Source organism: Triturus cristatus, chromosome 3_1, assembly GCF_964204655.1.
Source record: "Triturus cristatus chromosome 3_1, aTriCri1.1, whole genome shotgun sequence".
Classification (NCBI taxonomy): domain Eukaryota; kingdom Metazoa; phylum Chordata; class Amphibia; order Caudata; family Salamandridae; genus Triturus; species Triturus cristatus.
The window spans coordinates 991028085-991100173 of record NC_140583.1 but is presented as its reverse complement, the minus strand read 5'-3'; positions in this window follow the sequence as shown (position 1 = coordinate 991100173).

The window sequence follows — 72089 nt, the reverse complement described above, 5'->3', positions numbered from 1 at the left end:
GTGTGTTCCTTCCTCTGTGGACCCTGACATCTTCCCTGCAGGGTGTTTCCAATATGTTGTGCTGAGGTGTGTCTACATTTCCTTGGTGTGTGACGGATCCGTTCAACTTTGGCCATGCATGCTGGGCAATGTCTCCACCTGCATCATTAATGGCATCCTTGGTGGTCACTGTACTTGTGTATGGAGTTTATTGACATTACTTCATGTGGACATGTTCCCTTTTACACACTATGCATGTGCGTACTCCCAGCCTCGCACACATGTGTTACGTGTTCTGAAGGGTCTTTGGGCACCGGACTGACATTTGTGGCCATTGTATCTGTGGGTACTCCACCCTTTTCTTACCATGGGCACTGCTGGGAGGACTCTGCACCCACCCCTCCTGTGTCTGGGCACTGCTGGGAGTGATAGGCACCCACCCCTCCTATGTCTGGGCACTGCTGGGAGTGATAGGCACCCACCCCTCCTATGTCTGGGCACTGCTGGGAGGACTCTGCACCCACCCCTCCTGTGTCTGGGCACTGCTGGGAGGACTCTGCACCCACCCCTCCTGTGTCTGGGCACTGCTGGGAGGACTCTGCACCCACCACTCCTGTGTCTGGGCACTGCTGGGAGTGATGGGAACCCACCCCTCCTATGTCTGGGCACTGCTGGGAGTGATAGGCACCCACCCCTCCTATGTCTGGGCACTGCTGGGAGGACTCTGCACCCACCCCTCCTGTGTCTGGGCACTGCTGGGAGTGATAGGCAGCCACCCCTCCTATGTCTGGACACTGCTGGGAGTGATAGGCACCCACCCCTCCTATGTCTGGGCACTGCTGGGAGGACTCTGCACCCACCCCTCCTGTGTCTGGGCACTGCTGGGAGGACTCTGCACCCACCCCTCCTGTGTCTGGGCACTGCTGGGAGTCATGGCAACTCACCCCTCCTATGTCTGGGCACTGCTGGGAGTGATAGGCACCCACCCCTCCTATGTCTGGGCACTGCTGGGAGTGATAGGCACACACCCCTCCTATGTCTGGGAACTGCTGGGGGGACTCTGCACCCACCCCTCCTGTGTCTGGGCACTGCTGGGAGGACTCTGCACCCACCCCTCCTGTGTCTGGGCACTGCTGGGAGTGATGGGAACCCACCCCTCCTATGTCTGGGCACTGCTGGGAGTGATAGGCACCCACCCCTCCTATGTCTGGGCACTGCTGGGAGGACTCTGCACCCACCCCTCCTGTGTCTGGGCACTGCTGGGAGGACTCTGCACCCACCCCTCCTGTGTCTGGGCACTGCTGGGAGGACTCTGCACCCACCCCTCCTATGTCTGGGCACTGCTGGGAGTGATGGGCACCCACCCCTCCTATGTCGGGGCACTGCTGGGAGGACTCTGCACCCACCCCTCCTGTGTCTGGGAACTGCTGGGAGGACTATGCACCCACCCCTCCTGTGTCTGGGCACTGCTGGGAGTGATAGGCCCCACCCCTCCTATGTCTGGGCACTGCTGGGAGGACTCTGCACCCACCCCTCCTGTGTCTGGGCACTGCTGGGAGGACTCTGCACCCACCCCTCCTGTGTCTGGGCACTGCTGGGAGTGATGGGCACCCACCCCTCCTGTGTCTGGGCACTGCTGGGAGGACTCTGCACCCACCCCTCCTGTGTCTGGACACTGCTGGGAGTGATAGGCACCCACCCCTCCTATGTCTGGGCACTGCTGGGAGGACTCAGCACCCACCCCTCCTGTGTCTGGGCACTGCTGGGAGGACTCTGCACCCACCCCTCCTGTGTCTGGGCACTGCTGGGAGTGATAGGCACCCACCCCTCCTGTGTCTGGGCACTGCTGGGAGGACTCTGCACCCACCCCTCCTGTGTCTGGGCACTGCTGGGAGGACTCTGCACCCACCCTTCCTATGTCTGGGCACTGCTGGGAGGACTCTGCTCCCACCCCTCCTGTGTCTGGGCACTGCTGGGAGGACTCTGCACCCACCCCTCCTGTGTCTGGGCACTGCTGGGAGGACTCTGCACCCACCCCTCCTGTGTCTGGGCACTGCTGGGAGTCATGGCAACTCACCCCTCCTATGTCTGGGCACTGCTGGGAGTGATAGGCACCCACCTCTCCTATGTCTGGGCACTGCTGGGAGTGATAGGCACCCACCCCTCCTATGTCTGGGAACTGCTGGGAGGACTCTGCACCCACCCCTCCTGTGTCTGGGCACTGCTGGGAGGACTCTGCACCCACCCCTCCTGTGTCTGGGCACTGCTGGGAGTGATGGGAACCCACCCCTCCTATGTCTGGGCACTGCTGGGAGTGATAGGCACCCACCCCTCCTATGTCTGGGCACTGCTGGGAGGACTCTGCACCCACCCCTCCTGTGTCTGGGCACTGCTGGGAGGACTCTGCACCCACCCCTCCTGTGTCTGGGCACTGCTGGGAGGACTCTGCACCCACCCCTCCTATGTCTGGGCACTGCTGGGAGTGATGGGCACCCACCCCTCCTATGTCGGGGCACTGCTGGGAGGACTCTGCACCCACCCCTCCTGTGTCTGGGAACTGCTGGGAGGACTATGCACCCACCCCTCCTGTGTCTGGGCACTGCTGGGAGTGATAGGCACCCACCCCTCCTATGTCTGGGCACTGCTGGGAGGACTCTGCACCCACCCCTCCTGTGTCTGGGCACTGCTGGGAGGACTCTGCACCCACCCCTCCTGTGTCTGGGCACTGCTGGGAGTGATGGGCACCCACCCCTCCTGTGTCTGGGCACTGCTGGGAGGACTCTGCACCCACCCCTCCTGTGTCTGGGCACTGCTGGGAGTGATAGGCACCCACCCCTCCTATGTCTGGGCACTGCTGGGAGGACTCAGCACCCACCCCTCCTGTGTCTGGGCACTGCTGGGAGGACTCTGCACCCACCCCTCCTGTGTCTGGGCACTGCTGGGAGTGATAGGCACCCACCCCTCCTGTGTCTGGGCACTGCTGGGAGGACTCTGCACCCACCCCTCCTGTGTCTGGGCACTGCTGGGAGGACTCTGCACCCACCCTTCCTATGTCTGGGCACTGCTGGGAGGACTGTGCACCCACCCCTCCTGTGTCTGGGCACTGCTGGGAGTGATAGGCACCCACCCCTCCTGTGTCTGGGCACTGCTGGGAGGACTCTGCGCCCACCCCTCCTGTGTCTGGGCACTGCTAGGAGGACTCTGCACCCACCCCTCCTGTGTCTGGGCACTGCTGGGAGTGATAGGCACCCACCCCTCCTATGTCTGGGCACTGCTGGTAGTGATAGGCACCCACCCCTCCTATGTCTGGGCACTGCTGGGAGGACTCTGCACCCACCCCTCCTGTGTCTGGGCACTGCTGGGAGTGATAGGCACCCACCGCTCCTATGTCTGGCCATGTACGCTCGGGACATACACGGGTGGGGGTACGCTCCGTACATACACAGGTGGGGTGTGGGTAAGCTCCATTCATACACGGGTGGGCGTACGCTCCGTACATACACTGGTGGGGTGTGGGTACGCTCCACTCATACACGGGTGGGGGTACGCTCCATACATACACGGGTGGGGGTACGCTCCGTACATTCCCGTACCCACGATCTGCAGGCCTGGGTACTGCCCGTACCCATGCCTTTGGAACATGGGTACGGTGCGTACCACCATTGTTGGGGTGCCGTAGGGGTCCGCATCGTACCCAGGCCTTAAGAGCGTGGGTACGGGTCGTACCACGCGTACCCCTACGTCACTCCAACAATGGCGGTACGGCCCGTACCCACGTTCTAAAGGCCTGGGTACGGGCCGTACCAGCATTGTTGGGGTGATGTAGGGGTACGCGTGGTACGACCCGTACCCACGCTCTTCAGGCCTGGGTACGGTGCGGACAATGCAGGTACGGCCCGTACCCAGGCCTTTAGAACGTGGGTACGGGCCGTACCGCCATTGTTGGGGTGACGTAGGGGTGGGCGTGGTACGACCCGTACCCACGCTCTTAAGGCATGGGTATGGTACGTACCGGAATTGTTGCGTTGCCGGTTCGCGTCAACATCCACTTCCGTTGTGGCGGACGCTTGCGTTGCTGGACACGCCCCCACCCCCTCGAGGTGACCAGGTCCTGCATGTCAGGTATGTCCAGGGCATGTCTGATTTGGGACTTGGGTGGGTGTTATGTGTCCTGACCCTGCCCCCCCCTTTGCCCCTGGGTGTTGTTCTGACCTTCTGCGGCGTCCGCGTCGGTTCCTGTAGAGCAGGTGGACTGCTATGAGGGCTGGGATGACACGTAAGTTCGGGTCCATGGCTGTCCGTCGCGTACAGGTGCTCCTTGTGCGCGTCGTCCTGATTTCCCGGCAGTTTTTGGCAGCCGGAGAATATAATCCGTGCGGGGTGACGTCGGTGCGGATCGTACTTCCTGGTTCGTGAAACTCAGCCTGAATGCGTCCCGATGTCACGTCGGCGCTTTCCCGGATCACATTTGTATGTATATTTTCGTCGGTCGGTGTTTTGTACGATTCGCACGGAAATAGTGTTTCCATGCGAACCGTACTTGCATTTTTGTAATGTTTTTTGGCCGGGTACGAGTCAGACGGAGAAAATGCTCCGTCCGATGGTTCGTACCCGGTTTCTCCAGGATCGGAATCGGCCCCATAATTTGGATCAGAGTTTAAGGTTCCACAACAAACCTTTCTCTGGATCGTATCAGAAGAAAACAAACAAAAAATGCTGGAACAAAATATCCTCATTCCTGACAATTTCAGTCTGCAGAAAGGCAGTGACCAAGACTTAAAAGGGGGGTGGGGGGCAGAAGGATCCACTGATTCCTCCTGCAATGAGGAAAGTCTAACTTAAACTTATGTGTCTTTTGTTCACAATGGATATGTGTAGATTTAAAATCGACTCCTCTAGAATCTGGGACAATAGCTATGTCCTATGCACAGAATTCAGAAAAGAGGAAAGCTTTAAAAGAAGTAGTGGCAGCATTGATTACCAAAGCAGCAATAGTCCATGCTCCAGAAATGGGGAGAGGTACCTGATTGTGTTCCTGGTACCCAAAGTGAAAAGGGGCAATTGAATAGTGATAGACCTGAAGAGGATAAAAAAGTTTGTCAAGGATATTCTCTTCATGGTGTGATGGAAACTCTCTAAAGAAGTATTCCTTAATCCCAGTATGGAATCGTCCACAAGAACACCCTCTGACTAACCACACGCTGTAATGACCCAACGACGACCATGGAACACCTCCATTTCCTGTTCCAGACCAACCTCAACACCACACTCCACGGCACCCTGGTTTACAGGCCCCCGTGGACCCAAACCGCCGTTCACCGACACCATCATAAACCTCATTGCACCCCAGGCTCTCACATCCACTGACTATATCCTACTCAGAGACCTCAATTTCCACACGGACAACACCTGGGATCAGAACACTGCCTCCCTACTGGAGAACCTCACCAACATCCGACTCAAGCAGCTAGTCACCGCACCGACCCACACAGCCGGACACACGATCTACCCAATCTTGTACACCAGCGGGAACATCACCTACAGCCACACCTCCGAACTCGCCTGGACTGAACAACACTGCATGCATTTACCCTTCGCCACTCCCACCGTACACCACCACCCTCACCCCTCCCCCCCGTCGCAGCTGGATCAAGCCCACCGAATAACTGCTCATCGACACCCTCAGCACAACCACTCTGCCAATGCCAACGGACAACAACACCGCAGCACGCAACCTCCACCAAAGAATCGCCAACTGCGCCAACACTCTGGCACCCCTCAAGGAAAGACCAGGCAAACAACAATCTAAGAAAGCCAGTTGGTTCACTCACACCCTCCACGAGTCCAGATGCACCTGCAGATGACTCGGGAAGAGATGACGGAACAACAAGCCCCGGACACACACGCTACCTTCAAATCTACCATCAATGCACACCACCTCCTCCTCAAAACCACAAAGAAAACAGCAACAACAAAGAACTCTTCGCCATCGTCAAGGAGTTTGCCAGACCCAACAGCAAGACCACAGATGTCCCTCCCGCCCAAGAGCTCTGCAACAAACTCGGCACCTTCTTCCACCACAAGTTCAGACAGATTTACGACAGCTTCGACACCCCAGACCCTGCCACTATGCCCGCCATCACCAAACACACCATAGAAGAAACTTAACTCATTAAAGATCACCGTGCATATAAACCAGAAAAGTTGTTTCACTAACTGGTATGACATTATATACGGTGCTAATTCACACAGTGGAGATTGTTAATGAAGCAAGAAACAAGAGTTAGAGACATTCTTGAGTCAATTCACCATTTTTGTTAACCGCACTAAGGCGCACAATTTACCCTTTTTATTTTTAAAGTGATGTTTAAATGGGTCTTTACTGCGTTAAGTTTCTTCTATGTTTATAGGAATTATCCCCTGGTGAAGGGCGCAGCCCAGAATGCATGTGTTATAAAAACTAAAAAAATAAATTAAAAAAAAGTGGATATTCAAAGTTGAAATGAAACAGATAATTGAAATGAAATAAAAGAAATTTCATGGAACTACCTTGAACTACCTTTTGACTCATTTAAACAGTTCGAACCAGAGTGCGGATTGGGGATGTTCCCCACGTGTTGGGGATATCGCATTGTTTGGTTAAATTTATAATTCACACTCAGGAGGATTGACCAATCTGCACCTACTAAGGGAATACTTTTCAACCATTATATTGACACGTGAGTGCGTACGCCTGAACATTGTTTGGACTTATTTCATGTCCTTCTTTTATACTGGGAGTAAGCAGCCCTTTGTGTGGGGGGCAGGACACAGCCTATTCAGGTGTAAGTAAGGCTGGGCCCAGTTCCTCCCTCCCATCCTGCTATGATGGCCCATTCAGTCACACCTAAGCTCCCAATGTGTGTGGCTGTCTAGGAGGAATACACAAATCTCACCTACACTCAGTCATGTGACCAGAAACAGGCTGCTGGAAATCAAATGACTACGGCAAGAAAATGCCAACGTTCTAAAAGTGGACTAAAAGAGGAGTTTATCCTGACCGTCGTATTTGTGTGCTGATAAAGCAATTAAATAGACTTGAGCCCATAAACTGAATTAATATAGACTTTATGCATTTATTTGCAAAGTAATTCTTATGTCCAAACAAATTTGATCCAATTTATATCATAAGTCAGACAAGCATGGATATGCATCAATTAGTGCACATTGAAACAAACCATATGACAAAAAATGAAAAAGCATTGAACTCAACTTTGTGCCAAAACCATTGTAACAAACAAACAATTAGTATAATACAACCCCAGTCACAGTTCATAGAATAAAAGCAGCAAGTGGACAATCTTTTGCATTCAAATTGTCTTCCAACTATTCAATGCTGCTATACACAGGGACAAGGAAACCATTGTGCCTAATAGTTAGGAATTTATACAACATATCTACTAGGGCAAACTTAATTCCATTAGCTAGCCCTTTGTGTGGGCGGCAGGACACAGCCTATTCAGGTGTAAGTAAGGCTGAGCTCAGTTCCTCTCTCCCATCCTGCTATGATGGCCCATTCAGTCACACCTAATCTCCCAATGTGTGTGGCTGTCTAGGAGGAATACACAAATCCCACCTACACTCAGTCATGTGACCAGAGAGAGCATCAAATGACTACCACAAAAAAATGCCAACATTCTAAAAGTGGCATTTTCAGAATTATAATTTGATAACCGACTTTACTGTAATTTAGGATTCTAAATTAGGATTCCGAAAATACCAAACTTGAAGCAGTTATATTTTCCCATTTGGAAATTACACTTATAAAATGTTTTCACTACCAGTAATTGTAATACTTCAAAGTGCATGGTCTGCTTTTTAAATACATGGAACTATGCCCACTGAGCTGACCAAGCCCGACCCTAGGGGTAACGTACATGTTTTGAGGAGGAAGGTTTGGGCTTGGCAAAAGGTTTAGTTAATGAATCTTCGATGCTAGATTAAATGTGGTTCTCACAAGTATGTTTTTCTACTACAGTTACCCCTGAGGAAGGGTTAATAAAGCCCGAAATGCATTGGGATTGCCATCTGACGTTGAATCATAATGGAGTGTGAATCTTTTGTGTCCAAGAGTAAAGCCCACCAGGGCACACATTGAACTAAGTGATCACATCCCAAAAAAATGTGTTAAAGTATGGATTACTGCTGGAATAAACAAGGATGAAAGAAGAATAAAAACCTAACATTGATTATCTTCAATGGACAGTTGTCATTTATGTGCTGTGCACCCTGGGTTGTGGGACCACATAAGGCTCCAACTTTTTCAAAAGGTTTAGTTTGCCAGGTCGAAATGGGAGGTTAAGCTGCACAAACAGGCTCTGCAATGGCAGGCCTGAGACATGTTTAAAAGGCTACTTTAGAGTGGCACAATCAGTGCTGGAGGCCCACTAGTAGCATTTATTTTACAGCCCTGGGCACATTTAGTGCACTTTACTAGGGACTTATAAGTAAATTAAATATGCAAATTGGGTATAAGCCAATGTTTCCATGTGTTAGGGAACGAGCATAAGCACTTTAGCACTGGTTAGCAGTGGTAAGGTGCATAGAGTCTGAACGCCAGCAAAAACGAAGTCAGCAAAAACAGGAGGTCTGAAGGCAAAAAGTTAGGGGAAACCACACCAAAGATGCCAGGTCTAACAGTAGCTGTGACAGAGGAGATCAGGTACAAACATCAACTGTGGGTATGTTTGGAAAGTCTCTCTAAAGCATTCAAATTGCATCCAGTTCCACTGGAACTTTTAGCAACAGATACCAGTTCAGTTGGTTGGGGAGCAGCATTAAAATCACTGACATTGCAGGCCAAGTGGACAACAATAGAGGCAAACAGGCCTGTCATCCCAACTTGTGTCATTTTCAGAAACATCTTCATCAAAGAGATGTAACAATGAGATTGGACAATTCTGTGACAGGTACTTACAAAAACCATCAAGGCAGCACTCACTCGAAGCCTCTGAACGAGATTGCAAAGGCTAGGAAGAAATGGCCAGAGTGTTATCTGCTCTCAGTCTCAGCTGTCCACATCAAGGGCCCGGTCATTGTGAAGGTGGACGGGCTGAGTCGGGTGTTTTGTTCACTGAAATGTCACTTTCTAAGACAATCTTCCAGGAGATGTGCAAAACATTTGGTACCCCTTTCCTGGATTTTTGTTAACCAAAACCAATTACCTGCTTTGCAGATTATGCTCAGACTTCCTCGAGACAGGAGCATGTGAAATGCATGCACTTTTAATCAACTGGCCAAGGAAACACTTATTTGCATTGTCTCCATTGCCCTTCATTCCGAAAATGCTTCGAAAGGGTCAAATGAAGAGGGAAGAAGTGATTGTAGTGGTTTTTAATTGACCAGTTAATTCGTGCTTCCCTCTCAAGTCCCTAGCGGTTTGCCCACCCTGGATGCTTCTTCCTCTTCCTTCTCCTCTGAAACCATCTATCCTTCCTCACAGGTCAGGTCTATAAGTATGGAGGTTGAAAGGTTAAAATTACAAGAGGAAAAGAAATTCAAGGTTTATTGAGGCTGTCAACCTTGTAGTCCTAATCCAGACATCAGTCTCCTTTTACCAAATGGTGATCGTCACACTTGGTGTCTCCAATTGACTACTCTCTGTGTTGCACTTTCTTATGGATTGGTTTTTATAAAATTCTTTTTATTTACTCTATCAAAGCTCAATGGTTCACTATTATGGCCTTTTTCTACAAGAAGGCTGATTCTTAGGTGACATGTCTTTTTAAGAGTTTTTCCATTTCTTGTCCACTCAATCATCTAACACACCTCCTCTGGATATTAATTTGGTTCTTCAAGCATTACAACATTTACCCATTGAACCACTAAAATCTGAAGATTTGAATTCTCCATCCTCTAAAGTTGTCTTTAACTTTGTGATTACTTCTGCTTGTAGGTTGGATGAGCTTCCTGCTTTACTTTGCCGTCCACCTTTTCTTTATTTCTTGGATTATTTATCAGTTTTGAAGCCTGGTACTTATTTCCGTGCAAAAAACATGAACTCTTCTTTTCATACTTTTTGGGAAATAGCCCTACCCTTTTCCTACATTTGAGGAAAAGTTTTGCCTTGCTTGAATGTTGAACTGCCTTTGCCTACATTTCGTGACAGATCCAGTCTGTACTAAAGTTCTGACAGTTTGTTAGCCACCTATGGTAATAGTGAGAAAGGTAAGAGAGCTTCAAAATTGACCCTGAATAGATGGATCATAATACTATTCTGATGGCCTGTGCTGAACAATGTAGAAAGGCTCCAGACAAAATTGAAGGACGATCAACAAGAGCAGTGTCTGCTTCTTGGGCTGAGTGACAGGGTATTCCCATGAATGTTAAATGTAGAGCTGGAACTTGGTCTGCGGACCACACTTACATTCGACATTATCATATCCCGAGTTTTGGTAATTAAACAAAAGTTTTGGATCTGATGTTTTGCATTTTGCAACATTAAAAGTGTGTCATCTGTGAAGCTCCGGCATTTATTTTAATGTTTCTTAGAGCTTTTCACTCGCTTTTTCTGCATTAAATACTTTGCTGTTGCATTACATGGTGTTCAACCTCTTGAGATCTAAGGCCTTCCTCCTGACTCCCGTATACCTCATATATTGATGACTGTGATAAGATCGAGGGATGCAGAGCTAATGTCCTTATTATTTACTAATAATCTACAATTTCTATTGTGCTTAGTGCTATTGGCTGAATAACACAACTAGCTGAAATCACCCTTCTGCCAGAGTGCTGGGTGATGACGCACGCACGCACTCACGCACGCTACGCACGCACACACGCACGCTGTTGGTGCCGATGCACTGTACTGTACACATTTGGGAACCGGATAGTGCGCCTCATTCAGCGAATTGAGGGGGAGGAAGGCATGACCAAGGCGTGAAACCAATGAAGGTTAATGATGCGAGAAAGTCTCTAATTAGAGGGTGGATTCAGGTACGACCACGAGAGGCTCAAGGGAAGATTCCGAGGTGTTGAGGCGGAACGGATGTGCTCTGCACCGCCTCCTGATGCCAGGGTGAAGCCAAACTCAATCTGCCTCAGTGAGTGGAAAACAAGGCGCATCCTCCCAACCTGCAAAGTAGCAGTTACACACCGAGGAACAACCCGGTCCAGGTCGTTGAAGAGGGCGTGAAACTCCCAGGGGACTGGACAGAGCCTTGCAGACTATGGTGGTAGCCCCGAAATGTAGTTTTAAAATTGCCACAGTGTCTGAAAATTTGATGAGCTGTAATAACATGGTTGGCATGTTGGCCCAGGTCACATGCGAACCCTTGCTTGAACCTGGGCCTCTCTGTTTATTTGACAAAAGTAATTTGCATTCTGAAATTACTTTAAAAAGTAAATCTACATGTCCTAGAATGTCACGGTCTACTGAAGCAGAGCCCAGGTTGTCAGCTGTATGGGTTCACCTGGCAAACAGGCGCTTAAACATATGTGGCATTTTTCGTTATCACTCTGGCTTAATGATATCAGAATGCAAGATAATGTAAGCTGAATTTCTGAGCAGAATGTGAGAAGTGTACTAGTGTGAAAGGCTGCGAACAATAGGTAAGACGACCAAGAAAGAGGCGCTGAAAAACATCAGCTCCCCTAGAAGTCCTGCAGGCATAGGCGCTAGAAGTAAGGGTGCTGGGGGGTACTGCAGCACCCCCACAATAACCATGATGGAGTTCAGAAGATGAACAAGCAATAAAGATACCTTCAAATTTGTTTTTTTCTTTGTCACATTCGCTATGCGTTTAAAGGCAGAGGTTAAATGTCATGCTATGTCTTCTGACAGATGGCTGCTTATATCTTTAACATGGAGATTGGTGTTTACTTTTCTTCCTCTGACTGCAAAGTTAGATGATTTTAAAATGAAAGTAGCTGACAATCTTAGAGGTATTTGAAAGGAAAGGCTGTAGGATGTCATTTTTTTCTAGCACCTACAAATTGAAATACCTATGAATGAACTTTGCAAATATTTCAAAACATTTCAGTAGTAAAGAAAGCACGAAAGGAGCCCATTTTTTGGTAATTCTGAAGTGTGAGGAAAACAAATTTTAAAAGGATCAAAACAAATCAAGACACATTAGTTGGTGATGTGGAATATTTGCAAAAAGCGGATTTCTACACATTATTATTTGTGGGCTATATAGTAGTATCAGTAAAACTGCATGTCAGTTTTGTGGCTATTTCAACGGAAAATGTGTTGTCTGTAAATGACAGTGCGCTACCACACCATTTTTTCCTATATATTTGGAAATGTGTACTTTGAAATGCGCAACGGGCAACATACTCACCTTTACACTTCTTCTGCCTGGTCTGGTGGCGTATTGGAGTAATATGTCCACTGTATGGGCTTGTGTTCGACCTCATGGTCACAGGTTCAGATCCTGGAGGGTCCACTTAGCCTTTCATCCTTCTGAGTTCAATAAAATAAGTACTATTGAGTTGGGTACCGAAAAACATCTGTTATTCAGCGCCAAGATATCCCTCTGGGTGAACATGTGCTTTACAAATACACGTTATGTCCTGCTGAATGGTCGTGGTTAATTTGCTACAATTGTCCTTTGTGAAACACTTGGATTTTTCACATACCCTGTGACTTCAGTGACCTAACACTGACGGCAGCACCCTGACTCAGCAAAGTGTTCCTGCACCACTGCCAGCAGAGACAACAATAGCTGTGATGCAGCCCCATGTCAAGTGTGACACCTTCAAGCCAGAACATGCTTTTTCGACGGCAACACTTGAAGAGTTGAAATTTTTGCATCAATATGTCTACCAGTTAAAGCATAGAAACAAGTCAGCGATACACAGTGCTGTTGACAAAAAAGCTAGGTCTACCTCAAGGGGTCGCACATGACATCGACAAGGTGGCAGCGATGACTTCATAAGGACTCCTACCGCATCAGGGCTAGGTAAGCTCCTACTAATAAAATATGGATTATTGGAATTATACAATTATGTGGCAGATGCAATTTTTGTAAAAGTATAGATTCTTGGCATAATGTAAGACCCCCATGGCAAAATGGAGGCCCTGGCATACTGTAGGTTAATTATTCACATATGGGGACTCTTGCAAAGTCATCCTGTGCCCTGGGCACCCTCAACCTTTTGCTGACTGGGACTGGTGGTAACTGACTCTGACTGACCCTGGGCTCTGCCTAACCAGGCCCAGGGCCAGTGCCAAGCTGAAAGGAACATATTAGAATACAGTTAAAACACCCAACATACACTAGGGTACACTATGGTATGGTGGGGTACCCCTGTAATTGGCATGACCTACCCCATAAGCCCCTAGTATATAATAGGGCAGGGAATTGAAACTACCTAGAAGTCCCCAGTACCCTGGGGTATGGCAGTTTAGAGGCCAGCAGCTTTTTCTGCTCTAGCATGTGTGCAGTGCTGAAGCCTGAGGTCAGTTTATAAGCAGCACTGGGTGCCAGGACTGCTTTGAAACAGTAAATTGCTGGTCAAATTCGACTTTGATGTTAGGAACCCAGTAAAAGGAGAATCTGCAATATTTCTACAGATTCAGAACTCCTAAAGTCTCCCCTAGTTGCACAGGGGATGGGGGGCCCTGTAGAAATTAGGGAAATACTTATAAATTATGTTTTTATAAGCCCTGGTGCTAGAAGACTGGCCCAAGTCATTTTCCCCATTGCGAAACCCCATGGCCCATAGGTTAACATGGTAGGAAGGTAATGATTAATAAATATTGATAGGAGAGGACTAGCCGGACCATTCAAAGACTTCCCAGAATGGTAGTAGTAAATCCAACAATATTATATTGTTGCATTTCCCCTAAAGTGTGCATACAAGAAGTTATAAGACTATCTTGTTTGTAAGTCCAAATTCAGCCAGAGTTAAGTGGATTAGCCAGGCTGCTTTGAAGAGGTGATAAAGAACCACTCGGCTGGGAGGGCAGTGTGCTGGTCTATAGGTATGCCAGGCCAGGAGGTGGAGTCGTAAACTATGTTCTTCAAAGGCAGAGGGGAGGCCTGGGTTTCAGTTTCACTCTGACACTCTTGACCCAGAGTCAGGGCTAGGCTTAAGGCAGGTATGTGCAGATGGTAGGGGGAGAGTCCATGGAAATAAGCTCAGGGGGTGTGTTTAGCCAGCTCTTACCTCCTTGCTGGAAAATCAGCCATTATGGATTTGGAAGAATGATGCACTCTGGGACAACATAATGCCACACTCTACCGGATGTGGTCATAACTATGAGGAGTTACCCTGCTTTCATTGGTCAGAAGTGACCTGTGGCTTGACCCAGAGAATTTTGAATAAGTATCTGAGAGGGGCAGAGCCCTCCAGATCTGCTGCTTGAAACTTACTGAACCAAGACGTGCCCTGCTGCGAAGTTCTGTTGTGCAAAGACTTCTAAGGCCTGACCTCTTAAAACTGCACCATCTGAAAACTGCAGCCCTGTGGATTACCTTGCTACAAAAGGACTAAGAAGTAGACTCCCTGCAAGCTACAGGTTAACAGAGCTCACCTGGACATCCCCACAAAGAATCCCCAGCCTGGAGTACCAGTGGATTTGAAAGGGTTTTGTTCAAGTGGATTGCGGAATTGAAGTTTCACACTTTCAAGGACCCTCTTGGAGAATCCAGAACCTTGGACTGTGTGTTGGATACTTTGGGACCCGCAAGCAGAACTTCAGGAAGGAGTTCTAACTGGACCCGCCTGCTGTAGAAGGCGGCACTGCACAGTGTTGAGATATTCTCCAGGACAGTTTCTAAAGGTGTGTCCCTGTCAAAGAAAACGAAATGACTAAAAGGGGCACTGTTGGTTTCTAAGCACTAGAAAGTGACTAATCTTTAAAAATTCATATGGGCTTAATGAGCGTGACCCTTACCTTCGATTCACGTGCACCTCCAGTGCCACCGAGCTGGCCTTCTTGGATCTTAACATTCGAGCAGAACAAGGGACTCTGTGCACCACCACCCACTACAAACCAACAGCTAGGAACTCAGTGTTGCGATTTGACAGCTTCCACCCCAGACCATTAAGGGAAAATCTACCATTTGGGCAATTCCTGTGGATCTGCAGAAACTGCAGCAACCTAGAGGACTACAAAAGACAATCCCGCACCTTATCACACAATCAACAGGAACGTGGATATCCCAATGCCATTATTGCCAAAACCAGCAAAAGGGTACGCAATATAAACAGAGAATCACTATTGGAAACAGTAACAAAAGACCAAGATCCACCACCCATGACCTGTGTGACCACCTATAATACAGCGTCAAATCAAGTTTCCAGCATCATCCGCAAACACTGGAAGATAATCAATTCAGGCACCAGAAAATGGGAGATCGCGCGCTTTGCATTCAAACATGCCTACAACCTTAAAGACAAACTAGTGTCAACAAGACCACGTGCTAGTCCCATATCTATGGACAACACAGTCCTTAACTGTTGGGGCCTTCCCAAAGTCACTGGACATTATCCATGCAACAACTGCAGTGTGTGCCATCTCACCAAACCAACAAAAACTCTCAACCTTGAACCTGGCTAAATCTGGACACAACACCGACACACCAACTGCAACTCCAGTAACCTTGTGTACCTCATAACTTGCCCCTGTGGGCTCCGTTACGTAGGCATGACGACCCGCAAAATCAGGACCAGAGTGGTTGAACACAGAAGCACGATCAGATGTGACAAAAACATCAGCAGACTGACAGATCACTACCTCAGTGCACACCACACCCCCAATGACATGTCCTGGACTGTCATTGAACAATTTGACATTCACCAAACAGACAATGATCGGATCCTTCATACCAAAGAACAGAGATGGATCTATCGCCACTCCACGCAGCATCCGGGCCTGGGCCTGAATGACTCCATACCATGGAGCTCACTAAAAACATTAATTTCTTACTCTTGATTCCCCTCCGTGTTAAATGTCACCCTGTTTTATTGGCCAGTTATAACACACCTGGCACTCCACAGCGCTCTTTAAGTTTACTCTTTCCCCAGATAGCGCTCTTTTGTTTTACAACTGTACACTAATCTGTGTACCCTGGGTACAGCTCACCCAGCCATCCCAATGCGCAGGTGCTGATATTCGGCACCGCACATGCTCACAGCAAAGCACACTACTCCCCCGCACATGGGCATGCTCGCAGCAGGATACTCTTCTGGGCATGCTCACAACAGGATACACTGCTCTCCCGCCCATGTACAGTACAGCCATGACTCAGCGTGTCCTCGCACAGTCTGTCTTCTCTGTTCTTCCCCGCACAGGTGTTCAGAATGATGCAGCCTGCATTTAAAGCACAAACACGGCCGAGGACAGCCCAACGGAGGCCGCAGAGACAACTGGAGGCTCAACGCAGACACTAACCGAAAGTTTCGTGAGTAAACCAAGCGCTTCAGTTACAAGCCGGGTAAGCTCTTTTTCCACAGGTCCCTAACCCACTAAGGACCCTTTATCTTCCTAGGGCCCATTCCTCTGCCGGACTACTCCATGGGGCATGTTTGGCAACAAGCCAACGTGAGGATAATCTTCCTTTCATGCACTTTCCACCGTTTTTTGTGTGTTGATGCGCTTACGATGCTTAGCCCACCACAAAACTTTGTGTACATATGATAACTCTCCCCTTAGCCATACCACCAATATGGCTACACCATTTGCCGCTTATTTATCGTCTACACAGCACAATAGATATCGGCAATCAATCCGTCTTGTGAATATGTAACCATACTGAGACTCTCCCCTGTATGTGTGTCCTGTCATACTTGTTGTATGTCCAGTAATGCTCTAAGAGGGAATCCCCCTCCCACATGTAAAGCACCTTACCGAGTGTTACACATTTCTCAAAATTACACAATCAGTTAAATCTAAGTAATTTGCACCTACACACTTTGGTCCTGAGGAAAGCCAGTTTTAATCATAAAGGACTGGCTTAAACATGTAGACCACACCTGGATGTAGGAAACCCTAATTAACATTCCTATAACATCCAACAGCCTTTTTTAATGCTAGCAGTGACCCAGTTATTAAAATATAATTTACCCCCGGGTACTGGGATCCCTGCATAGCTTTTAAATCGTCACCTTCACGTCACTACACTGCACACTCAGATACATACCTGCTCCGCTGTATCCAGGCGTCAAAGCACACCCGGGACACACTCGGTGTCACTGGGTGGGCCCGATGATGAAGCATGCCACCAACTAGATTGGTGGGTGAGGGCTTCATAAACAAACATAATGGTTTGTACCCTGCCTTACAGTCTTGAGTCTATTTAAATTCACAAATAGGCTAGTCATTTTTGATCTCACATATAAACCCCGGGGATATGGACTAGCTACCTAGTCCTCTCTCTCTCTCTCCTTTGATAGTGATAAGTACCAGCATTTTCCCATTACGCCAAACATTATCTCCAATTCGTCTGTATTTTATCACAGGTGCCTGTCATGCTAAGTATTGCCAGCGCCAGTATTTTACAATGGGTGCCTCCATAGGACAAGAATTACCTTCAATATGCCATGACAAAAGGCAGACTCACAAGTATAATACCACATTCTCACTCAATCTCACTTACAATGACTCACACTTACTCACAATTCACACTCGCTCACTCCCACTCACTAACTTGCACTCACTTATTCATTACCACTTGCTCTTGCACTCAGCTTTACTCACTCTCAGTTATTATCAGTCACTCTGACTCGACTATTCTCACTCATTCACACTCACTCGCTCTCAAATTCACACTTACTCTGGCTCAAACATACTTTCTCACTGACACTCCCTTGCACTCATTCTTACCCTCACTAACTATGTTTTCTCACTCATTCATTGTCACTCTCTTGCATTCTCACTCACATTGATTTTCACAATCTTTACCACTCCCTCCCACTCATTCATTTTCACTCACTCACTTGCAGTCTCGCTTACTCTCATTCGGCCTCACTCACTTTGAACTCACTCATGTTTCATGACCCTCAATCTCACACATTATCTCTCACTACCTGCCACTGACTTTCACTCATTTTCCAAGGAACATAGGAAAGTTCCACAGGATTTCAGCTTTCAGATCAGGAGTCAGAATTCCAACTTGGCACATTCTTTCTGCATCCTGTCAAAAAACACAGACATGATACTTTTTTTCCCAGTTAAAATTACAAGGGACCATGCGCTCAGAACTCAGTAAAATGAATTTGTTGTGTATTTATTTTTGGTATTTGAATATTTGAATTCCACAGCTTGGCTACGAGAACAGAAAAGGCCTGTCTACCCGAGTTCGCTTGATGATGTTTTGGAACTTTTGGAAGGTGGGCAGAAGAAGATCTTAAGGTGCAGGAGGGAATCATAGGAATAAAACTTTCACAGAAGATAAATGGGCCCTCGTTGATGATAGGCTTAGAAGACTATGCCTCTAGATTTAAATGAAACCCTTCAGCCACACGGAAGCCAACGGAAGACTTCAAGAGATATAGAGGTGGGTATTAAGGTAGGCCAATCCAATGCAAGCTTCGCTGCTGCATTCTGAAAGTGCTGAAGGTGCAGAAGCATGTACGCTGGACAGCCAAGGAAGACAGATTTGCGATAGTCAAGGTGATCAAGGATTGTGTACCAGAGATGAACAGGGTCTCAGTTTTGTCTGTGTTGAGCTTTAATGCGTTTCTGTTTACCCAATCTTCCACTTGACAGTCATGGAAATTAGACTCTGACTGCTGAGAGTTTTCCTCAAAGCAAAAAAAACCCCTAGAGTTTGAATATTATGAGCATACCACATTGGCCTCAGCCCAAAAAATCAAATAAGGAAAGCCAGCAGTCATAAATAAAGGTTTAACCAAGTGGGGCTGAAGTAACTCCATATTTGATGTGCTGGGAACTAGAACAGAATGTAGCTACTTAGATGGGCCAGGACTTGATCCAGGCGAGAGTCGTGCCTTGAATTCCTACTTCTAGGAGCTGTGCAAGCAACATAATGTAGGAGACTGTATCGAATGCGATGGACAAGTCAAACAAGACTAGGGCTGATGCCTTACCTTGGTCTGCCAGAATTCTTAAGTCGTCTAGATGGGGAGCAGAGGTATTTCCAAGCTATGGCTTGGATAAAATCCCAATTGTACTATATCAAGAAGATTATTTGATTTCATTTAGGAGAAAATCTGCTTGTTTATGGCTAGGAAAGGTAGCAAAGATATGCGTCAAACGTTATTCATAACAGATGGGTTTGGCTGCTGAAGTCTTTTTTATCGATGTTATGAGCAAGAAAAAATAAACACAATAAAAAAAGGGGGGTTGGGAGTGGTGCCCCCCCCCAAAAAAAAATAACTCACCAGTTGAAGTCGCGATGTGGAGGCAATCCGCGTCGTTAGAGGAACCGGAAAGATACTTCCGGTTCCTCTTTACAGACGTGGGACATGACATCGGAAGAACTTGGAGAGGTAAGGGGATATTAGTATTTTTTTTATTATAAAAACGGATGAGGGGGTTGTGTATGGAAAGGATAAAATATTAGGGTTAAAGGGAGGGGTATTTTAAAAAAGGGTTTGTGGGTGGGAATCGGAGCGGAATATGGAGAAGGGGAAGGGATCGGAGATAACCTTTAGCAAGAAAATGCAATTCACATGCATGGTTTAACAACGAAAAACGTTGTAAAAACATGCGTGGTAAAGGCATTTTCGAGGTAAAGGTTATGCGTACTAATGGCATTCTCGTTTTAAAGCATGCGTGGTAAAGGCATGCGTTGCAACGGAATGCGTTGTAAAATCATACAACCGGTCAGAAGCATATAAAGGGTTGTATTCAAGTAGGGCTGAGGGGTATTTTAACTTGGGTGCAGCAAAAATGAGTAGAGCTATTCTGTAGCTCCGAAGGCGCATCACAGATCTTCTAAATCTTGCCTGTAAATTCAGTGGGTTATTTCATATTGCTTGCAATAAGGGTGGGAGTAATAGGTGAGATATGCGCAGCACAAGGAGTTAAACATTCTAAATATGTCTTTAGCGGAAATAAGCGTGTTGAGCATTTTAGTCCCCCAAAAAATTGCCTTTAGTTTAATGAACAACGTTTTCATGCACACAAAGGACATCCTTAATTATGTTTTTGCTGTTACTGGGTAGTAAGATTTCAATTTGTTTTCAAGTTTTTTACACTGTAGTTTGGCCGTTCTGAAATCATCATTATACCAAAGGGCAGAGGGGCGACTATGAGTGGATTGGGAGGTAGGGTGGGAATGCCTCCTCCAGATCTGCCATAAGCAATTGATTGAAACTTTCCACATCTGTTTCTATAGAAGATCTAAGCATGGGTGGACTGGTCTCCGCAAGAGATTTGGAGGAAGCTTTTCTCGAGTTTGGTCCTGGCTCTTCTGGGTGTATTATGGTGCTTTTGATGTTACAAGCCAAAATGAGCACTGAGTTTGATGAGGTTGACTGGTATCAGAGCATGGCCTGTCCATACTAAAGCAACTGGTAAGCTGCAGTTGAACAGATTGTGGGGGAACAAATGAGGTTGCATTTGTGTCCTTCCTTATGCATAGGACTTACAACCTACTGAGTAAAAATGAGGTCCTTCAGGGAGCTAACCAAGCTTTTAGTGGTGCGCCATCTATGGCTACGGCCCAGATATTAAAGTCACCCAGAAGCAGAGCAACATGTGTCTGAGCAATCGAGGGGCTAAAAAGTAGTTGAGCCAGTAAGAGAAATTTGGGGGGAAACGATTAGTTCTGCATGAGAGAAAGGACCTAAAGAAAAAGCTGAGATTTTGATAATGTCCTTAAATATAATCGCTAATTCCCTACCTTGTTCATTAGGGGGCAGTAGGCGAAAAGCCTTAAAGCCTCGGTGGCAAGCTAATTTAAAATCGGGGCCAGATGCCTCTAAAATTCAAGAGTCTGTGACAAATATTACAAACAACAGGTCTGAATTAAAATGAATCAGTTCCCTGATTGCCATTGCATGCTGCTTTAGGGGAAAGTGTGCATTAATTAGTGTGCACTGGGCTTCAGAATCGTTTGTTGCTTGTGCTTTGATGGATATCAGGACGCTCCATGCCCGCAACTGAAGCCGCTCTGCAGGGTGGAAGCGCCCATCAAATAGAGATTGCTGGTTTTGGAAATGAATTGGGGAGCATGCCCCGCTTGTCCTTCATGCGGCACTTTGTATTTACCTTGCATTTCGGCATAAAGATAACTACTTGTTCTGAGAGGAACGTTTGCCTTCACCTGTCCTGCACTTCGAGCCCGCATATTGCCCGGTGAGGGGAATCACAGCGCCCAGTGCACACCGCGCCAGGGGAGGCGCCACACATTTCCAGCGCGCCAGGAGGCGCTTAAGTGGCGTCCAGGACTCCCGCAGGGCGGGAGCCCGAGAGGAACATTTGCCTTCACCTGTCCTGCACTTCGAGCCCGCATATTGCCCGGTGAGGGGGACCACAGTGCCCAGTGCACACCGCACCAGAGGTGGCGCCACGCATTTCCCGTGTGCCAGGAGGCGCTTAAGTGGCGGCCAGGGCTCCTGCAGCGCGGGACGCGCGCGGACGCGCCTGGGCAAAGCCCGGGCCAAGGGCGGGCCTGTCCACGTCCGTCAAAGACCGGAGAAGACTGGGCTGGGCCCACCCTCTGACAACGGAGCCGGGGTGCAGATTCTACATCCCCAAAGGTACTGTTTATTTGCACAGCCCAATTTGCTAATTATTTTCTAATGGCTAAACACCTTAAACGTAAGGAGGTTCGTACATCCCTAAGGGGGGTATCGTGGGGACCCTCGATGCCTTTCTGACACGAGCGGAAACCGTATTGACTCATGAAATACAGTTAACGGATAAAAGACTGTTGTTGGATACCCTGGTGACCCATAAAAGGTCATCACTAGGGGACATAAGCACGGCTAAATCTCCCGTAGGCGCCCACACAGATCCTGTACACTTGCAAGATGATCTAATACCCATGGACAGACACGGGGGGAAGCGGACCCTGTGATCCTGACTCTTGGAGCTTCCTCGCATATTCTCTCAGCTTCCTCAGGTACGGGGATGGCTGCGGCGTGGAGTGGAGACACACCAGGGCAGGAGGCGTCCCGCTCCCTAGAGATCTTGCCCACTGTGCCCTCAGCATCCCCGTTCTCATCAGAAACACCATTAAAACCAGGGGCCTAGGACAAGAGAGGTTACAACCAGATCTAAGAAGCTCCTAAGGGTAGTCCAAGGGGGACGGGACGGGCTTGGCCCCGACAGCCAATAATGAACTGCCAGCTAAACAGCCTAGGAGCGGTGCCCCCCAAAGACCAAGCAGAAGCCAAGACAAAAACAGCCACCTTCCAAACAACCACATGAAGATCTCACGGACATGGGAGGGTTAACAGGGCACTCTGTACGACAAGGTTCAGACCCAAGCCCTCCGATTCCCGATGGCAATAACGATCACTGGAGAAGACTTGAGACATTGGTCACTGTACTGTTGGATCCCTTACTTTGTAAACTACGGTCAATGAGGAGAAACTCTCGGTGATTGCACAGTCAAATAACGTCAGCAAATATATCTAACATAGGGGGTTGTTGCTGTAATCATCCTGTTCAATCAGTGGCGGTGTCATCTGTGGTTCAGGGGGCATCGGTAGGGGGTGAGCCCGTGACAAGAATCCCAGTCTTATTACCTTCAATAGGCTCTGACCCCCGGCTAACCCAACGTGCTGACAGGGTACATGACATGGTAAATTATATACCCCAACCTAACATTACAGCAACCTGTCCCAAGGTGCAACCCGGGAATGTGTGTGTAAGGAATGCAAGGGTAGAGGAGGCAGTAACAGATACGGCCCAGTTGGAGAACCGGCACCACACCCCAAAGAGGGATGTTGAATATCAACAACAAAGGAGAGGGGAAGACATGCTAGTTGCCCCCCTTAGCGCTGAGATCCCAGTAATAGATCTCCCCCCGGCTAGCTGCCCATACACAGTGGTTTTGACAGGTGTCCCCGGACACAGCAACGCACAAGAGGAGTCCACCCCTCAGTTGATCAATAAAGTGGCGCACTGGATGTGCAAGTATGCCAGATTTAACATCAAAGAGCATCGGCATATTCTTATGGCGAGGAGGGTGTCTTGGATTGGGAAATCGAGGAAAGCTTTCCCAGGAGACTGTGTTATTGTCACGTTCAGACACTCCGAGTTGGCGCTTGGGATCCTCTCGTATTCAGCTGGTGTATTCGCCCTAGAGTCCAGCATTAAACCACTGCCCTTGTTTTTTTTTTTTATAGACCAGTGCCCAGTCTCAATCACATACAATGCTACGCTGGACAGGATCAGTGAACTGGGTGGGTTGCCAGGCCTGGGGCAGTAACTAATGCATTCGCACCATTGAGGGACCTGAACGACATTGACTGACTATCCCATAGGAAGGAACGGAGAGGAGATAGCGATACCCACTAGGTCAATATTGGTTTAGTAGAGTGGAGTGTGGAATCCTATATAGGGACAACACTGCCATCACCACTGAAGACCAGGGAATTTGATAACTGGGAGACAAACTTAGTAGGTAGGACCGCAAGCCCACTGAGTAGCACTGGGCCTACTGACCCAAGTGTGGGGAGTAGTGGGGGAGACATAAAAATCATCTCGTGGAACATAGCTGGATTATCTAGCAAATTTGGGGAGGAGCAATGGCTCACTTACGTGAGGGAGTTCCACATAATATGTTTTCAGAAACATGGAAGACAAGTAAAAACTTTTTTATTGAAGGTTATAAAACTTTCTTTTGCCCAGCAGTTAGGTTAGTCTCCGGTAGAGCAAAGGGGGGCCTGATGATGTTTATAGATTTGAGGATCCAGGTCAGTTGGAAGAATCTGGCCTGGGACTCAAATGTCACCCAAGGATTACAACTTTCAAAAAATTCCTTTAGGGTCATTTTAATAAATTTTTACAACACAATGTTAAAATTGCAGAGTGCGTGCAGTCTCCATGAACTAAGTATATGGCTGTAAAACACACTAGGGAAGGGGCTGGCTCAATCACAATTGATCCTAGCAGGGGATTTAACCTGCCACTTGTGCCCTCATCTGAGGGTGCCTCAGGGTGACTGGCTCTCCTGCCCATTAAAGAAAGGACCCCACCTGGAGCATACTCAGGTGGGAAGGGAACTGACTGGTCTTTTATATTCTTGTGGGTTAACCCACACGATGGATGTGATTATTAATAAAAAGGGTAGTCTGGTTTCTCCTACATTCAAAAGGAGAGGTTGCCGCTCGTATATTTATTTTATTTTTGTCTCCCCTATACTGAAAAGAGGTGTACTAAAGTTTGATATTCAACACAGTGCATTCAGCGATCACAATCCACTCATCTTAGTGCTCGAAACACAGTCACAATCGCAAGCATCAAATAGACAGTAAAGGTGCTCGGCAATTGCCGTAACGGACCAAGGTAGAAGGCTAATATGGGCTCAGGTTGACACTGATGCTTTTAATGCTTCTCTATTTGATAGAGGCCAGCAGGAAATATTGAAATGCCTAGATTTAGGAGTGGAAGGGGTGGGATTAATAGAAGCTTTCATGAATGTTGCAAATCAGGTGGAAAATTTGTTGAAGACCTCCTCACGCAGGTATAGTGGGGGCCCACCAAGGTGGTTTGATAGCCAGTGTTCAGAGGCCCTTAGAGAGTTAAAAGGGGCACTTAAGCAGACACCCAGAGACAAGGAGCGGGTGGCTGCCTGTGGCTTAAGCTATAAACTAGCTGTCAAAGGAAGAAAGGGCAATCTACAACGTGCTGCCTGGGAAGAACTCACCGAGGCGGCTGAGTCGAAGAACTCTGCCCGCTTTTGGAGAGTAATTAACCACCCCTGTTTCTCGGACCCGAATAAGCCAGGGTTAAGTAACAATATCCTGCCAGAACAATGGCAGCAGCATTTTCAGGGCCTGTATAATCTCCCTCATAGTCAGGATAAGCTGCAGACCCCAATCGCGCAACTAAGTAGCAACCCTGTTGCCTTCTCGCTGGACGAAGTAACCTTAGGAATGGAGGGCTTGATGAGAAATAAGGTAAGGGGCCAGATGGGATCCCTCCAGACCTCTTTTGTTCCAACACGGAGTTCTGGGCCCCCCTTCTAACTAGGGTTCTAAATGCAGCCATGCCAGCATCCAGGTCTTCCGCTATCCTTGTGCCAATTTTCAAGAAGGGCAACAGGGAGAGTCCACACTGCTATCGGCCAATATCCCTGATAGACGTCTCAGCCAAGGTCCTGGGGCGGGTGATTTTAAACAGGTTGATGGATTGGGCAGAGGCGACACAAATCATCACAGACGCGCAATATGGGTTTCGTCCGGGGAAATCCACTGTAGACGAATGTCTCAACCTGTACCTCATCACTGCAAAATACACTGTAGTCAAGGCTGGGGCGCTATACTTAGCTTTCATGGATCTCACTGCGGACTTTGACCGCGTGAATCGCACTAAATTGTGGGCTATAATGGGTGATCTTGGGGTAGACACAGCAATAATAAACATCCTGCAGTTGCTGCACTCCAACACAACAGCAGCTGTGAGATACACACAGGATGGGAAGATAACGGAACATTTTAAGTGTTCTAGTGGGGTCAGACAAGGATGCATCTTAGCGCCATTCTTGTTTACTATGTATATTAATGGACTTGACGCTACTTTGCGCAACATTGAGGCAGACCTGCTGAGAATAGGCGATAGAACAGCCCCGGTTCTGCTTTATGCAGATGACGCAGTGCTTCTTGCCCATACCCCACACAGTCTGCAGCTTTTAATTGACGGCTTTGTGAAATTCATGTGTAATCTGGATATGTAGCCTAACCTCTCAAAATCATATGTCATGGAGATGGGAAAGAAGCCAAGCAAATCTTATTATTACACCATAGGCTCATATACCCTAGACAAAGTCCCAGCCTTTGCATACCTGGGCATGTTTTTTGATAGTCGCCTGAATTTTAAACACTTAATAGAGGAAAAGTGTCTGGCATTGAACAGGGCCACAGGTTCAATTAAATATTTTGCACACAGGCTAGGGTGCTGGACCCCAGGTATGATTTTAAAGTTATATAACTCTATTTGTTGCGCTAAAGTCATGTATGGAAGTGAGATGTGGGGATTTGTTAAGACCATTAATTTGTAAAGGGAAGAGAACAAATATCTGAGGCGGATACTTAAGGTCCCTCATAGCACCCCGGCATTTAGTGTTCATGAAGAACTGGGGGTCAAACATATCTCAGATATGCCGGGAGTGAAGCTCCTAGTCTGTTGGTTGGAGATCTGGACAAAAACGCAGAGGTGGGTCTGACAAGGCTGGTAATTCAGGATTGTCTCTCTTTAGATTATGCGATGAAAATCCCATGGATAAAATATGTCAGGGATTCTTTCACTAAATTAGGGCGCGCAGATCTGTTTAACAAACCGGAGACAATAAGACCCAAAGACAAGGGTGACACCAAAGCGTACTTAAAGTTTGCTATGGCGCAACGCGAAGCCGTCAAACTGGATAAACACACAGTGAGAGATCATGTCCTAGTTAAAACAACTCAGGGTATAGAACCATATTTAGCATTAATGACGAGTGCTCATGACAGATTTTTAATTACCGGCTTCAGATTAAATTTTATTGACTATTTATTGGAAGTACCGGCAGGTTTTATCACAAATTCAGAACAGAGAGGGCCCTGTGGCTGCGACAACGGGTCTCCACAGGATACCCTTCATCTAGTTCTCCTCTGCCCGTATTATGCCTACTTCAGGAAAATGTTTTTGAAGGGCCTGTAGTGTTAAGGAAAGCTAGATTCAGGCAGGCACGTATAGCTCTGCTGTTTTTAAAATTGTCAACTGATGTTTTTACTCTTTTCTGTGTGGTTAACTTTTTAAGAGCTGCCCTAAAGCTACGAACTACGAGGGGGGACTGAAAATATGATGTATCTATGTTACCCCCCCCCGTAATACGCATGTTTAAGTGGTGGAATCATGTAAATGATAACTTTCTCTTAGCCTATTTTAGCCAAATGTATCCCTGTGAAATATTTTATGAATGACTTGTTATTTATATGCTTTTATGGTTTGTCTATCAAATCGAATAAAGTTATTGTTACTATTTTTATTAGTGTGCACTGTACAAAATGGCTGTCTACGTGTCTAGATTTCTCCAAACAAGTAGGTAAGGTGAGCAGCGACTTCGTAGACACAGTAGAAGTGAAGTGTGTGCTGAGGAATTTGACAGCTTTTGAATGGAGGCCTTTGTTATTAGTGGTGGTGGGAGCCATGGCCAGATCACAATGCTCATAGTGAAAATTATTGTGGGGAGTGAGGCAGCAGAAACAAAACTCTAGAAGCTTTAAAATAAAGTGATAAGCTGCTATTAGTTATGAATAGTAGAAGAGTCAGTGAGTACATGAGCGTGGAGTTAGGGAGTGAAGAACCTCACTAAAACAACAGATGCAGGTATTTCTTACGGGAGAATCCCCAAAATGGTGTAGATCCAGACGATTGGCATGGCTGGACAGATCGCCGACACATGCAGACGGATTTACTTTTGACATTCATTTGGTGCCCCAGCAGTGCATCTGTGTAGCACCAGTACTTGGATCACAGAACACACCACCTTAATATCATCTCCTAGACAAGCATGTCGTCTCAAATAAATATGGATTGGTAGTTCACTGGGTGGTGGAAAAGTCATGCAAAACGTGGTATATGCCCTGTTTGATGGGTTCTGCAGACTAGTACGTGTATCTGGTCAAGTAATGTAAGGTTGATTTTTAGAGCGCTGCTTGTCACCTGTGAGTGTATCCAGGCGCTGGTCAAGTAAGGGATGAAGGCCATTCCCCAATATTCAACACAGGTTTTTAATGTTTGGAGAGTGCACATTAATTTTAAGATGTGGATAGGTTTGATAGGGTAATAAAGGTGCCTGGTAAGGTAAAGGGTTGAGGACATGCACACAATATTCATTCCATATACTCAATACTTTGGTGGTTGCAGGAAGGCAGGATAATTAGTCGATATTACAGGCACAATTAGTAAGTGTAGTGATGATGCCCTTGTCCTACTTTTCTCACTAAATATTGAGACCTTCATTTTAGTTTACAGTAGTAATTTATGATAGTAGATGTATGCAGCTTGCAGGATTAAAGAGAATTTCTTAATCCTGAGATTGCTTTAGTTTTTTCTGAGTTTTATGGGGTTAGGTGGGCATTTTTACTAATACGGTTTGTGTTAATCGCCAATTTGTGATTGCATTTAATTTGGCAGTTGTTTTCTGTCATTATCTTTTGCTTTCCTTTTTCCAATGAATTGTGTGTGTATTTTCTGTACACATCAAATAGGGTCATTGTACATAGTACGAATTATATGACTCATAACATGTTTATTGAGTTTGAATCTATTATTTTTTTTATCACGAATAGATGTTACTATTTAGTGGCTGGATTTCCCCTATGTTGCGGTAGGACACAATAATGTAAGAGCATTACATTTTTTTCTTTACTTTTTCTTGTTTCACTGTAGGATTGAGTTCTCTTCTGAAGAATGAAAGTTTACTGTTTTCGGCCTAACTCCTGTCGTTCTGGCTTGTCCTGAAAAACTTGGTACGAGAAATGACCCAAAATATGCATTGATTGTTCCATATGGTGACCTTTCCTCCTATGAGCAACCATAAGACTGATGTCACAATACTTCCAAAGAGCACTTTTGGGCTTTTTGTTTAATTTTTACCTTAAATAATGTAATAGAGGACTGTACTATACATGGAGCAATTGTAATTGGAGATAATGTTTTGATGTTTCACTTTTATATAAGTTTTTTTTTTTTAATACATCAATACTATGGGGTAGATTTTCCAAACTTTTGCGCTGGTTTAGCGACACAAAAGTGACGCAAACCAGTGCAATTTTTTGTTGCTAAGTAGCGCAAAGCAGCGCAAAACACTGCTTTGCGTTACTTCTCGCCGAGGGGGCGTTACATGGTTGGTGCATGGGCATTCCATGCAACCACCCATGACTTTTGCCACAAAACCATATTTAGAAATATTTGTAAACATGGTTTTGCATCAAAAGTTAAAGCCCCTTCAAAGTAGGCGCTAACAGGAGAAATGCTTTCATTTCTCCATGCTTTTCCGACTTTCCATGAGTACTGCACTGCGCAGCACATATGCAAAGTGGGAAAAGCTTTGCATCGTGCCTTTGCATAGTATTTTGTACAGGAAGGGTACCCTTCCTGTATAAAATCTATGCTACACTCCTGCACACACCCTAACGCTGCAGCGCTAAGGTGTGTGCATGGCGCACGGCAGCTGAAATCAGTGCCGGCGCAAGGGAAAGGGGAGGAGAGGGCCATATCTCTGAAGATATGGCGCTCTCCTGCTCCCTCCCTGTCGGCGCTGCCTCGCGGGGGCTGCGCTGTGCGACTTTTTTGAAAATCTCTCCCTATGCCTTTTTTGATGATTGCTTTGAAGTACATTGTTGCTTTTATAAGTGTTGGCAGAAGGATCACAAAAAAGGAATAGAATTCATACAATTTTGTTTTGTAGTTTGGTTCATAAAGGCATTGAGGAATTGTTTTTTTTCTTATTTTTCTAGAATAGATGAATGCTTTATCTTGAGACACTTTTAAAATTTAAGCTACCATTAAATCAGATCATTTGGACTCGATGGTTCGTAGTAAATTTCAAGAAATCCCTTCTTTATTTAACAGGTGGAGTTCTTGGATTTTTTCACACTTCACCTTTAATTTACCTTCCACTTGTCAATATGTGTGAAATGAAAGAAATGTTAAAATCTCATGCATTGCCCTTTTAGTCATGCCATGTTTGGGGCACAGTTTGCTCCTCACAGTTCTTGTCTCCTATGACACTTCATCTCTACCACTGCAGTTATTTCTGGCCCTGTTTTCAACCATATTACACTAGAAAGCTCTACAGAGGATGAAAGTACTCCAATCATGGGCGGTGAGGAGTATACATAGTTAAAACGTTATTCATTATGATACAGTGCATGGAATGGTTAATGTGGTGGTTTAAAAATAAAAACACACAGAAAACTCATAGAATGGGACAAATATTTTTGCTAAATGTTTCAAGTTTTACTGTCAAATGCAGGTAAACCAGGTAGTAAAGCCAAGTGGGGGAAGGGTGCATGGTTTCCCAAGTACAAGTACTACACATCAACTGTCTGGAGTTGCTTGCAAGCTTTGTCGTCCTAATGTGTCTAGAAAAAGATTAAGGGCCAAATTATGATGTCGGTCGGATGCACAACTGACATCTATTGCCGCAGTCTGATCGCCACATCAAGATGCGTGGTGGGCAGAGGCAGGGCAGAAGGACCAACTGATGCTTTTGCCGGGCTTAAGTATTCCATCCTACCATTGTAATTCCCTACAATAAGGGCAATGCCGTAGGATTATAATGTCCCTTTCAGACAGCCTTTCAATGGCAGTCCGAACACCATTGAAAGGCTGTCGGAAACAGACTTTGGGGGCCCCGTTAGCCCCTGTGCTTCGCGAACCTCTGCTATGAGGCCTGGGGGCACCGGTGGTGGTTCTGCAAACATCCATACCCCGTGTGCCAGGCACCACATGGTGCCTGGCACACGGTCCATGAATGTTTGAAAACATTCATTTTACCAATGCAGCTTGTGCTGCGACCCTTTTCAGACCGCAGCACAATCCACAATGGAAAAATGTATGTTTCCGTCCGCCTCATGGGCGGTTGCAGCCTAATTTGTCAGATGAACTGCTGACTACTAGTCAGGCGGTTTCCATTCCGACACGATGCCGTTTGGACGCGCATCTGACCAGCATCATAATAAGCCCCCAATAAGCAACACTAGGCGGTCCTCACGGCGCAGCCATTCTACACGAGGATTGCGCCAATCAAGCAGTGCAGGCAATGCGAGGATGCCAGAGATATCAGCTCGACCATCCACATGCCTTAGAAGCCTACATTCCAGTTCCCATGGTAATGCGTACCGGCTTCCGTACATGCCTAGCGTGCACGTGGATGCCGGGAGCGCTGTGGAATAATTTTTAAAGGGACCATGCAACAGGCATTGTGCTCACACAGTGAACTCCGAGCGCGAGACGCCAGAAGTAAGTTTTCACCACTGTGTAATGGGTAGTTGTGGCGCATAGATACTGGAGCGTAATGACTACAATATTCCATCTATTTTTCTCATGTTTGTGCAGAAGTGCATGAAATTTTACCCTGAAGTTGTTGGTTAAATACAGACACTGGCATCGAACGTGTCTGGTTGATATATGATGTGTGCAGCATTGTAGGCATAAGACGCCATCATCGCTCTCCGAGCGTGTTACACCAGAGGTAAGTGATTTAAATTCTTTACAGCCCATGTTTTCACACAGTGGTGGGGTATTCACCTTGGGATTCAATCCTAACATTCTTTAATGTAATTAATTATGTCTTTGATACAGATTTACTGGGAGCAGGTGTGGCCCTGATACTTCTAGATAACGTTATTGAATCACTGAGACACGTGGCTCTCCAGGTAGGACCTTGGCCTCATTTATTTTTAATTTTCAGGACTATTTCCTATATGTAACCGCTAAGAGGTCCTTATGATTTGTGACAGAAGGAACATCTCTTCACCTCCAGCGTAACTGAAGTCCCGGTCAGCCCGGCGGGCTATGGATCTATTAAATCCTGCGACTGCTGGTACAGGTTGTAAACTGTCAAATCAGTTGAGCTTCATTAGTCTCTTCGGAAAGGTGAGCTCTTTTTCTTGGCATCGCTTTCCTTTTACCTTCACGCACACACTGATTTCTAAAATACACTTATTTCTCTTCCTGAACAGGCCATACACAACTGTTTCTTTGTCCTGATGAAGAACCTACAGTGATGTGATTGATCACACACGTTTTTAGGGGTCGAAACGTCGACATTTATAATCCAGCGTTGTTGCCTAACCAAACCCATACAATAAAGGGGGTCTTGCTAGGGTTTCTGTTACTGTGAAGACAACGCTACAGAAAGAAAAATTGATGTTCCATGTAATGTGTTTTCTATGTAAAGTTTGTATTGTTGAGATGTGTACAGTCACAGTCTATTACTTTTTTATGTCACTATTGTAGTTAATGTCCTATGTTTGTTGTGTAGGTTTAACATGTATCTTAAAATACATGATTTTTTCAAATACATTAAAAAAAAATTCAAATTGATTGTCTTTATGTTTACAATGTCAGTGTTGTGTGTTACTAAATCATTGTTAATAGTCCCACCTTTGGAGGACATGAAATCAAATGAATTGAGGTGGCAGAACCACTGTTCACATAACGTACTTATCCCCAGGTTCTGCGCATTACTGGGTTCCCGTATTGACATTATCAATCAACTTAATGTACTCTAGCAGCCACAGTCGTTTAAAGAAAAAAAACTGCATTTCCTACCAATCCTTCTATATCCAAACAGGAAATAGAAACATCACTCTGACGCTCTAGTTCTTAAAAGGAGGCCATTTTCCACAGATAAGTGCACTTATTATATTGCTAATTTAATTGCCCGAGTTTTATTTAAAAGCATATTTTTTTCTATTCTGGTTGTGTCAGCGTCCCTCCGTGTTTATTATTTCCACCACGCTTCCATTTCTGATAGATGGCTGCTTATCAAACTTCTTTCTGCTTTTTGTGCTGACAGCTGCATGTCACTTGGGCCCAATACGTTGTACCAGAGGTTACCGATTATCTGCTTTGCCTTCCCCAGAGTTCTCTTAATCGTAACAGTAACACGTAACAGTGGTAGTTCGCAGGCGGTGTTTTGCTTCTCTCTGGCACAAGCCTGACTACAGTTCTGAGGGTTGTTAACTGGATTGCTGTGATAACCTTTGTGATCTTTTTGTGAGTAAAACAGATTGTCTGTTTTATGATCTAGTTTGTCAACTATATTTGTTGTGGTTTAAGTTTGATGCTCATATACTGAGTTTGTATATTTGGCAACAAGTACCACAGAAATCTGATTGATCAGGACATTAATATGGAAGAGGAAGAGATAGTTCAAAAAGAATCTATGGGTATTTGTGGACATTTCAGGGTCCCAAGCCATTAAAGAAAACATGTCATTGTCCTTTAAGTTGGTGGTTTCTCACATAGCTATGTTTGTTTCTAAGGCACTCTCAGATAAGATGACCCAGCCTGCTGGTGGTACCAGGCTGTGTTTCCACTGCAGCTATGCTGTACTATCTGAAGAGCTTCCTTCCATTTCTAAAGAGGACATTTCAGCTAAAGATGGTAAGCATTTAGTAAAATAAATAAATGTTATCTCTGTACATATTTCACAAGAGATTTCTGATACCGTCAGATTGATGATCAGAGGTCATCACCCACCCACTGCTGTAAGCCTGAGATCTCACATTACACCCTATGGCCTGGAGCTAGATTACTAGGTGCTTTAGCATCCTATTGGTTTTCTTGACACACCTCTAATGTCAGATGAGACTGGTGAAAGTTATGATGATGATTATGTGTATAATTATGTATATGATGACACAGATTCAGATGCTAATTAGTATGAAGATGCAGATGATTTGCATGACGAGTCTCAAAGAGAGAAACGGATTCAGGCTTTTGAATGACTACAGGTAACTCACCCATAATACTCCTTGATGCTAATTTCCAACCAATGTTTGTTCCCTCCTTAATTCAGCACCTCAATTCCTCAGAATGGGCTTTCCCTGAACACGTGACCAAATATGTAGAGATACATTTCTAGATGTTGTTGGACCCATCCACAATTTTTTTTCTGTTTGGCTGAACATTGTAACCAATAAGGAGACGAATAATGAGACATAGTGGATCCCGAAATGTTTTCCAAAAGGGGACAAAGATCTGTGTGCTTCCTTGCAAATGCCAATTCTGACATTTCTTTAAAGAGAACAAAAGGAGAAATCAATCCAAAACAGCAAGAATCAGCAAGTTTCATGTTTAGTCCAGGTCCACAAGGCCTCTTGTTTGACAACCCCTTCATAAAGGAAAATGGCAAATATGTTCAAGCATTTTCATCTCTTGGCAAAGCACAATTCTTCTTCACTCGGGTCTTCCACAGACAGGTTTCCCCCAGAGCCAATATACACAGGAGAAACTTTAGTGGATGCTATACCTTTGATCAGAGACTCCATCGCGCTGCTCTTCCAATATCAAAGGCCCATGTCCTTCCTGCAGAGAAGATGGGAGGTCATGTGACAAACGGCAGTGGCTAAAGGAGAAGAATTGTTAGGTCCCACCATTGTAATAAGTGGCAGGATCACTTCATTTTTTTCACAACTGGCAAAACATTTCAAACAATCCATGGATTTTTCAGACAGTCCAAGGATTACATATATAGGGTCATATTTACAAGAGAAGTGGCAGAGTGTGGCGTTAGCCTTTTTGGCTTAACGCCACGCTCCACCACTTCTGAAACACAGGGCTGCACCGTATTTATGAGAATACGATGCAACCCTGCATTTGCCCCTGCGCTAATTTAGCTGCCTAGCGCCAACGCAGGCATCCTTGCGCCATAGTACCTTCCTGCACATAAACAATTAGTAATGTCAATTCTGTGTGTGCTGCTTAATGCAGCACACATGGAAGCTGCAAAACATCATTTTTTCCAATTATTGTTTTTGTCTCTGTAATTGGCAGATTTGCTAGTGAATTTGTGATAGAATCTTGTATCCTTTAGCCTATTGAATTTGTAAGCGATATTTTGTTTGTCGAAAAATGAACAAAAAGTACCATCCAGTCAACAATCTAAGAGAGTTAAAGCAGTTTGCACACTATCATCGTTTCAAGATTGAGGTGATTGTCCATCTCAGGGGTCTTCTCCATGGGGAATGGATGGTACTTAATAATCTGAAGGATGCATATCTTTCAATTCCCATCTTTTTGTTCTCACAGAAAATTTCTCCAGTTCTTGTGGTTAGATCAGGCATTTAGGTTCACCACTTCATTTCCATTTCTTTTGGTCTGTTCCTGGTGTTTCAGAAAGCTTCCAAATGGCCTTTAGTTGCAACAGTAAAATGGTAGGGTCTTTGTATGCTAATGTATCTCGATAACATGAGCTTTCTAGTACAGGATCAAAAAGCCCTAACAACCACATTCACAAAGCTCTCCAAGTAATCCAAGACCTAGGTTTTGTAGCAACCTGAGAACAGTCTGAGCTACTCCCTTCTCAGAATATGGAGGTTTTTTTTGTGGATTCCAAGAATGAAATTCTTCAGCTTCCGCTCTACAAATTTACTGTGATCAATAAGGAAGTGAGATGGGTTCAAAACCTGTCTCTCATTTACCTTTGTCAACTTGCTTAGTTAATTGGCTGTTAACCTCCCCTCTACAAGCGGTATTCCTGGGGCCCCTTAATTATTTAGGCCCTTCACAGTGTAAAGATAAAACATCCACAAGCAGTTTATTCTTATTCAAACTTCGTTCCTTTGAATTGGGAGGAAAGAAAGTAGATTGCTTGGTGGCTGGACCATTTTGAGACTTGAAAAGGTGCCACATTCCCCACATCCTTAGACCATGTCTCAGAATTGTTAGAGCTTCTTGGAGACTGCTTTGTAATCTGCTGTTATGCAAAAGTCAGAGCAAGATGTGTTGTCTTATTGTGGTGCACATAAATTCCCACAGCTGTCAGACATATAAATCGAGTCCACTAAACTGTGCAATTACACTTCCATCTTTAGTGAATAATATCAGTCACATGTAAAGATATTATTCACTAGGTACCTGTGCTGCAGTTTATAAAATGGACGCCAACCCTTCACCTACAATGAGTGGCAGGGTCTATAATAGGGGCTCCCTCCTCATAGGTAGGGCCACTGGAAGTATGCAGCAGGGAGGCCCCAAACATGCAGCAGAGTTGGATAAATTATGCGTCAAGAAAAGGCAAATTATGCTGCATTATGCAGCAAATTATGGGTTCGTATTACTTTATCATTGTGCCATTTTTAAACTTGTTAACACCGTCTTGCATTACTTGCAATCCATAAGTACCAATTTAATACCCCAAAACAGCAATAAGCTACAGAAAGGTGACCAGTCAACCTTTACAAAGCGCCTTCCACAGCGCAGTAACACGTGTTGCTACATTTTTTGTAACTTTTGAACCATTTGAGCCAGACACATTTTTTGTTGTTAAATTCTGTAGATTATGCAGCAGATGATGGATTATGTGGCAAGTGTGGCAAATCTATGAAATTACATGAAAATCGTAGCGGGCGCACAATCGCATAATTCCAGTGGCCCTGCTCATCCGCAATAAATGTTGTGAAGTTGGCTCTTCGCAAGCTCTTGTTGCCAATAATTTGGGTTATCGAAGAGTTCAACTATGGATATTATTTCATAGGTCATTTTTTACTGAAGCTGAGGTCAACTGAGCTCACACAAGAATAAAAATAAAAAGGACCATGGTTGTTGGGACCCTGTGGTCTTTGTGCTGTAGGTCAACATGTTTCTGCCCTTGCTAAGGGCCCAGGTATGTCCGGTGATTTCTTTAGAATCTAATACGTTCCCTGTCTTCCTTTCTATGTCAGTGTCTGTCTTAGAAAGTATAGTTCTATGATTCAAGGATGGGAGACTCGTCTTAGGTAAAGAGAATAAGAGTAACTACCTCTTCCCAGCGTATACGTGGCAGTGTAGAGGTCTCACTCAACTGCTTGCTCAATTATTCTTTCATCGCCTCGCGTTGAAGAGTGAGTGTGGCGTATTATGGAGCACTTCTCTGAAAGTCTGTTTTACTGGAGGTCAGCACTGAGAGGCTAGCATCGCAGAAATAGGCCGGAAATTATGAATGGTACGCTTATATGACCTAGAGCTTCAGAGTGAGGTTACCGTTTTTTGTGTCAATAAAGTAGAATTTTTTGGCTATATAGTTTTTGTTTTTTCTTTAAAAAACGATTGCTAGTAGAGTAGATAAAGAAGCAGACAATAAAATCATAATATTAAACTTTTTGCCATTAATAAAATCAGGAATTTCCTTCTCTAATTAAGAAAATCTGCACTAATTTTCCCTTTCAATGCATTTGTCTCTTAAATTAACAATTTACTTTATGACCTTTATTTTCAATGTACTTCTGATGAAGCTTTGGACATAAATTCATGCATTGCTTGTTTTTAAATTTCCTGCTAAATAAAGAATTAATTTGTGTCGTTTGCATAATTGGAATTTCAATTCCTCATTTAACTGCAGAAAATATTAAAAGTGTCTATGGGCCACATGTACAACGGCTTCAATTTACGAGTTCCTAATTGCGACTTTCTTGAAACTCGAAATTAGAAAGTCACAAAATGCGATGAACTATCAGGCACATGCATCAAAGCAAAAACCGGTCGCAAACGGGCAGATTCTCAGAATCTGCCCCTTTGCGACCGGTATTTTTGCATTTGGGATGCATCATCCCAAATGCAAAAATCGCAATTTAAGTAATCTTTAAATTGCGATTACTTAAATAGCAATTGCATTTAAGGAATCTCAAATTGAGATTCCTTAAATGGAATGCATTAAAGTTACAAAATTAGCGATTTCGCTAATAGGGGGAGCAAATTGCCATGAAGTTGAACTTCATGGTAATTTGCAAAAACTTTGAAAAATGCACTTTTCTGCATTTTTCAAAGTTTCATGTTGCGCACACACATGCCCCTAGGGCATGTGTGTGTGCAACATATGTGCACAGATCAATTTCAAGAGTGCAATAGGGTGTCATTTTGATACCCTTGCACCCTTGAAATTGCATGAGCAATTTGCGAGTACCTACTGGTATTTGCAAATTGCTCATGCAATCTCCAGTGTATTCCAATGGGCCTGCATGCCCATAGGAATGAATGGGACGGCATTCCTTAATTGCGACCCGCAATTTGCGAGTTACAATTAAGGAATGTGTAGGAATCGCTATTTTTATAGCGATTCCTACATGCATAGGCTTTTGCAATTCCTTAATTGCGATTCCTTAATAATCAAAATTAAGGAATTGCAAAAGCCTACGTTGCTGCATGCGCCAGTAAGTGCCTTAGACAAATCTAGCGATTTCTAACGGTCACAATTGACCTACCTCATCAATATTCATGAGGTAGGTCACAATTTGCGACTCACTGGAAATCACTCAAAACACAGGGATGGTGAACTGCTGGGGACAGCAGACCACCATGTCTGTATTGGCTTTTAAATCAAACAACTTTTTTTTTTATGCAGCCCGTTTTCCTTTAAGGAAAACGGGGATGTGTTTCAAAAAGAAAGAGTAGGCAGTAGTCCGTGGGACCATTGCATGCTCTTAAAAAATGTTTTCACAACCATTCACAAGTTTGCGACTGGCTTGCCAGTGACTTGAAGTCGGTGATAAACTGCAAATGTTTTGCGACCACATTCCAGTCACAAAACATTCATACATCCCCCTGCGTCTCACTATTAGGAAGTGACACGCTTGACATGCCCTTCTAAATACCAATTTGCAAACCCTATTTTGCAAGTAGGTAATAGGTTACCAACTCGCAAAATATAGTAAGTACATGTCAAAAGGCTATTTAGCGGTTGCAAATGGCTCGATTCGCCGTTTGCAGCCGATAAAACTTTTATACATGTGGCCCCAAGTCCAAGACTGCCAACGTAAGGAGCATCTCCTCTAGGGAACTTCATTTGAGTGCCTTTACCTTCTCCAGCTCGCTGGGTCTTACCACTGGCGGCAAGCTTGACACACTTGTTTGGTTGGCACTTCCCCAGAAGTCTCGCAATTACAGATTCTGTGCACTTAAATAAAATTCTAAATTTTCGAATGAGTGATGATGGGAAATATTCATTTTGAGACATTTTTTTTTCTCCCAAGCCTCCCCAAACATAGATGTTTATCTTCTATTGAAGGTTCTCCTGCACAAACACTGAGGGCACGATTCTCAAATGCTTTATCTTATCTTCCTCTTTCCTTATCAGCTTTTCTCCTTTCTCTCTCTTTCTCAAAATCTGATGAAATAAATAAGTCCACGTTTCCAAAAATGAGAACAACCACCTGCACAATCTCATTACTGGTTCTCAATTTGATAATTGGAATATCCAGTTGTATTTGGTGGCTCTTCTGCCCATTAAAGAAGAGGTTAATATGGGAATTTCCGCCTCCTGCACAATCTTATTGACTCCGTCATTAATGGGCTGGTAGCAGTAAAGAAAACAGCCCTGTAAAATCTACGCCTCCCTGGTTTTAATAGAATCAATATTTTCTTTTACAGCTTATTTTGGAAATTGGGATTTTGCACGTACTTGGGCAGAGAAACAACGCGTTCAGGAGTTTTGACACTTATCTGGTCACACATACACTCCCTTGGACACACACCCTTCCATAATCCTTCCTGCCAGCTCCAAGGGGAGGAGTTGAGCTGCGTTTCAGACAATAGTTCTTCGTCATACGTGGGCGCTGAACTGACACTTAAGTATCGAGTCTTCAGTTTCTGTTGTTTTCGAAGTCCTGGCCCCTGAACTGTCTGCACCTTGAGTCTCATTCTACGCTCCATCTCAGCAGCCAGCTGCAGAATGTTAAGGAGCCTGTGAGTGAGTGTTCACGCGACCACCAGAGGGCATTTTACGTCATCTATCAGTTCTAGAACGTTCCCCAAGTTAGTTAGCCCCGAGAGGCGCAGGTTTCAGTTTTTGAGCATAATTTAACTCACATTAGTAGGTAGAGGAACAGTGAAGTAAATTCAAACACATATGTGTTCGTTTGCACACGACCCTATTTTTTTATTTCTTTTGGATTTTAGGAGTGCTCATTTAACAATGCTAGAAATTGAAAAACATTTTGTAGCAGGGTGAGTAACAACTATCCTTAATACAAGGCAGCTTGTATTATTTAAACATTGTAAAGTTCTTCTGCCGAATAAATCGATTGACTTCCCCTACAATTTCATAAAATGTTTTTAAATTGCCAGATTTTTTTTAATCAACGTACAGCCCCATGCGAGAAAAAAAGCAAAAGTATTTATTTATATCCTTCTTTGGTCTAACATCAAAAACACAGCATTCGAACGTGGCGTCCAGGCCTGGATAGGAGGAAGGTTATTGGCCATGGATTGTCTGAAAGCAAAGGTAGAGCGTGCTGTAACGCAGAAACTACACACATGCACATATGTTCCATCTCTGAAGTGCAGGTGGGAAACCTCCCCTGACCATGTTGAAATTTCACACAGACAAAACTACCAGGAGTGGGGGTGTGACCTGGAGAAGTTCTAAGAAATTTTCAAGTATACATTTGAAAGCTGTGGTGCAGCTGAGGACAAGCTAGCCTTATCATAACCTGTGTGCTTGGTAGAAGAGAGTGGATGCCTGCAAAAATGTAGTCTCGGAATGCATAAAAAATAAAGAGGCAGAACAAAGAGTTTGTGAAGGATGATATACTGAAACTAGAGACCACAATTAAGGTGGAGCAAGTATGTTAAGATATTTGAAGATGAGTTAAAGCAAGAAAACTTAAACAGTAGAAGTAAAGATAGCTAACAAAGTTCAGCAAACTGTCGAGAGATGTGAGGAGGATGCAGAAGAGAGAATAAAAGCCGAACACAGGACTTCTGAATAATCTGACATCTTTGATGTCATCAGTGGTGTCATTTGAGATGTCATGAGTGATGTCACAAATTATGTCATAGAACATGTCATGAGTGAATTAATATGTGAGGTTCTAAGCAATGCATACCTAACTATTCCATTACTTTAAACTTTGATTTGATTCATTTGTACACTATGAAAGAATCCACCCTAAATTAAGTTTGTACTATGCACACATCAGCATTTCAAACAATTCCACTGCATAATGATAGAGAGAGCCTTCAATCTCTCGAGTGTTTGGGAACCCAACTGTAGCTATGTCTATGTTAAAAGACCTACTAAGAAAGGCTTAAAATTGCCTGGATCCGAGCCCTTACATGCCAACAAATTATCCAAAAAATGGATTCTTTTTCTTATAGATTTTAACTTTGTTGTGTTTTTTACTTCTGTAAAGCTTTTAAAGATACTTTCTTATCGAAATAAAGCCATTTTGACTGACTGACTGACTGGCATTATTTTTGTTCTCTCCCAGTTACAACTTTCCTCAACTAAATATAAGTTAATGTGGAAATTAAATTCCCCCGCTATTTCTACATAGTCTTCTTATATGTACTCAAATATTAGCATATAAGTGAGTTTGAACTGGATAATTTAAGGTAATTTTTCTTATTTCAGGATTTTTGTGATATACTTTACTGAGAGATTGAAATGCAGTTACTAATGTTTTCTCAATCTCTATCTCGCTATAAGTATTTTGGTGTTTTGACACTTGTATGCATCAATTACAAATGTATATCTTTAAATGTCATATTTTTCTTAAAATGAAAATTTGATATACAATCCTATCAACTTCATCAGAGTAGAAACACATCTGGCATATAGCACGAAGTTGTGAAATCCAGCAAAACAAAAATTCTGTTTCACTCTTTTATTGGCTACCAATCAACAACTTCATAAAGAATACAGTGAGTTTCCAAATGTACTCCGGGCATCACAAAAGTGCAACTGCCCTGACTGTGAAGACTGATAATCTCATCCAACAGATGTTGAAGGCAGTCACATAACACAGAGTGCCAAAGAGGGGAATAGACATGTTCTTACAACAATACAAAAATATGATTTACTTAGTTTGAGGAAGAGGTATTTTATATGGAGCAGCTTGTCCTCTCTGGAGGGGAAGATCTTAAAGATTACTTGTTATAAGATGTATGATGCGCCTAGAGGATAGATATTCAACTTTTTAGACATATTACATTATACATTTGTGTCTCTCTTTCAATATTGAGCCGAAGGCACACCTCTTTGGAGAACACTACATGGGAGTAGTTCAGAAATAAAAATACTCCCCAATTTGAATCAAAGCTCTTATGGCACCAAGCAAGTGAAGCAGGTCATTGTGACTCTCCCAGAAGAGCTTGCTTGTCTCTTCCATTCAAACATCCATCCATTCATCCTTTCTTCCACTCACTGACATCCATCATTTCACCTTTACATTCTGTCAACTATTCAGTCTTTCATCCAACATTCAGTCTGTCACCATTATGTTACGTCCATACATATCCAAACCTATCCATCCATCCATCTCCAAACATATCAATCAAACATATCGATCCAGCCATCCTTTCACTCAGTCATCCATCTTTTTATTTATCCATGCCCCTTTTCATCCATCCATCCTTTCAATGATCCATCATGTCACTTATTCACCCACCCTTTCACTCATTATCCATCCTTTCACTCCATCCATCCACCCTTTCTCTCATCCATGAGCTCTTTTACTTAGTCACCCATCCTTTCACTCATCATCCACCCTTCAACCCTTTCATCCACTCATCCATCTACCTTTGCACTCATCCATCACTTAACTCACACACTCACTCATCTATCCATCCACCCTTTCACTAATCCGTCTATCCATTCATATGTTCACTCATCCATCCATCCACCCTTACATCCAGGCATCCACATACCCTCCCTTTCACAAATTCATCCATTCTTTCACTCATCCATTCTTATACCCAGGCTTTCACTCATCCATCTATCCACCCTTTCATCCTTTCACTCATCAATCCATCCACTTTTCACTCCATCTATCCATCCAGCCTTTCACTCCATCCATCCATCCACTAATGTATCCATCTATTCACCCTTTACTCATCCATCCACCCATCCTTCCTCCCTTTCACTCATCCGTCCTTCCATCCATCCGTTCACTCATTCATCAATGCATCTATCCATCCACCCTTTCACCCACCCATCCATCCACCATTTTACTAACACACCCTTCCATCCATGTACTCTTTCACTCATCCATTCATCCTTTCACTCACTCATACATCCAGCCTTTCACTTATCTGGCCATCTAGCCTCCCTTCCACTCATCGATCCATTCTTTCACTCGTCCATCCATCCTTTTACCCATACATCCACTCTCTCACTATGTCCATCCAGCCTTTTACTTTATCCATCACTCACCTCATCGATCCATCCATTTACCCTTTCACTCATCCATCCATCCTTTCACTGACTCATTCATATGGGGCAAAGGTGTGTCCATGGCACAAGACAGCACATTTCTGTGCCAGTGCTAGGGAGAGGGGAGGAGAGTGCCATATTTCTGTAAATATGGCACTCTCCTGTTCTCTCCTTCTCACGCAGCACAGCATTTGAAGCTGCTGCACTGTGCTGCATTATAATCTAGTAAATCTGGGCCGAATTATGTAATTTTTTGAAGGGCCAAAATTAGTGTAAACAGTCCGGTTATATCAAGTCAAGTCAAGTTTATTAGCATAGTGACTTAAAACCATAAAAACCTTACAAAATAGTAAAACATTGCATGGCCTTAAAAGCATTCTGTAGAAACCATCACAAGGTAATAAACTAGTTAATAAAACCTTAAGTATGTGTAGTGTGCAGTGCTGCAGGTTGCGCAACATTAAAATGATGTATAAACCTCCTTGATGACTCCGGGGAGCAATATTGATCGGGCAAAGAGATTAAAATAGTAATATTTCTTAGATTTGGACCAATGCCATACATGCATTGCCAATTTAAGTTTGAATTTGAGATCAGCAGCTGGCCATTAGGGTTGCTCCCCACCAACAGTGTACAGGGGGACATGCCCAGCACCTAGAATCTCAGGTCTAGTCATTGGTAGAGTCAGCAAAGTAGACAGGTCCAACTCCAAAGAAACGTATTTAAAATCTCACAAAGGTATTACCTGGCATCTTTTTGGCAGACAAAATAAGGAATCATACCAGTCGGCAGTTCAGCTGTGGATCCTCAGGGGCGAAACAGGCCAGGACAGCCTGTTTCCCTGTTTGTGAATCTGTCTCAGATTAAAGGCAGCTTTTAGCAACTACCTCCATTCAAAAAGAAGCTCTTTGCAAGTGCAAAGCAGTTGCAGCAAATCTTCTGTGGTCTGGCAGCATAAGCAGCAGGCTGTCTTTGGGAAGTCTCTTTACCAATGTGGAAGGTGCTGAGAGCGCAGTAACAGCCCCAGAAGATATTTCAGGAATTGTTCTTCAATAGTTCTTGAGTATCCTAAACCGATATATCTTTGGGGGGCCGATGCGCTATATGTGCTCAATGTCATCCAGCCTAGGGCCCTCTTTGCTAACACGGCTTTGCCTTCCTCCAGCGATAGGGACTTTATTGATTTTTTAAAATGCATCATGGCTAATAGTCGATTCCCAGAGCTGGGACAGTCCAGTATTATGCAAGCATTCCCTAAGGTAGATGGTAGCCGGTGATGAATCTCTCTGTTGCAGCTCTTGACATAGATAGTAATTGGGAGTATCTGAGGGAGCCTTCCGGATTTTATCCCAGCAGATTATCAAGGGTCCTTGCCTAGCCAAGGTCTGCCTTTGTAATCCTAACTCCAGCCTGATCTGTGCAGGCGAGGTGTAATCAGGCAGACTGGAGATGATCATATGAGCTCTCATTATGGTGCTATCCAGGATTTTGGCATTACTGCCCCTCTGAAGTTCATTGCCATATACTATCATTGGTATAGGGTTGGCTTTTTATTACTCGAACTAGGGGGGATAGTGATGCCTCTTCAGCTTGACTTGGGATTCTTTAATGTGACTGCCAATGCTAAGCCTCTTCCACTGATTGTCTCTCTCTGGTGAGTAAATTGACCTTCTTATCCACGATCACGCCTAGATATTTATATTCTGTTGCTGATTGGATGTTTGTTTTGCACCAGTACCAAGCTGGCAGTTTCATGACATCTTTACCAATCGTCGTGCTTCGTGTATTCCTGAAACTGATGTTCAGGCCATGTGCCTCAGAGTATTCTTGTATTCCGGTGAGAAGATGCTGCAGGCCGACCTGTGTGTGGCTGACCAGGATTACATCATCTGCATACAGAAAGCTTGACAAAGTAATGCCTCCTTGCCTTGGGGCGTGTGAACTGCAGGCATTGAGTGTCTATGTAAAGTCCACCCAAAAGGGGTGGAAAAGGGTTGGGGTCAAGCCACACCCCTGCTTGAGCCCCTTATTTGTTGGTATACTTCGTGATAAGTGTTGATAAGAGTGAGCCGTCACCTAGTTTTGCCTGAAACCATGTGTCTGTATGGAGGGTGATTAGCAGGTCCAACAGAGTCTGAGTGATCCCCCAGCATGCCAATTTTCTCCAAAGTCTGCTACTATTCACATGGTCAAAGAATGTTTTTAAGTCAATAAAGCATAGATGTAATGGCAGTTGTAATACTTTTGCCTTATCAATTAGCAATGACATAGCCAAGATGTTTGTCATCGTGCTGGAGGACTTTGAAAACCCTGTTTGATTGAGTGGTATTACCGATTTCTCAGTAGCCCACTTCGAGAGTTCCTCTAATAGTGTTCCTATGACATATTATTGAGCCCCTTCAGCAGGGTGAAATCACGCCGAATAGCCTAATTTCAGAGAAGAGTGGCTTTAAAGCTTCAGCCCAAAACTATGTGCTGTGTTTGAATATTGCTGGGGGATCCCATTGGGCCCTGAAGCCCACTCCCTACAACTTTGCCGATTTGCTGTCTAATTGATGTAATGCTGGCTGCTGGAGGTAAATAACGTGTGTCGCTTAGATCTGGTGCAAGAGGTGCTGAGGCGTTCCCTTCTTCTTATAAGATGGCATGGAGGCTTTCTGTTGAGTGCTGTATTGTTTGTGGGCCAGTCGTTTGGACTGTGCATTCCTGATGAAAGTGGTCCCCAAGGTACCTTACCCAAGCCTCGTCAGAGATGTGAGAGGTAATGAAGGAAGTGACCCAATTAGGGCAACCCGGGTCACTCGCGACCACCTCTCAGCCTTCAACACAAATGAAGAGTCGGCCAACCAGCAGAGAATACAAACCAAGTATATTTATTCAGGTACACTCGAGCAGAGTCCAGTCTGACCAACCTCCTGGGATTGCTGTAGAGGGACTGACTTTAGCAAGCATTGCGATACATTATGTACAAATTTTAACCAACAAAGACACGCCCGGACAGGAAATTTTCAGTTGGTAGCAGTTGAACAAAGGAGATGTAGAAGGATGAGTTTCGATCCTGGGACCGGGTAGATGCTATCTCAGCGCCAGGGTCATTATGCCTGCGCCCACCGCTCTAAGGGTGGGAGCAGGGCTATCTAGTGGGAAAGGTATGCAACTAACAAGACGGGGCATTCATTAGTACAGGGAGGCCCAACTTTGGAGAAACGAAAACCAGTGCAGCTGCTTTCAGCTGGGGCTGAGGGACAGAAGTTACTTTCTATCATGGTACAAAATGGCAGCTGAATATAAAATGGTGCCGCGATTGCTAACTTAAGGCATACAATGCATGAACAGCACAGCTAGAACATTTTTATTCCAACAGAAACACCCCTATGTGAACCGCGGGTGATCCTATTGATTGTCCCCCACAATCTACCACTATCTTGCTTTATGTCAGCGAAAAGCTTTATCCAGACCTCTTCTTTTCTCGCAATCTGTTGGCAGCTCACTCCAGCCTCTTTAGTTAGACTTTTTCCTGCTGTGAGAGTGTCTGCAAAGCGTTTTCACCCAAATTGAGGCGGAGACCTGAGGAATTGATTCATCGTTCTTTTGGTCCACTTGATTTGGATCCACTGTGTTTTCGGGATGCTACCTAGCCCGTTAGCGGTGTGGTGCACTTTAGGTATGACTGGAAGTACGAAGATCCCCAACAAGCTGCTGTGAAGTTATTGCCTCTTGAGTCTGGTGTGTCGTGGTTCCAGAGAGGCAGATGGCTAGATTTTGGTATTTAGGTGGAATTTGGGTCCCTTTCCCAAAACTTCTTACTTTGTCTATTTGGACAGGAGCATTGGATGTCACCTGAATTAACTGGGCTGTGTCACCTGAGAGCTCTGTGTCGATTCAATGCCCTTTGGCCTGAGTTTGACCCACCTAGCTTGACCTTTGTCGGCGTAGCAATGGTGTAGTGGGGTCATTGTTGCTTGCTGACCAGCTTATTTATTTATTTATTATTTTAATTTATAGGGTGCAACAGCTACCCAAAAAGGGTTTCCCGGCGCCAAGCGGACTAAGTGTAGCTAATAGAAGGCAGTAATAGAAGGAGTTACTGGTTAAATAACCAGGTCTTGAGTGATCTGCGGAAGCGTGTGTAAACAGTCTCTTTGCGTATGGCAAGAGGAAGGGTGTTCCACAGTGATCGACCTAGGTAAGTGAAAGATCTTCCCTCCATCCTGGATAGTTTGAACCTAGGTACTGTGAAATATCCGAGAGTGGTAGATCGTAGATGGCGAGTGGGGGCATAGGGACGGACAAGAGAGTTATGATACTGTGGTGCCGTTCCCATTTTGATCTTGAACATATAGCTCAGGGTTTTAAACTTAATGCAGGTCTCCACCCTGAGCCAGTGTAGGTTACGGAGGTAGCCAGATATCGGGGTGGCTTTGGGAACCTTGCAAAGTAATCTTGCTGCAGTGTTTTGTACTAACTGCAGTCTTCGAGTCACTGCTTTGTTTGAGCCAAGGTAAAGGATGTTTCCATAGTCCAGCCGAGAGGTGATGAGGGCATGGACCACTGTTTTCTGGGTGTCATCTGGGAGCATCCAGATGACCTTCCTGAGTCATTTCAAGATGGTAAAGCAGATAGCTGTGACCTTTACTGCCTGATGGTGCATGGTTAGAGAGTCATCGATAGTTATCCCCAAATTACGGACATGACTGGAGGGTTTGGGGAGGGCGCCCATCTCAGCAGGCCAATGTAGTGGGCCCCACAGATCTTTATTTTTGCCTAGGATGAGGACTTCCGTCTTATCACCATTTAATTTCAGGTGATTGCGGTTCATCCATGTAGCAATTTTCCCTAGGCCTGTCTGAAGAAGGGATGTCGAGCCGGGGTCAGTACTGGAGAGGGAAAAGATGATCTGGGAATTGTCTGCATACGTAAAAAGAGTTAGGCCTGCTTATTTTGCTATGTCTGCTAGAGGCCTGACATATAAATTGAAAAGAATCGGACTAAGGATGGAGCCCTGGGGCACACCATAAAGTGATGGGTAAATGTTGGAAGTGTCTGTGACAGAGATGATCTGGACGGTGCGGTCGGTTAAAAAAGAAGTAATCCAGTCCAAGGCTGAGCCACAGATGCCCAAAGACGTGTGTTGATTAGGACTAAATGGGAGATAGTGTCGAATGCCGCACTAAGGGCTAACAGTATCAGTGCGACTGTGTCCCCAGTGTCGAGGTGATGGCGCAACTTCTCTGTGACCCCCAACAGTGTGGTTTCCGTGGAGAATCCGGTTCGAAAGTCGGATTGAGAGGGGTGGAGATTTTGTGAGTTTCGACAAACTGAGAGAGATGGGAGTGAATGTGTCTCTCAAGAATTTTGGAGAAGGCAGGCAGAAGTGAGATGGGCCTATAATTAGAGAGGACACTAGGGTCGGCAGAGGGCTTTTTCAGGAGAGGGGTTACCATGGCGTGTTTCCAATGCCCAGGGACTATGGATTCGAGAAGGGAAGAATTTAGAGCATTCAGGATGACGGACAGATGAGAGAGGTCCAGCTGTTTTAGTGTGGAGATTGGCAGGGGATCCTTCGGGGAACCGGATTTGACCTTTCCAAGGATGGTTATCAAGGAGTCTAGGTCAAGAGGGGGCCAAGAGACTAGCTGTGGAACCGTTTGGGGAGGGACAGTGAGGTGTGGTATGGGTAAGGTCTGGGGTAAGATGATAGATTGAGACTGAGGGGTTTTGCTTATATGTGAGTTAGCAATTTCAAAATAAATTTTCTCTATTCTCTATTCCACTCTCATCTGCTGGGTCCGCGGCTGCTGTCCTGTGGCCCCTGGCTGGAGGTGCCTGCAGACCCTTGTTGATTACCTGTGAAGTCGGACCAGGAATTTGTTGGTTGTCATCTGTCCAGGATCCTCTCCTTGTGCCACTTGTTTCGGAGATCGTTCCTGTCATTTTGGAACCTTCACTTTCTGACAGAGAAGGAGCACTAGCTGGGTGTCTAGACACCTACTCTGAGGTCCGGGGGTAGCTTGGTTGGAAGCTCCTTTGGAAGGTTGGTGGCTAAGGGCCATTACGAACTGTAATGACTGGCCAACTAGCTCTTGGGGTGTAGTCGTTGTTTGGCCTGATACTGGACTGCAGATGACCAGAGCTTCTTTGTTGAGACCCTTACATAGGTTGCTCAGGATTGAGGAGACGGGGATAGTTTATCCATTATATAACCACACCCACAGCAAGTCTGTACTTCGTGCGGCCCAGTTTGTGCGCCCTTGAGAAGTTTAATTCAAGTCCCCTAATTTCTCTTCAATGCCTGTGACAAAGACTGCCAGGGTGTTGCCTGCGACAAAGACTGCCAGGGTGTTAAGGAGGGTCAGCTGTACATCTATTTTATGGGATTGGTATCGGAGAGCCTTCACCAAGAGTAGCATTGTATTGAAGAGAGATGCCCAAGCGGTGTCTGTGTTGGACCGGGCACCTCCACCCTGTTTTTTTCTTTCCCTGGAAAACCAGAGGCCATTGCCCTGTCCTGTATTTACAGGTGAGTAAGCTGCTAGCATGTCTTCCCATTCTTGTGTGCCAAGATACAAAAGTAGCCCATGAGCTTCTGGCCGGTGCCCTTGAACTCCCTCCTGGGGAGGTGCAAAGGAGATAAGAGTCTTTGGATGGGTTGTAGTTGATGTTTGGAGATATCGAGCTGCCCAGCTGTGATATGGTTAGGGGCTTGTTCATTTCGCAGATCATCCTTGCATTGGTGTCGTAGCCGGTCCGTGTCTTAGATGGTTCTGTGCTCCAGTTTTGGGCCCACAAGGGGTGGGCCGTGTCTTACCCTGGATCATGCTCGTGGGCTGCAATAATGTCCACCAGTTCCACCTGGGTCATGTGCCCAGTTTGTGGTGATGTTAGTACAGTGTAGACCAAAGGAGCTGGTTCCATCTCAGTGACCTTTTCGGTCCCTGGTCCTATTTCGGATTTTACAACATGTGTCTGAAGGTTACCATCTTTCATTTGGCTGCCGCCTTCTATGGGCTGAAGAGGAGATTGTAAACCTTGAACCCCGTTTCTGCTTGTAAAGAGAACTGAGCCTGCGTCTTTAAAAAAAGCAGAACTTGGAGTATATTTGTGGTTGAAAGAGGGTAGTGCGACATTACTTGGCATTCTCTTTTCCCAATTACGCAATGCTGCTTATTGTGTCCTCCTTATCAGATTCGATTTTAATGAGCGGGGTAATTGACTGCATTTGCAGGAGAGGTTGGTTTAATCGCAGCTTTCTTTTGTGGTTTTTCCCCACTATTTTTGGCTGGGGCAGCCCTCGTGTTTGCCCAGACCTTATTCTAAGCCTGTGCTGATTCTAACAAGGTTACCAAGTTGGAACTTGTAATTCTCAATTGGCTCTAGTGCTTGTGGAGTGGCGCTGCCTCACCCCCACCCGTTGGTTATACCATGTGAGGGAGGGGGCACGAGCACACACATCCTGTGTGAGACTGGAATGAACCTTTCTCTGTGGTTTGTGGTTTGAGAGGGAAACCTTTCCGTTGATCTTTTGTTGCTTGTTTGTTGGTTTTTGTCGGACGACGCCAATGCTCTCCCACCCGTAGAGGTAGGAACTTAGAGGTGCGGGGGCATAACCAAGTGCGTCTAGCAGAGGCGAGACCCACCTTATGCGTAGCTATATTTATTGTCACCTTACCAAGGGGCAGATTTATGAGGCCCGTTGCGCCATCGGAACGTCACTTTTCGTGACGTTCCGTGGCGCAGAAGCCTGCGTGATATTTATCAGGCAGCACTTAGCCACTTTTTTGGCTTAATGCTGCCTCATAAATATCAGTCCCTTTAACGCAGTGTTCTGCGTTAAAGGGGCGCGCAATGGGTGTTGCTGGGGGCATTCCCAGCAACATCCATGGCCTTTTGACACTGCCCCAGATTTACGAGAAATCGTAAATCTGAGGCAGCGCCAAAAGCTTACGCCTCCCCAGGGGAGGCGTAAGGGAGGCGCAACGGGGAGAAATATCTTTATTTCTCCTCGTTTTTCCTTTTTCTATGTGTGCTGCATTCTGCAGCACCCATACAAAGAGGAAAAACCTCTTGTGATTATTTTTGTACAGAAAGGTTTCCCTTCCTATACAAAAATATTCATCTCCGCAACGCAGGCACCCTTGCACCATGGTGCAGAGGTGCCTGCGTTGGCGCAGGCAGCCCATTGTGCACCGGCGCAGGGGAAAAGGATAGGAATGCGCCGCATTTTATAGATACGGCGCATCCCTGCCCTTTTCTTTTGCCGTAGGGAAGCGCAGCAGGAAGGCCTGCTGCGCTTCCCTACGGCAAAACCTCATAAATCTGCCCCCAAATGTTTACTGCCCTAGATGTCCGTATGGAGAGAGAGAGGAAGGACTATTGATTCACGTCACACTCTACTTGTATGGAGGGGGCACAAGCGCGCATCTAGTTTTTCCAGCTGGGCAGAGTGCTTCCTACAATCAGAGAGGAGACAGGTAAGTGTGGGTAAGTGCAGGTAAATGCAGATGAAAGGTGTTACAAAGGTGGCTGTTAGGCTGTTTTGTTATCAAATTGTGCTGTTGTTATGCCGCCTAAAATAAAATCTTGAGTATCCCACTTTGTCCTCTGCTAAGGGGTGATGGGGGCACAGGGTGCGGGGGTCCCATCAAGGGGGCAAGCCGCACAGTCCTAGCGCTGGCCGCTTCCGCCCCAACGAAGGATATCCCAGCTTTCTCCAAGGTGCTGCCCTTCTGCTCCTTCTACTCCAGCTCCTCCTCCTGGGTTTCCCTCTGTCAGGAGGGGCCAGTCTGACAGGGAATTAGTGGTCGCAGCAGCAGTTGAGGTGGTGGGACGACTGAAGGTAATTGGCAGCTGAGGCAGCAGAGGTTTGTCTGGACTGGGCGGGGTGCATTGACGTCAGTTCACAGCCGAGCATTGGCTCTTGGCTGTCGGGCCTTTCTCCAGTCCTCAGCCCCCAGCTCACCGGCTCTGCTCTGCTTTTGCCTCACCTCGTCTCAAGTGGGTGATGGGTCAGGGTCGGGTTTTGGGGCCGAGCCTGTGGCACGCTCCTCCAATGTCTTCCGTGTCCTCTACCGCAACGTGCCCTTCTCAGTGAATAACTTCCCAATCAACCTTGCACCAGTCATATGAGTAGCATTACAATGAAGGAGACCCAAGCCCAGATTTACTAGATTATCATGCAGCGCAGTGCAGCGGCCACAAATGCTGCACTGCGTGAACAGAGGAGAGCAGGAGAGCTCCATATTCACGGAAATATGGCACTTTCCTCCCCTCTCTGTAGCGCTGGTGAAGAAATGTGCTGCCATGCCCCTCAGACACACTTTTGCACCTTAGTTCAAGGGTGTCTCTGTGAGTCTAGCATAGGTTTTGTATGCATGGTTTTGCATGGCAAGGTTTTGTATGGAGAACATCCATGCACCACCAATGGAACGCCTCCTGGGTGCTAAGCAATGCAAAGGAGCTCTATGCGATGCTTTGCATTACATCCAAGTGATTTTGCGCTGGAAAGTAAATAGGAAAACAAAGACTTTGCTATACTTTGTGTCAGTTTGGTGATGCAAACATGGCGTACAATCTTAGTAAATATACCCTCGTCTGTGAAACTTGTATAGACAGGAGTAGCTGCAAATGGCAAATGAGTTCAGAGTCTCCAATCTCCAGCATTTGAGACAATTTTTTCTCTGAAAAGTGGAAAGACAGAGAATTATTCCCAATGTATTTCGTGAAATATGAAATAGATATTGTGAGTGCATTATTTACACGAACAGTTGTATTGCTACAAAGGTCTACTGTGTCAAAAGTCGATATAGTATACCTGGATGGTGAAATAAAGGTAAGACTAGGAACGGTTTAGAGGTCAGATACCAAAAAGCTACTTTTAATTAGTGGTAATGTAAAAATATCTTTAGAGGAGATTGTTGTATCATATGTATCTGTGATACATAGGGTGTATCTGAAGTCAACACAGGATTGTGCTTAAAAAAGCTGCTGTAACAGAGTGGCACAAAGTAAGATGTGAAAGAAGAGCTAAAATCACAGATATTAATTATGTGCAGAAATAGTTATTAAACTTGTTAGAGGGGTTCGCTCCTATAGTCATAACCAAGACAAAAGGTGAATGAGCTTTGCGCCTGTGTGGATCTCATATCTTTGAATACGATATTTTAAATGATGGCCAACTACTTCCTGAGATCCTTGAAATGGTTGCACTGTTGAGAAGAGCTGTGTTTTTACTACAGTTGAACTAAAAGGTGGCCTATCTCCTGGTGGGGTTAGCAGAAGAGTTCAAGTCATTAACTACATTTGGTAGACTGTGGGACTTTGTTTTCTGTGCATGTCTTTTAAGCTAGCTTGTGTAGCATCAGTTTTTCAACAAAATATGTTTCAGTTATCTCTGGGCTTTAAGGTGGTATAGACATTCTAGGATGATATATTAATAAACGACAAACCCATTCAAGAGTATAATCTCACACAACATGCGCATTCTGAAAGACAGGTGAATGGCTGTGAAATGGGCGTAACATACGTTTAGTAAGAAACAAAATGAAGCATTTGGATCATCTCAAAATTTCAAAGCAGTCATATTTTGAAGAATGTCCTTAAATAGGATGCTTGTACTTTTGTAGTGGATGGTGTGGGTGCTGTGATTATATTTGATGCAGTTGCCAGTAATATTGCTGTCACAGTAGAGTAACAGAATATTAAATCCAAATATGTGATGTCTGAAGATGTGAAAGCTAACACAAAAAGGGTTTGGCCAAGGAAAGATGTCTTCAGTGGTGATATTTGTGCAGGTACAGAACAAATTGAGCGGAAAAGGGGAGTGTGGATCCCACATGGAACTTATGATCTGGTTAATGACACTGGCACATGATGAACACCAGAGTATTGCAACCACAAACTACTTGTGATAGGATTTAATTTGGGCAGTGGAATTGTTTGTGGGTTATTGTTAAATGTGTCAAGGCCCTAACAAACAATATTGTTTGAGATAAAAGTCAGTGGTTCCTGTTGCAATCCCAGAAAGAGCGTGAGAGAACCTGGTAATAGATTTCCTCAGCCAGTGTTGCATTCAAAGTGGTCGATAACATTTCCCCTGTTTACTTGGCTGACATTCTGACTTGATAACTTCCCATAAAGAATCCTTGATATTCCTATTTGAAGCTCCTAAAACAGCCTAAAATTGCATCATGTTTTTGATTATCTACCTTCTTGGTATGTCTTCATTGGAACTCCTGCCTCTTGAAATGTAAGCATGCACCTCACTCTGTGAGTGGGAATCACCTCAAGCCAATTTGAGCCCGGTTCACTGGATCTCGGTGGACTGAAAGTTCATCTAAGCAGCCCTTGCCCAAAAACCCAGAAGAATAATCAAAGGGGACTGTGTGCACGGACAAGCTCCAGAACAGTCCGGCTTCAGAAGCAAGTGAGGCTCATGATTCTTTGTATACTTTTGGCACCACGTGCTTCTTGAATACAGGTCAATGCTAAGCTGTGACCCGCGGTTGCGTTCTTCTGGGCACATTATGTCTTGATGGGGGACACAAGGAGACCTGTTTCAATTTACTAGGGTTGGCTCCTGCAATGCTGTTACATTGGTCCACACTGACCATCACTCCAATTGATCTCAGGCCTGCAGATGGTGTTGCAAAATATCTTGAGGCTCATTAAGAGCAACTGGGGACACACTCTGCAGTGGCATGGCCTCACCTCGGCTCCAAGGAGAGCCTTCGACTTTCTTGGTGCAAGTCAGCAATATGTCAAGAGGGCCAATTCTGGCACTCCTCTCCCAAGCAGCTGCATGTGGGCTTCTTCAAATGGGCAGACTGCATGAACACCTCCAGCATCCCTCTCTAAGCCATACTCCTTTACCAAGGAAGACTCTCACATCTGAAAAGCTGGTTGTCATGGACACTAGCCCTGGATCTCAGTTGTTTCCCCAACATCCTGCTGTGTGCCACCTTCACTGGTCAGTGAGAAATCACAGAACAATCTCTGGCAGTATTAGTCCTTCTCATATATTTCTTTCGCAGACATGATTTGCGTATTCCACAAGTGCTCTTTTAGAACCAGTTTCAGGCTGTGTTGTGTATCTCTCTGCCTCCTGAGCAGACATACTCTTTGTCTCCTGGTGATTGCAGCTAGCAGGAAGAGCCAAAATCTCCTTGTGAAATAAACGGATCTGCTATGTTTCCAAGGATTTCATAATTCCAACGGGGCCAGAATCTGCTGTTAAGTGCCCAAATGGAATTATGAGGACACTTCGACGAGGGCCTTAGTAGCAGTAGAACAGACTGGCTTCATCAGGTGTGGCTTGAGGCAATGAACCTTGCATTTAGACCTGATCTGTATTACATATTCTCTTCATGTTGAATTTGAAAAACGCAGAAAGAAGTTTGTTCGAACCTCTATGCATATTTAGAATTAGTTTCTACTACTGGTGATTGTTTGTGTATGGTGGAAGAAAACAGACAATTTTTGTCGAATACACTAAACGCCACATGCATCAAGCAAAATACCGGTCACAAAGGGGCCGATTCGCAGTATTCGCCCCTTTGCAACCGGTATTTTGCCATTTAGGATGCATCAAGCCCAAAGCAAATTGCAAAATAGGGAATCGCAATTTTTGTGATTACCTATTTTGCGAATGCATTTAGGGAATCGCAATTTGCGATTCCCTAAATGCAATGCAGGAAGCATGAACAAATTGTGACCCTGCATTAAGGAATCACAATTTACTAACAACTGCAAGTTGGTGGTAAGTTGCAAATCCTTAGAAAAATTCACTTTTGGGCATTTTCCAAGTGTCATGTGGCGCACACATATGCCCTTAGCAAATGTTTGTGTGCCACATGTGCACACTTACCTATTTTGGGGGTGCATCAGGGTGGCCTTTTGGCCCCCTATCACCCTTTCAATTGCATTTGGGAAATTTGAGAGTACCTATTTGGTACTGGCAAATTGCGAATGCCTTCCCATTCATTCCTATAGGCCTCTAGGCCCATGGGAATGAATGGGAAGCTATTCCTTAATAGCGAATCACAATTTGGCATTCGCTATTAAGGTATATGTAGGAATCACAATTTTTTTAGTGAAACCTACATACATAGGTCATTTCGACTCCCTAATACCGATTCCGTAATAATTGCTATTAAGGATTCATAATTCCCTACTTTGATACATGTGCCCCTAAATGTTCTAGAAACCACATTGTTGAGTGGAAAGAGATGCAGGCAAAAGTGTTGTAAATGGATTCAAGCAGTATTAAATGGAGAATCTAAGAAAGCGACAGACAAGGAGAATGTGTTACAGTTTCACAAAGACATTCAGAAATGTGGAATGATTTTAGGAGGAAGCATTACATTTAGACTTGCTAACTTAATTTATTTGTTTCAGACAAAGACACCTTAAGAGTCTTTTAGATCCCACTGAAGCTGGAAATACAGAACAGTCTTAACTGCTGAAGGTGCATGACTGAAAATGGTTCAAACAGGCACCCACTCAGCAAAGTTCTATTGGTTAGATACTGGTGGATAGATACTGAAAAGTGATTAACATGGGTATGTACCTAACATTAGTACAGACCGCTCAATTATTCTTACACTCTTACACTCAAACTGGCTTTCTTTTTTCCTTTAGTTTCTGTTTAATGGCATAAATATCAAAACACAGCAACAAAAGAAGAAAAAAAACGCCATTCACAGCCATACATTGATAGCAATGGCTAGAAACAATGATCCATCATCCCGCTATCTCCTATATACCTCCTGTCCTGTACTCTACCGCCATCCAACAATTCTCGGTAGAACAGGTTGGTCAACAGAGAATAAATCAAAGCCAATTTCAGTTTCAGCTGTCCACGGGTTGCTTCTGTAGTTGTCAGAGGCGCAACTAGAGTCACATTTTTGGGGGAGGCTAAAACTTTTTGGGGGGAGGGCTGATTCTTCAAGCAATAGGCAGAGTGGAGCTGCAGGGGCTCTAAGCAGGGGTGAAAACCATCAAAGCCTCATTAACAAGCAAAAGGTCTTTTAAAGACCTGTCAAGTACTCGGGTGTGGCTGCGTGTGTGCCCCGGAAGCTGTCTCATCCCGGGCAGCCAAACACAACGGGGGGGAGGGGCTGAAGCCCTTTGAGTCCAATGGGCGTTGCGCGCCTGGTAGTTGTCCATTTACCTAAATCTTTGTCCCTTCGTACACCACCTTTTTAGCCAACATGCAGCAATCCATGTAGTTTTTCCAGTGTGGCAGTGAATCCACCACCCCACTGGCGTGCAATGTCACGCATAGCTACTATGAGCCCCAGAGTGACCCAAATTAGATCCATGAGGGTCAAGCCCGATGTGTCCTAGATATTGAGGAGGCACCATTTGGCATCAGGCGCCATACTCCCTCCAAAAAGATTATTCATACAATTAATCACAGCTGCTCAATACCGGTTGCAGCACGGGGCAACTCCATACAGTGTGAAAGAATTCGCCTATCTGACCACAGTGTCTACAACATTGCTCCTCAATGGCTCTGCCCATTTTTACCAAAATGGCGCTCTAGAAATATGCCCTGTGCAGAATTCTGAGCTGCACTATCAAATGGGCATTCTTAATGATGCGTGGTATTTAGAATATTTTGAAAAATGTAACGTTCATGGAATAGGTAAATGTTTGTATTCACGACTAGGTTAAAGATCTAAAAGCACAGGCCTCCCAAAAAAAAGGCCATCATTTAAGGTTAATGCTAATGATCACTCCTTCTAGAGCAGAGGTCTTCAAACTTTTTTGCTCTAAGCCCCCCTAAGCAAAATGTTTTCAGGTCGGGCCCCCCTGCAAAACTTAATGGCAAGGATTGGGGGAGCAGGAGGGAGATGGTTGCATGCAAGTGGCAGGACTTATGAGTTGATTTCAGGAGTACTTTTTGTATAGCTTATAAATTGCACTAAATATGAGACTAATAAAACAGCCATTGCATCAAACAAAAACATGCATTACCCCAAACATACATATCCCCTTAATTGGGGTGGTGTGAGCCTCTCACACTCTTGGACCCCAAAGCAACTACATCTGCTGCGCTAATGATAACTGTAGTCCTGAGTAGCAGGCTACTCCTCTGCATCTTTTGCCTCTTCCTCACCATGACAGACCATCACCTCGGTCCTAATACTAGAAAGGAAAATAAGCTGCCATGCCCCTTTTTTAAAGGTATACAGTCATAATTGTGATGCAGTGGGCCCCTCAAACCCCTGGGCCCAGTCCTGCTGCATCTGCTTCCTTAATGATAATCAGTAGTGGCCTCTTACACTCCTGGCAGCAGCGCCAGCTTCACTAATGGATGAACCTTTAAAATAAATAAATAAATAAATAACACTTATATTGTCCCCTTCTTTGGGGTATCTCCCTGAAAAAGCTGTCTCTGGCCATTTGTAAACATAAAAATTAGTCCCCATACAGTGCTCCCTATTCTGGGCCTTCTGTTTGACAATATCTATGAATCTCACTCCTTTCATCTGTCTCTTTCAGACCATTACTGTGAGCCCCAGGGGTCAAGAGGATTAGGGCTCTGCATCTGAATGTAATCCTGCTGGCCTTCTACCTGCCACCCCATGGACTCAGTTTTCACACAAAAACTGCCCCTGAATGGTTAATGCTGACTTTGAGGTGCCTCTGCCTGAAGGCGAAAGGTGTGGAGGTAGTGCAGAAAGTTAAAAAAGAAACCAGCCGTTAATTGATTGAGTCGCTTAAAGCAAGGGCCACTGGAATTGTGAGTTTCTGCAGCAGCAGCGTTTTCCACATAATTGAGTTTACACAGTGCTTAATTTGTAAAATATGAAGTTCAGGTGCTCAAATATTTTTCAGATGCTCCACCCACTTCTGCCCTGGCTCCACCCACTTAATCTATTGGCTCTGCCCACATCCTCAAATGGCACTGCTGAAAGTCAGATGTAATTGCCGATCTGAATTTCAGCAAGGGAACCTTCCCGCAAGTAAGCATACAATAGGAGGTTCTCCTGTCCTGTGAAAATTGAAAAAAAGATTAAATCAAAAGGGCATTTAAAAACACAATTTTGGAATCAATAAGTTAAAACGACTAATGCATTGAAAAGGGTCACGTGAAACATTCCAGCGCTCTATGTGCCGATTTGGTGAAAGGAAAATACTTCTGCATACCATTTTTAACAGCGTCTAATACTAGTCATGGGCTGAGATAATATATAGTTGCTGTCTGTGTATGTAAACCAGTATATAACAACTCCCACCCGATCTTATGTCAGGACTGGCAGTGAGGATTATGCTCATCTTTCTCCCTTTATTTTGACTGCAGATGCTTCAACATTTAACAAAAAACTATATTTCCCATGAATCACCGTGAATTGGACTCAAACACAACTTCAACCAATCGGAACACAATGTGCCATAAGAGTCCTTGTCTCTCATCTATGCTCCTCTTTCTTGCCCCAGCAGAGCACAGATAAGACATGAGAGTCTCTTAGTTAACTTATCCTGTAGACGTACTGTTCATATTTGTGCTTATTCATCTGTCATTCCTTTATGTTCATGTTGTGCCTACAGGTTGGCCTGTTTTGGGGATTTTTACTTAGGGTGCGCACTCCAGTGGTCTAGTTGAGCTGAGGTGTATACTTTTAAGGCGTTGGGACAGCGTGAGCACGGTATTGACATACATCCACTAAAGGGAGCTCCAGGGCCACAAATAACATTGCGAGCGCAAGAAGCACGTCTCGCTGCTCCAGGCATCCTAACTTGTGGGCCTGTATCACTTGTGCGTGGCATCCTAAAAAACACACACATACAAACATGCACAACAAAAGTTGCGTTCAGGATTCCAGATTCATCATGAGCAGCAGAACTTCACATGACTGAGCTTCTAAGTGTGTATTCACGCCTCACAGGTACAAGCCTGCCACTGTAATTTACCAATCATGGTATGCTGCCATCACCGCGCTCCAGGCATGAAACCCACATTAGGGACAGTACGCTTGGTGCACTCCTCCTGGATCAGGAACAGGTCCAGAGCCTATTATTATCAAAAGATTGTTCCTCAGGCAATTTACATACATGGAATTAGTGTGTGTCATGACAAAAATCAGAAACCCAGGATCACAGGAATGCAGTTCGGGCATGCAGGGCTGACAAGGCACACGGGTATACATCATGCACATGACATTTTTGTCCTAACAAAACCATTTTTTAAACTTAATTAGTGTATTTGATTCATATATCTTTTTCACTGGGTTGAATTTTGTGTGCTTTAAAAGAAGTCCGTGTGTAAATCAAAAACAGTAGCAAAATACCATTAAGTTAACACATATTTATTTGCCCTGTGCAAAGCAATTTAAAATCCTAAACTTTGCCACAAAGATCCATGAACATACGAAGGTCAGAGGCACACCGCCTGCTTTAGCTGCCCAGGAGCTAATGGAAGTGATGCAGCGGATCCTGTCTTTTCTAGAATTCCAAACGAAAACAGTGCCACTGATAACAGTTGTTTTTGCACCCAAATTTTAGGAAGTGAAAACGAGCAGGGAAAGAATGTAATCGTTTCACTGCTTCTTTTCACGAGGGCAGGCTTCTCAAGCCCCCCCTTCCTGCATGTTGGCGTTAAAGGCATTTGCATTTCCTAAATAATTACTCTGGAAAGGGAGCCCGTGAAAATGTGCCCCCTCCCTCTGTTTGCAAAGCTTAGCCTCTCCTGTGTAAACTTTGACCTCATGTCATCTGTATATTCATTCTTCTGTTTTTAACAACGTAAAATACTTATACAGGCTTTCAGCGAGCCCCCGCCCTATTCTGCTGGGTCTTATTGTGTCATTCATATTTGTTAGTGTGCCTACTCCGTGCTCCTGATCGGCTCACTGGTACTCGGGCCAAAGGATTTCCAGTGCAGCCTTGGAGCACCGGCCCTGCCTGCCTTCTCACGTCTGGCGAGCACACAGTTATTCTGCTCGTCAAACATTTCTGAAAGGCCTGAACTTAATGCCAGGCTGTCCGGGGGCCCAAGCATTGCACACGGTGCCCCGCCCGGCGCCAGTGGCATGATTGCTCGGGCCTGGGGCGGCAAGCTTCTGACTCAGTTCAGTGTCAAAACAACACTGCGCGGAAGAAAGAGCAGAGTGTGAGCGTTGAGTTGTTTTATTACTTACTGCGGTCCGTTTGGTCGTCAGTTATTGCTGGACTGGTGGCACTGCCTTTGTCAATACTGTCCTTTATTAAGAGGCCTGCTGCGCTTCTGCATAAAAGTGCTCGCCTTGACGTCGTGCTGTGTGTGTGGGAGGCGTGGTCCACCATCCATGTAAGGAAAAAAAGTTTGCGCACGGCACATGCTGCCCGACGTAGCCCCCTACGGTATCCACATGGAACCAAATGCAGCCAAATTAGTGGCCCAAACACCGGCAACACTGCAACTGAAAGCAAAATAACCTGCATAATTGCATGGATTTATCGAGCTCGCTGCGCTCTCCCAGTAGCAGCACCATACGTCATCACTACTCTTCTTCACCGAAGGACTACTGCTGGAGACTGTCCGAGACTATAACAGAGTGTGAACAACACTGCAGTAAGGCGATAATTGTATTTAATTTACTTTAACACATGACGTGCAGACTGCAGTGATGTAAGTTGGCAGTGGCAGTGTAGACCCGGCCCTGATAAAAAGGTGCCAGTGCTAAGCACCGGAAAGCACCGGCACAAATTAAGCACTGAGTTTACAGCATTTGCTACATAATCCATAATCTGCAGATTCCAAAAAAAGAAACTTGATTCTACCTCACACGGAACACAATTTACTTAAAACGTGGCAAAGTGTTCCAGAGCAGTGGAAGGCCCTTTGCAAAGACTGACTGGTAATCTTGTAGTTGCTTACTGCTGTATTTAGGTGCTTAATAGATTTGACACATAATCCACCATCTGCTGCTTCACCTGCTGATATTACCAAAAACGAAAAAATGGTTCTAGGTCATACGGTTCCAAAGTTAGTAAAAATGCTATGACACATGGTGCCGTGTGGTGGAAGGCACTTTGCAAAGCTGGCCTGGTCTTCTTTCTGTTGCTTATAGTTATATTTCGGTATTAAACTGGTCCTAATGAGGTGCAATCAATGCCCAGACAGTGTTACCAAGTTTTAAAATGGAAAAATAATGAAGCAATATTATTTAAAAAACGTGCCGCATAATTTGCCTATTCTTGCCGCATCATTTACTCAACTCTGTCTCATAATTTGGCCCTCTTCTGTCGCATAATTCCAGTGGCCTTGCTTATACCCTGGACCTCAAGCTAAGCATTCTAGGTTTGTGTGAGGTACAGGTGCTCACCAAGTCTAGAACTAGGCCCGGTAGCTCTCAGGCACCTATGACATGCCTACCGAATGTTAAAACTACCCACTCTTTGATGTGCGCATTTTAAATATTAATAAAGTTTTTGAAACAAAAATTTATTAACTCTTCATCCCATAATATAATATGACAACCGTGAACCGAGACAAGTGAAAGCAGCAATTCCTCCTCGTGCTCAAAACCAAGACACTGACCAGCAAGACTCATCCTCGTGAAACACAACCAAAAGCATAAAAAAATGAACGATGGAAAATGCAAAGTACAAAAGTTGTATTTATTACTGCGCAGTTAAAACGCATATTCAAACTCTCAAGCAAACAGAGTTTTCACCAGGACAAACACACCACAAACTGATTTAACATTAAGTATTTGTGCAGCCTTTACTTATTGAAACATAGAGAAAATACATGTTTCAGGCAAAATAAGTCTGTCCATTCATAATTACACAAATTACAAACAACTCAAAATTGGTTCCTCTGTTTTTGTTGTGGGTCGTTCATTGGCCAGAGCTTCTTTGATAATATAACTCACTTAAAATTATGTACAGGGGTCAATAAACACGCTCATGCGGTTTCAGACCCGTTTCTGCATTTCACCCTGGTGCAAAAACCTTTATGTAACATGGATTCATGAATGCCTCTTCATCTCTACAGCATTAGGTGAGCAGAAAGATGAGCAATGGGGAAGGTAGATTTGACATGTTTCTGCACCAGTGAAAATGTTCCGTGTCCCAGCCCCTGTTGGGTTTCACTTGTGTTGTGCTTAATACAATGCTATTCCAATTGGGGACATTTATGTGTGCCCGAGAGTTCTTCTACTATGTCTGTTTAATAAAACACATGCATTATTTTAATGGAGTTTCAAAGTCTATTCACTAACGGTCTTTAAAGGCTAATTGTTAACAGTTTGCACTGCAACGCCCAGGTTTCCTGGCGACACCCTCCTTTGCAGCATAAATCATAGCCCCCCCCCAACCAAGTAACTGCATTTTTAAGTAAACCTTAATTGAAATTAGTGCAGTGAATAATAGAGGAAATCTCAACATGAAGAAATAACGAGCAGTTGCAATGCAATAGGTCTCGCATTTATGCGAGTTTGAGTATTGGCATTGTAAATGGTAATGCCTTTTATTTATGTTTTGGTTGTTAAAACATAAATAAAAGGCATTTTCATTAAAAATGCCAGTAGCTTAAAATTCCGGCAAATGCAACACCTATTGCATTCCAAATGCTTGTTAGTAATCTCTTTGAGCGTGCCAGCCACACTCAGTGACCCCTGCCCCCAGGGCACTCAAATCAGGCTCTGAATAAATGAAGACAGCCTGGAAATGCAGCAAATAAAGATCGCTGGCACTTCCAGGCCATCTTCATTCACATATACTTGCAGAGGCATTCGCGCCCCCCTGGGAACCCATCCACGCCCCCCTAGGGGGCGCGCCCCACAGTTTGAAGACCTCTGTTCTAGAGGCTCTGAAATAATACCAAGATGTATTGGATTGATTTTTGTGATCTTCTATGAAGGGCCTATTTGCAATATCAATTTTGGGTTGCATGTGTTACAATTGAAATGAGTATGTTATTTTAAATGCATATTTAATTTTAAAAAAGAGACTTTACTTTTAATATTAACAAGGATATTTCTCCTCGTTACACTTCACTTGGGAAGGCGTAGCATTTTGACACATTCCCAGGTCTACCAGTGATGGAAATCCGGCATTGTGCCAAAATCCATGGATGGATGCCTGGGAACACCCACGCTCCACCCATGGGATGCCTCATTGGAGCAGAGTAACGCAACACAGCGATTTGCGAGTCATTGCATCAATTCACATTTAATCTGGCCATGCAGGGCCACGCAAAGTGGTCTTGCATGGCTTGATACATCTGACTTCGTATTTGCGTCCTTCTAGCACCCAATTGCATGGCGCAACGGCGATGCAACTGAATGATAAATCGGTCCCCATATTTTTAGCACTCTCTCATCCTTGCACTAGCTCCTCGAGAAGCAATGCATTCTTTTTACATCATTGTATGTGGTGCATAAAGCAGCCTACCGTCAACACCGCTCCCTGTTATAATCCGGATTTAACTGGCTTAGATCTTAGAATCAGAAACCGTTAAAGGTCCCAAACAATCAAAGGTCAAAGCCTCCTTCCTGGTTGGCACCACCCACTAGAATTCTCCACCTACTTATCTTTAAGTAGAATCTAACCTTCAGACAATTTGGAAACTTTTGAAAACCTTGTGATTTTCCACCAATTTGGTACTGTTGGCACCTTAATTTTATTATTGGTGTGTGTGCATTATTTTCACTACCAAGAAACCCAGTTTGGGTTTGGACGAGCTCCGAAAACCCCACCAAATAAATAAATCCATTGAATGTGCTATGATGCCATGGATGAAAAGTTATGAATCTTTGGTAACAACTTTTTCGGTGGATACATAAACTTCCAGCCTTCAGACTAGTTCAGAAAACTGGTCCAAACGCCACAAAAGCGACAAATGCAGCACATAAAACAAGTTTGTATACCTTGGGCTTTTAAAAATCACAATCCTAGCTCATTTGGGAAGAGTCAGGGCGGTGATGAATCCACAGGAACTTTATGTATTCATCAGAAATATCATTACTGGAAGTAAGGACATTTTTCTTTTGATGGGTACATCTCACAAATTGCTCACTTATGATTGCATCCCAGAGCAGTACCCTGGCGGAAGGCAGGACTGAGTAATAGAGGTATACCAAGTAAATCATGCAATACAGCTTAAGCAAGTTACTTATCACTGCACATCTGAGAAGTGAGAGATTAGTGTTTAACACAGTTTGCAAGGATGACCATGGAGCTGCCCAGCAGATGTTGGCAATTCAAATGCTTCTGGATAGCTTTGGAAGCAGCCAGGGCCTGGTGGAATATGCATAAATGCCCTCTGGGATGTCTTACTTGGCCTTGATATCGCAGATTTTAATTCAATATATCACCCACAACAAAATAGTGTGTCTGGTCACTGTCTTGCCCTTTTTAGCTCCATCTAAACCTACAAAGAACTGAATGTAGACTTGGCCTTGTTGGGAGTGGTCAATGAGAAATTGTAGTGCACGTCTGGAGCCTAGCGTATACAGTTCTTCCTGCTCTTTAGTTGTATGTGGAAGAGGAAATAAAGATGGAAAGGTGACAGACTGGGCCATATGTGATGCAGCTATCACATTAGGCAAGAAGGATGTGAAGATGGACCAACTAATCTAGGTAGAAAATTGTTAAGGGTGAATGAACCGATAAGGCTTGAAGTTCTCTGACCCTAGAAGTAACAGTCACCAACTGAACTATTTTTAGCATAAATCTAACCAGGCAAATGTGCATTGGCTAGAAAGGAGATGCCAGCAACAAAGTAACTGCAAGAATCAAATCCCACTAAGGAGCAATAAAAGAAATGGGGGAAAACACGTAAACCAAATCTATCAGAAACCATGCCACGAGTGGAGATATAAACATGGAAGATTTGTCAGGAAGACACATAAATGCAGACAGTGCTGCCAGACAGCCTTTAGCTATAGCCACTGCCAGAGTCTGTTCTGTGCTGGAGGGAGAGAGATGACTGAGACCTGAATGTCAAGAAGTCGACAAACCAGAATCTCCTTGCGCTGTCTAAGGGAATCAGAATATGCTGCACCTGATCTTTCCGCACATTCCTCAGTACTTTGGACAGGAGCGGGATGAACTACAAGCATACATCAGGCCCGTACACCAGTTGAAACTTAAATCTTACCCCAGGGATCCATCCGACAGGAAGTGTATGGCACAGTACTGAGTCCATTGCCTGTTGCAGGCCTTAGGGAAGAGATTTATGAATGGGAACGCTAATCTAGACCAGATTGCATTGGTCACTTCTGGGTGTAGTTCTGATGTGTGGACCTCCAGGGAGTTGCGATGGTCACTGCTGGGTGTAGTTCTCATGTGTGGACCACCAGGGAGTGATGAATGAGGCCATCCGCCTCTCACACAGATGGGCCATCAGAATATGGATGTTGCACTCTTAATGCAAAGGAAAATAGCTTTAGAAAAAAAGAGTGTCTGCAGTTCAAGAACATTGGTGTGCAGATGCTCTTCTGACACAGACCAATTATCCAATGCCTCCATGTTGCCCAGGTGATCACCCCAGCCAGCAAGTAGGCATCCATGACCACAGTAACCCCAGCATCCAGAGGGCTGCATGGACGACCTCTGGGAATGTTGGAAGGCTCTATCCACCAGTGCAGATCGTGAGGCACCAACTGGAAGCTTCACAGAGACTTTATTTGTGTTGCTGGCAATACCTCCTCAGACACCACTAGAGGGCTTTCATCTGCCACCTGGCATGAGGCACCAACCAAACGCATGAAGCCATGAGGCCTAGTGAGTGTAAGATCTGCAGCACCTGGATTCGGACTTGTGTCAGACATATCAGACACATAGTCCGAATATCTGTATCTTCTGATGAGGAGGAAAGGTCTTCATAAGGGGTATATCTTACACTGCCTTGATAATGTTCAGCTTCTGTGTGGGAATGATCCGATACTTCTGTATGTTGGTGGTTAAGCTCAGGTCATGGAGAAAAATAATTTCCTGCTGGAGATGTTGGGACCCCACTATCAACTTCAAGTAGAAATTTTGGGTGGGGTGTATTGGAGAATGAAAGTAGGCATCTTCAGGTCCAGGGAATGACAACCAATTTCCCAAGTTCAAGGTCAACAGAACCTGGCTCAGGGTTAACATCGTGAATATTTCATACCATTTGAACAGGCCCAGAAGGTGGGGATCCATGGTAATGGCCTCAGGCTCCCATCCTTCTTGTGGTCTATAAAGTAAAGGGAGTAAAATCCTGTGCACTTTCTTTTGGAAGCTTCACTTCCATTGCTCCTTTGTCCAGCATGGCAAGGTCTTTCATCTCTGGATCGAGGCATTAGCCAGCAAGCATGCTTTGTAGGACGGGGTGAGGTGGTCTGGGCAGGGCACAGGAAAAGAATGACATAGCCACAACATATGTCATGGACCACACAGTGGTCCAGAGTGATCGCCTCCCACTAAGTGACAGATTGGAAGACCATACACCTCACCAGACGGTGAAGCAGAAGAATCAATCAGAGGGATTTGGAGGGGGCAGAAGCCACATCTGTCAGTGGGGACTGGATCTGCTGCTGCTGTTGGTGATGGATTCTAGATCCATCCCTGCTATTCTTGAAACTATACAAGGAAAAGCCAACCATCACTCTGAAAACCCATTCACCATCAAACAGCATGTTCAGGAGCAAAGCTTAGACATTTCCTGAAAAATGAGTGGAGTGCATTGAAATGTGCCAATGTAGCATGACAGCCTTACTCTTAGACCGAAAATCCCACCTCAAGACACATGAGTCTAGGCCACCACTCACCAGGTCATGGGACGGCATCCTCCTAGGTTCTGGCAGATTGACAATCATAAGTTTTGCTAATTCCTATAAGGCATGAATGTATTGGCCTAAAATGTAGATGGCATTAGTCGAGTGGATAACTCATAATGCCCATTCTGGGGGAGCCATAGGAAAACAATTGGGTTTGTGCTTCAAAGACACTGTCGAAAAAAACAGTCTCTCCGGTGATGACTGTGAGGACAAGAAGTGTGAGTCACCCAGAACAGGCCTATGGCATCTGGTGATCTCTCTGTGCACTGCAGAGCCTGAAAAGAGTTTTCCCATGCAGCCAAGGTCCAGGACAACCTCACTGAATGGAAGAAGGGACTCTGCATAAGCTGTGGAGGATTGCAAGATTTTCATCAGAATGATAGACTTCACTTTTGCAAAAGGCAAAATCAACTCCAAATTCTGCATCACCTTCAATACAACTGTTGTAAAAGAAGAGACCTCCAAAGCAAGGCGAGAGGAGTAGGAGATGCCCCTTTCTGGAGAAAAATGCATGCCACTGGCATTTAGAAAGCCTAAGTAGATGTAGGCATCAACATTGTAAAGTGACAGAAGCCAAGCTTCTGAACCAAAAATGCCTCCACAAGTGGGCAAACTCTCTCTTTCTCTCTCTCTCTAGAGAGAGAGAGAGAGAGAGAGTTTGTGAGTTCACAATAGGGTTTGATGTAAAAATTAGTCTTAATGTTCTTCTTTACCACAAGGACAATACTTTCCACTACAGACTCCTTCGTTGGCACCATAATCAGCTCTTTAGGCATCATTGTCAAAAGTTTCAAAATCAGCACTAAATTCCTGAACAAATGTGGGAAGTCTTCCAAGCCAGTTTTAACTATACAATAGATGCAATAACTGAAAAGCATGGAGGTGCGTCATTGTGAGTTGTTGGGCCAGAGCCCCTGGAGTCACATAACCCAAGGGAATGTATTCATTTGGGGAGAAGCTCACAGGGCCGTGGAACCTACCTCTAAAGATCAAGCATCATTAGCCGGAAGGCCCCGACCTGTGAAGGGTCGGCCTATGGACCAGAACATTTGAACCTTTTTTGGCACAGATGATTTACCCTTTGTTGATGGAGAGTTTAGTGACAGGGAACAATGCCAAGAACAGAGCCACTTCCCAAGGAACAAGAGGAGTTCTTGTTCCTATGGTTCTTTTTTATTGTTTTTGTGGGAACTTTCCATGGGTGAGGGGTCCAATTGGAAGTCTCCCCGCAGGCCTTAGCCAAAAATAAATGGCTTATCCATAGACATTTTAAGAGAAAAGGCGGATGATTGCCCAGGGCCCCCACTTTCCATGGGGCACCCTGGTAAAATTAAAGGGAAAGCCACAAGTCTCTCTCTTTTTTGCCTATCTTACTCTCTTCCTCCCTCTGTTTCTCTCTGTCCCCTCTGTCTCTTTCTCTATCTCCACTTACATCTCATCTCTAGCTCTACCTATTTCTAACTCACCTTCAATATCTTTCTACCTACTTCACTCTCTGTGCATTATTATTGGCTTGCTCCAACTTCTCTCACTCCCTTAATTGCTCATCCTCCTTACCTCTTGAACTCTCTACCTCCCAGGAGCCTACTCTTGCCTTCTGCTGTGTTCCATAACACGATCTTTATTTCTTCTGTCGCTTTCTAACAAACCTTTTTTGATTTCACCTTTCTACCTCTAAATTATTTTATCTCATCTCTCTCTACTTTGTGAATCTGAAAGTGTACACCTTTCTCTTTACTCCCACCTCTTTTTAACTCCTCTCTCTCAAACTCACCACTCATGAGTGATTGATTTAGTGGAAAATGAGCAATAAATTGAAAGTTCTTTCAAACAGTAGGCCACAAAATATGGCTCAGCCAGTGTTAGAAATGGGATTTCTGGTTGGCTAAGGCTTGCGCCAAAGCCAGGCAGAAACCACCACTCTAGTCAGGGCAAGGAAGTAACACGCCAAAGATAACCCCTGCTCACCCCCTTGGTAGCTTGGCACGAGCAGTCAGGCTTATCCCGGAGGAAATGTGTAAAGCATTTGCGCACGCACACAGCAACAACATCCCAGGCACACTACAAAAGGAACTCCACACAAGGTTATATATAAAAATAGCCTTTGTATTTTCATAACACATTAGAATAGTAAGCACATATTATACATGGTGCCACCTGGCACTGGGTCATATCTTCAAGGCATTATTTACAGCTGACAGGGCCAACTGGACCACTGTCAGTACCATCACAAAGTGAACTTAGTAAATGTAGAACTTTTCACAAACATAGAACACAACCAGTAACTACTGGTAACCACTGTACTTAGCATCAGCGTGTAACATAAACCACATTATGCACAATATCACATTAGGCGCCAAACGCATTGTACGCCAACCTCATCAGCATAAACACATTATGCAATTCTCTCACAAGTCTAAACACATTAGACCCTGACCTCCTAAGCATAACTATATTAGGGGCGTAAATCACATAGGGGAACATAATCTCACTAGCATAAACCATGATATGCAAAACAACCTCATGATCATAAAACACATTTAGAGTTATAACACAGGGTGCGTAAATCATACTAAATGTATAACATTTCCTAGCACCACACTCACATTAGGGCCTGGCGCCCTACAATCCCAACAGCCCCCCTGGCCAACCGCCCATCTCAAACAGGGGCTCAAATGCCCTGTGTCCCAACAGTCAGGGTGCGCTGCCTATGCAGCGGAAGACCAGGTGCGCCATTGCGCAAACCTAAACGTTGCAGCTGGCCCTAAGTGCTGCGCAGCTGTGCAGGAAAAGATGGGGGCGAAGGAGTGTGTCTTACTCCTAAGTCCAAGGCTTGTCCCCTAAAATAAATACCTAAATGGTGCAGCTGCTCACTACTTGCTGGGCAGCTGTGAAAGTTAAAAATGAGGCAGGGGCTCTCAATGGCCCATAGAGGCAATGTGCAAATCTTTGGAGCCACGCACGGCTCTAGAAATAAATAATGTGAACGTGGGAGCCACACGGGGCTCTGGAAATAATTAGGCCACATCGTTGCAGCTACCCGCACTGGTGCGGCGTAGCTGGGAATCAGGAAGGAGGGAGCCCACTGGGGCACTTTAAATAAAGATGGCCCACGTTGGAGCGCAGCAGCGCTCGAAACAAACATGCCCCAACCGGTGGAGCCACCTAGGCTCTATAACCAAAAACAGGCCCCCTTATCGCTGCCCCCTTTTTAAAGAGAGGCGGGCCTCGTTGGAGCGGCCCGCTGTCAAGTGGGGCCACTCGGGAATAAATACAAACAGGAACCACCCCGAGCCCTCTCCTTACCGGGCTCCTGGCGTGTGGTCTCGTCCATGAGGTGGGGGCCGGCACCAACAATGTGCCTAGGGCCCCCGGCGCTGCAACCTTCACACGGCGGGGCTCTCTATTTCACTGCTGGCGCCTGCGGGGCTCTCCCTCCTTACGGGAGCCCCGCCTTACTTCTGCACCAGGCTTCACCCGGTCCCCCGTCTCGGGACCGGGACTTCAGGATGGGGCCAGCGAGGCCCCCGGCTGCCTCCTTTTCTTCTGGTGCCGTCCAGTGCGGGGTGGGCTCCCACCTGGAGTTTTCCTCAGCGTGCACCGGGGCTCCCACAGCTCACGGGAGCCCCGCTCGAGGGATAACTTCCTGTTGCACCGCAGGCTACGCCCACATCCCGGGCAAGGATGCCTGACTTCCTGTTGGCCGCGGCGGTGAGTTCTGTACTTCGGCAGTAAGAGGGGTAGGCTCCCTCGTAATGGAAAATATACAGCGGGGTGGGCACCCGCTTCAAAGCAACAGTATAAGCGGCACAAAAGTGGGGGGGGCACCCGCCGATCAAAGCACCATAAAGCGGAGTAGACTCCCGCTATTTTAAATAATCAAGAACCGGGAGAATCCCCTCGCCGAGATTCCATTCGAACAGCAGCTCCGCGCTGCTAAGCCCACGCTCTCTCTTTCCTTGGAGGAAGATGCAAAACAAAGGGTGCACAGGGCGCAGGACGCTGCACAAAGCCCTGCAGACATGAAGGCAAGCAGAAGGGTCCCAAAAAGTCCTCCAGTCATCAAAGATAGAGCAAAACAGCTCCCAGCAAAGGAAAGTCCTCCAGGCATCCAGGGGCAGGGCAGGGCCCAGGGAGGCAAGCCTTCCCCTGAGCCCCAGCAGCAGCACGCCCCTGGTAGATTCAAGTCCACAAACAAGAACATTTACTTGGGGTCACAGCCCCTTATTTATACAGCTAAATCCTTTATCTAAAACTGTAGGGCGAGGGGAGAACCAGATATAACTGGTTCTGGAGCACTTTGTTTTGCCCAGCTCCCCTCTCTATTCACAGGACAGGCAGGGACATCAGACGCACCACAGGAGGTGAAGCCAGCATTGTGAAGGGA